This window comes from Zonotrichia leucophrys, chromosome 4, assembly GCF_028769735.1.
Source record: "Zonotrichia leucophrys gambelii isolate GWCS_2022_RI chromosome 4, RI_Zleu_2.0, whole genome shotgun sequence".
In the NCBI taxonomy this organism is placed as follows: Eukaryota; Metazoa; Chordata; class Aves; order Passeriformes; family Passerellidae; genus Zonotrichia; species Zonotrichia leucophrys.
Genome location: NC_088173.1, coordinates 22,010,495 through 22,082,583, shown reverse-complemented (window position 1 = coordinate 22,082,583; position 72,089 = coordinate 22,010,495). Strand labels below are relative to the sequence as shown.

At 37.3% G+C, this 72,089-nt stretch overlaps 1 long non-coding RNA gene across 1 annotated transcript; it reads left to right on the top strand.

Moving 5' to 3' along the window:
• The first annotated feature begins 35,597 nt into the window (after positions 1-35,597).
• LOC135447317 (uncharacterized) lies at positions 35,598-61,885 on the top strand. The gene is made up of 6 exons (XR_010440067.1): positions 35,598-35,662; positions 47,582-47,660; positions 54,156-54,233; positions 58,715-58,840; positions 59,454-59,536; positions 61,139-61,885. It is a non-coding gene; the product is annotated as an uncharacterized LOC135447317 (long non-coding RNA).
• The last annotated feature ends 10,204 nt before the right edge of the window (positions 61,886-72,089 follow it).

Here is a 72,089-nt window from a genome sequence, read left to right as displayed (position 1 = left end):
TCACCTCAAGACTCGTTCATCTGTGATTCTTACTTCACCATTAAGTTCCACAATTCCCCTCCTCTTCAGTATCCTTAGTGCTGAAGTGAAGGGTGTCTCACCACTACCAGTTGTTGAGAGCTAAATTCACCAGCTAGCAACATTAACAACTCCAGAAACTCTATAGATCAGCTACATTAAGTGTTTCATTTAGATAACATGAACTATTTTCTGTGCTGACAATGGTGCATTCAAGTTAATTATTTCAGGTAAATACTAATTAATTTTGTATTTTTGTATAGATTTTTTTTTCTCTTTATTTCCAGTAGCTCCCTCCCCTACATGGAAAGGTTGTTTCTCTAGCCTCACCAGAGAAAGCTGATCTCCACTGACTGAGCACTGGGTGATACTGGAACACGAAAGGAACAAACATGCAAACTCCAAAGATGGGAAAATGTGGCAACAAGAACGTCTATTTTGTTGAGATTCGCTCAAATCTCACCAGATTTCACCAGAAAGATGAGCTGTAAATAGTTGCACACCATTTTTTTTCCTGTTACAGGGCATGACTTTTAAAGGGAACATGAGCCCTAGAGAAAATAGGTGATTGTAAGGAGTTAACAAAAGGCCACTGGAACGTTCACAACTACACTAGCTACCTACAAATCTGACAAGAAAACTTGGCATTGGAAAATCTAATTGAGAGAACAGAATTATATTAGCACCTAGATAATTATGACATTGCAAAAATTCTTCAGACTTTCACAAAAGCCAAGAATACATGTTAAATTGAACAATATACCTCATGTTTTCTGCTAAAGGAAAAAAAAAAAAAGTTACCAGCAATATGGTATACAGAGAATCTTTTTTCTTGCACTGAAGAGAAAAAAGACCACATAAGTTACTTGTTGTGATATTGTGTTTATTTCCCTGTGATAAACTCACCAGATGCTCTTACAACTAAATAAGTCATCATGCTTAGCAAATTTTTTTTGCCGAATATTTCCTATTTTCCAGATGCTGCAATCTTTGACAATAGGACAAAATTTGCTGAAAATAAATGCAGTAAATTGGTGGAAAAGTGAAGACTTGGACATGAAGTTGCTAGAGCAAATCATCTCCAGTATAACAGTGTGTCCTGGTTCCAGCTAGGGTAGAGTTAATTTCTTCTCAGTAGCTGTTACAGTGCTATGTTTTGGATTCACAATGAGAATGGTGTTGATAACACACTGGTGTTTTAGTTTTTTGCTAAGTCCAGTTTATTCTAAGTCAAGGACATTTTTTCCCTGTCTCATGCTCTGAATGCAAAAAAACAAACAGGGTGGGAGCATATCTGGAACTCAAACTGACCAAAGGAATATCCCACATCATAATGTCATGTCTGGTATATAAACAGGAGGGCGTTACCTGAAAATGGGGATAGGGTTTGGCTTCAGGAAGGGACGTCTGACATAGGTCAGCAGGTGCTGAACAATTGTATTGTGCATCAGTTGATGTTTTTTTCCCCCTTTTCATTATCATTGTTATTATTACTTAGCCTTACTATTGTATTCTTTATTTTCAATTATTAATCTATTCCTATCTCAACATAGAAGTTTTACGTCTCCTCCTGATTCCACTGGGATGAGGGGGGAAGAGAGGAGGGGTTGAGTGAGTGGCTGTTTGGTGTTTCATCTCCAGCTGGGCTTAAATCCATGACACAGACTATTGGGAAATGATATCAGAATAATTAAGGTCATACTAGCTAGAAGGAACATGAAAATCACTCTGATCCACATTTAATATTGGTAAATTGCAGAGTAATGCTAATGAAGCATAAGTTATGTACTAATAATTTGGTTGCTGCTTAGAAAGATGTCTGTTGGGACATGGAGGCATACGAAGACCCAGATAAGGAAATCATCCCCAAACACCCCTACCTAACAAAGCTTGTCTTGATTTAGTGTGTAGGGAGTTCTCCCTATTTCATGAAAATAATGATGGGAATGAATATACACTGCGCAATGAAGTACTGTGCAATTACCAGGACAGTTGTAGAGAAGCAACTTCCTATAACTATGAAAGTTTTCATCCTCTAGAAATATGCAGTGCATTAACTGACCCTCACAGGAAGAGGTTAAGAATAAAAGGTTATGAGTGTTTTGTTTATCTGAGAAAGAAACAATTACTGTTCCTTCTTCCTGTTACTTCTAATGCTGTCTTGGAATAGCTGCATATATCCATCCATTTGTATATTCTTCTGTATACGGACATACAATTATTTCAGCCTTATTCATATATTTGACTCTCCCTTTCTGGGGCATATTTTTAAAGGAATGTATAGTGGTACTGAAATGTGAGAGAGCATGATAAAGACAAACCCCCAAATGTTGCCTGCAATAGATCCATGTCTGGTATGAAATAACTTTCTCTACAGTTGGAAGAGATGACTTTCTGTATGCACAGTTTTGGGGCAGAGCCACAGCTGTAATTTGAAGGTATTTTATTCTTAGCTGAGTGCCACACTTTCTAAAAATATATTGGAGAAAGCTCAATAGAGCCACTGAGCTATTTCAAAGAGAGGTTCTTTTTAAAATGCATTTTGGAGCAGACACCGAAATAAATATTTGCAATGCAGCTTGACAATTCTAAGCTCATTGTGTTGCTCAACAAAATGCTCAGTTGTGTAAGGGTTCTGTAACAGAGAACTTGCTTGTGTGTTATTGAAGGTGGTTTATAGAGCATACAATAGCTAGTGTCAGTGTACAGTACTGCACACTAAATCAGTGAGAGGTGCCTTTGACTTCAGGTTTGCTCAGGTTCACAAAAGAGTTTGTTCACTTCAGTCTCAGCAGTCAGATGTGAGATGTTAGCCGTCTGGTGAATGTATTCTCATTTCTTTATTCTAGGACCAGTAGGTGACTTGCTAGGTAGAGAACAGAGGATGTAATTGATTAAAATAACTGCTTTTGGTTTTTTCCTTCCTTTTTTTCTTTTTTTCTTTTTTTTTTTTTTCCTGTCATGCATTGGAGGTGTAAATAACTGAGCTGATGTCCTCATTGAAAAACTTTAAACAACTTCAGTCTGGTTTATGAGGAAATACAGTTGGTTCCACATAGTACATCTTGTTCCTTTATCTAATATTCTGTTATAATGGAAAAGCACACTATTACTGATGAAAATAGTTGTTTGGTACTGAAAACTTGCAGCACTTTTTAACAGTATAAAGTTAAACTCAAGTTACCTTGGGCAGTATCGAATTTGGTACTGATGCCCGTAAAAGTCCTCCCTTCTTAAAACATGGTAGTATGAAATGTGGGGAAAACCCCTAAACCTTGCAAGATATAAAAGATGCAATTTGGAAAGCAAAGCTCCATACTTTTTGCCTAGGAAATGCATGAAGAAAATATCCCTAATCCCACCTCAAAGACATTTTAAAAATATGCTTGAATGTGTCTCTGTCTTGCTTGTGTCCTCACGTGCAAAAATGACCACAAAGGATGGTTAAAAGAGTTTAATAATTATTTTGTCTTGAAATAATATTTGAAATTATTCTCTTCTCTACCTGCTGAGCTCCCACTCATTCTTTCAGCCCACCTTCTCAACAAGTGTGTGGTTTTACACCACCCCAGCTGTGCCTATCTATTGGAGACACTCAGGATGCAAACACCAAAACTCCTTCCCTTCCACCCTGCAGATGGGAGAGAGACAGGTGCGGGTCCACAGCCACATCCTGACACTTCCTTATTGCGGCAGGGAATTACTGCAGGGTGTTGGGAGAGCCGGCCACCACCAGACCCATGCAGGGTCTGGCACTCCGAGCCGCACAGCGAAGAAACCAAGAAAGTAATCCAAAGAATTTTGAATTACTGAGATTTTTCCAGGAGAGTGGCTGCCCACAAATTACCTTACAGCGGGCCTGTTCACTGGGTTTTGGTAAAAAAACGAGGCTGATGGCACCATCTCACCCACGTGAGATGGTCCAGGGCACTGACATGCAGGAACAGACTCACCCGGGGACACATCAGTCCCCGAGGCGGGCGGAGGGGCAGCGAGGAGCTGGGTGCGGCCAAGTGCTGGGCAAACACCCGAGGGACAAGGGCGCTGCCAGGGCCCGCCAGGACCTGCCCTCTGCGGGGACTGCCCGGGCCGGGCACGGGGCTGGGCCGGCGGGGCGGGCGCAGGGCCGCTGCCGCCCTGCCCGTCAGGGTTCCAGCAGCAGGGCCGGCTCGGTGTGCCCGAAGGGCTGGTTTAACCCGGCTCCGGCGGCTCTGCTGGGCGCTGCCGGCTGCGCGGAGCCGCTGCTAGGTGGCGATGTGCCCTCAGGAACGGCGCCTCAGCGCGGCCGCCCCCGCCGCCCTGCGGGCCCGCCGGCGTGACAGCCCCGCTGGTCGTGCGGTGCTGCTGGGCGGCTTCTGCGTCAAAGCATGCACGCAGATAGATAAAAATATATACTGGTATATAGTTATGATTATTTAAACTGCTCGCATTAAATGACAGGAGGTCTAGAATAGATTATTAGGAGGAAGCTCTCTGCTGTGAGGGTGGTGAGGCACTGAAACTTGTTGCTCAGATAAGCTGTAAATGTCCCATCCCTGGAGGTGTTCAGGGCCAGTTTGGATGGGGCTCTGAGCAACCTGGTCTAGTAAAGGGTGTCCCTGCCCATGGCAGGGGCATTGGAAGTAGATGATCTATCACTAAGGTCCCTTTGGGTCCAACCCAAACCTCCCTATGGTTCTGTGAAACCCTGTTTTGTTATGTACCTAATTGGTGCAGTGAGGGGAACAGAACCCAAATCCCTGCTCTGCCTTAATTAGCACACAGGTTGTATTATGGGTGTGGGTGCCTCTGGAGCCAGCGTGCTGCCAAGCCATCCCATCCAGCCCCTCTGTGCCACCCATGAGGGTGCTTGGGAGCCAGCAGAAAGGGCCTGTGAGCTAACTCTAACATAAAACTTAAAATAACTTAAAGCAACTACTGGCAGGGATAGGCTACTACTTGAGAGGCTGGCGTGGAGTTTAGATTCCTGGGCTTTGTGTGGAGCGTGGGGTTTTGTTGTTGTTGGGTTTTGTTTGTTTTGTTTTGGGTTTGTATTTGTTTGGTTTTTTAAAATGAAATAATTTCATTTAACAATGAAAATGCCGCAAGATGTAAACCAAGGATCTCTCCATATCTGCCTGCAACCTTTGCATGTTAACAAGCGTGTTACCTTCAAAATGCCTTTCAGTCTGGCTCTCCTTTTTGTAATAAAATCTTATGTTAACTTGGCTGAACTCAAATTACCCTGTGCTAATTGATGTGCTGGGGGTAGCTTTCCTTCAAGAAAGAGACAGAGTTCTGGGTTGAGAAAGTTTTGCTCTGTATAAACAAGTGGCGTTTGTTATAGATGGTAACACGTGTTCCAACTTTTTGTTCTGAGCAAGATATGCCAAGGATACATCCAGTATTTTTTTTTTTTTTATGCTGGTAATTGGGAGTGGAGAGGAAAATTCTTTTCATCTATCTGATCCTGACTGTTATTTACTCAGAAATTACAATTATTTTAAAGAGAATTAATTAGGAGCCAGTCACAGAACTCTAGTTCAGTGCAGCTGGCTGGCAATGACTGAGTGAAAAGGAGTATAATTATTACAGGTTTGAGAAGACAGCTGAAATGATCCATATGGTTAGTCTGATTAAATTGATCCAAAAGTCATCAGAAGTAGTGCTAATTCTCTGCTTCTATTGGGTACAGCAGTGCATTAATACCTGTGGTATCAGGGGACAGGTGCTAGTGAATCAGCTTGAGGTGGCAGAGTTACATCATAGCCATCCTGCTGTCAGCCAACTCGATAGACTTTTGAAGCACTGAGGCCCTGATGGTGAAAAGCTGAGAGGTTAAAATGCAGAAACTGAATGAAATTGACTCCCTCTGCCAATCTGTGGCTAAGTGATGATTGGTTCATACAATAATCCATAAAGGGAGAAAACAAACAAAAAAAAATAATCTGAGAAGAAGAATCTGAGCAAGAAGAGACCCATTCAGAGTTGGAGCTCTCTGGAAAATAATCAGGATGCAGTTTGAGTAGTGTTTTGTTTTCTATCATGTCTATAAGCAATATATTACAACAAACACCAAGATTGTTTGGTATTAGTCTTCTGTGTCACTAGTTTCTGAGAACTTCATGTACTCTGGCAGTGCTACCTGTACTGTTAATGGAACCTGCTTCTCCATGATAAAAAGAAACATGTGACAGAAGTTTTTTTAAAAAGTTAGGAAAAGTCAAAAATTGTGTTTATGTGAAAATGGACTTGTGACTGTTAAATCTGGTAATGCTGAGGTTGAAAATTTTTGTTTTCAAATAAATTGGGCCACTCATAGGAAAGAGCTGTAGTAGTATTAGAGAATGCAGTAGTCAAGAATCTGTGAAGTTGCAGTTTAGTAGTGGTGTAGCATGTAAAGTCTATGAATGTATACATAATAATTTGGACGAAAAGGACATCAAAATATTTGACTGCCTACTAAAGGAGTATGTAGGTTCAGCCTGTGATCCCCTCTTAACTCTGCTAAATTACAGGATGGGGACAGTGGAGTGTGATTTATCATCTGTGACATTTGTTCAAATAGAAATTGAAAAAAAAATGGCTCCATAATAAAACAAACAAAACAAAAAATGTCTGGGTGAGCAAGGAATTGCAGGTATAGATTGAGGCAATAAATGCAAATCAAACTAAACCTTGGTATTTTTTGGGATCTTGGTCACTACCCTTAATCCATAGAAATGAGGCTAGAAGTACCTGCAACAGAAAAGAAAGGCTATGAACAGCAGGAGTGTCTTGAGATGTGGCCATTGTATTGAGTGAGATTATCATTCCAGACAGTCCCATGTTCAAAAGTAGCAGTTTCTGCTGCTTCCAGAAGGAAAAAAATACAGGAGATATGAATTAGCTGGCCTGACTGAGGAATAAGGCAACAGACAGAGCAGTGTTAATTTGTGGAATTAATTACCTTGGTATCACCTGATAACTGTGATGCCCTTATGACAGGGAAATCACAAGAATGAAATGATCCACAAAGATGCCTTAAAATTCCTTTTAAGATAACATACATATATGTGTATTTCTGGCATCAAGAGAAATACCTGGCATATACTGGTAGTTATTTCTTGTTACATTTGCATGGGGAGGTAAGACAAAGCCGACTGTCCCCCTCGGAGTTTCTGGAACAGGCTGCTGATGGTTGTGTGCCTACTTGTGTTGAGCAGAGCTGACACCAAATGCAGCAGATCTTTCCTTGAATTAGATTTCTAAATTCTACAGTGTGCACAAGACAGACACGTATGTGACGGATGTAGGTATCATACCAGTCTGTCCTTTATCAGGATGACTAAATTCCGAAATAATAATACCTTTTTATAAAAGTTTAATGTGAATTAGATGAGAATGTCCAGTAAATGGCAATATACTTATATTTCAAACAATTATATTGGATAGCCTTTCTTCAAATATACTATGTCATTCTTGTCCTCTATATTCATTGCTTTAGAGCTTAGAAAATCAGCAATTCCTCTCTGCTGTTAATCCCATCCATTTGTTTCTCTATATACTTTACACTATAAATATTAAAAAAGTGTAATTACCTGAAAAGTCAAAATGGACAGATCTTGGTTGACAGGCTGTAATGACTTAAATTATCTTCTTGTCCATAGCACTATCCTTGAAATGAAAGCAGTTAAAAAAGCATAATTTTGCCTAATTACTGTACAAATATTTTAGAAAATAAGGTCTTTACCCCCAAAAATATCTGTTAAATATATACTTTGCTAGCAATGACACCAAATCAAATGGAAGAGATAGGGAAGGCTGTTAAGAGGAAGGATTAAGTTATTCATCTCTGAATGGCGTTTCCATTACTGTGAAACTACTTGGAATAAAATGGGCAAATAGCTTTGTCTGAAAAAAAAATTGCTGCAGTGTGGTGGTAGCATTTGCTGAGGTTATTATGAGATGACTTTGATTCAAAAGAAGGATGAAGAAGAGTTGGAAAGGAATTTTAATCAGTGCTAGCAGCAAAAAAGACAGGACAGAATGTAAGTGATTCATGTAGAGGAGCATACCCTGGGCAACAGGCACTTACATAGCCAGACAGGCTGAGTTAATTTCCTTGAGTGCTGATTTTCTCTTCCTCTTTTCAGCCAGGCTGTGCATAACAATTAATGTTTGCCTGGTGCCATGTACAGCCTTCCCAAACCTCCTTCTCTACTGGTCAGTGAGGCTGGCAGTGTGCTCCGCTTCCTGAACTGAACATGGGCAGAAGAGGAAGAATGGAAAGAGTTCAGAGAAGAGCAAAGGAGGGCTGCCCGAGGCCAGACTGCTTCTTTGGATCAGATTGCATTATTACATGGTTTGGAGATTATGGTGAGTGTTATGGGTAGTGGGAGAACTGAACACCAGTGAAGGGAACGTGACTGGAGTTATATCAGGGATAATACAGTGGTTAGTGCTGCCTTCGTTTCTTTTCCTTGAGGCACTGTAAAAGAAACTAGTTTGGGTTCAGTTACCATGATGACTTCTACATAGAAATGAAGCAGACTGTGGTTCTGGAAAAACCTGGAAGCTTCTCAGCCCAAAAAAGGTGTACCCTTCTATACTCTGCTGTTGCAAGGAAGACCAATTTCCTGTGGAGAACAGGGAGGGGATTACTTTGAAATGCCAGATTGCTTCTCAAAACCCCACTGTTATCTCATTGCTTTTATCACTGTTCAGGAAAACTGGGAGGGCTGGTTTTTGGTTTACTTGGTGTTTCCTGTTGGTTTCCTGTTTCTTTCTTCCCTTCCCGTTCATTTTGTGGAAATGTCTTTGATTTCCGTATCCTGACTTTTGAATCCCTCCTGTACTTTTACCCCATTGAAGTGCAAGTGCATATACCTGTCAAACAGGTTGGGGTAGAAATATATTAAATTTTCACTGGGAAGCAGGTATCCTAGGAAAGAAATAGGCATGGTTGTTTCAGGATGTCAGAGAATTAGATTTGAGACAGAGGAGCAATTTCTGTCTTCCCCTCCCCAACCCCCCCAACCAATATTAACAGTGTTAAAGGTTAGAAAATTGCTCAGTTTAGTTGTGTTGCCAAAAAGTGCACCTCTGTAGTAGTTCAAGTTATGTTTTTTACTTCTCTGTACTGTGGAAGAACACTTCAAAGCCATGATGTTCTGATATATTGAGTCAAAGATATTTTTATTTTTTAAGAATAAATAGTGTAAATTGAGCCTGTCAGGTAAAGAAGTCAGCAAATCTTGCTGTCTCCATGAGCAGAGTGGGAGAGTCAGGCTCCAGAATATGGCAGAGGTGGCGTAGAAGAGTGATAGATAGTTGGTTGCTTGCTGCATGAATTGGAGAGGACAGAGAGGGATAGTGAATATCAGAGAAAATTTAGGGTATATTCAGTCTAGGAAAAAAACCAGGAAAAATTAATAAACCTAAGTCATAGTCCAGATGTTCATGCTTGCCATCATAGAGCATCCACATGACTCCATTCAACAATTTAGGGACAGCTTGTGGTAAGCACTTATTGCTGCCTTAGGACTTGGACCCAGAATGCTCTGGTAGTTTACCATTATGCTATTATAAGTTGTGGAACTTTTAGAATGTTTTACCTTTTAAAAAAAAATTAATTACTACCTTTCGATGATATTTTGCTTTATTATCTGTACAGCCTCTTTTACTAAGTTCAAAATAAGTTTCTAACTAAGTTCTACTAAGTTTTCTAACATCTTGTGATTTTGTATATCTTTAGTAAACAGAAACAAAATTTAAAGCAGCAAGCAATAAAGTGGTAAAATGAATGCAATAATGTATATCCTTATTATTGGATTCTACGTGCTACCATGAACCACTGCTGTTGAACAGGATATTTCATCTATAAATATAAACATACAGTTGTTCAAGTTGTCCAAAACTGGCCAAGCAGGAATACAGATGGACTTTCATTCCTGTGGCTCTGCTATACCGATAGTCCCTTGAAATTTGTTTCCAATATAATTCAGTATACTTTCTTGCATACTTATTCAAAGTGCTCTTTTTGTGCAGCAAATATTCTACCAACTGTAATACTATCTTTACTAATGCTTATCTAAATTTTAATCCAAACACTGTAGCAGAACAGACTCTTACACTGCAGACATATGAGCATGTGTTTCAGTATTGTCTTTAACGTTTCCCTAAACTATCATTAAGGTACTTCAACCAGGGAACCATATATTGGATCACATTTTGACCCTATAAAGAATAAATGTAAAATATATATGATGGACAGAAACACCATATAAATAGTCATACTGTTGGGAAGCAACAGAACAGCTCTTTATTTAGTTATTACTGACCCCACTTTATGATAGGTCTTCAAAACAGGCATCTCTGCGTAGTGTGAGGAGGGTGAACGATGTAATTGTAGTTTATATAGCTTCACTCACCTTCTGATGGGACAGATAACAGTTGTGTGTTTTATATTTGTGGACTCGGTTTATGAGACCCAGTAGGTATAAATATTTTAGTAAAATATTAAATTATAAAAGTTATTTTAATTTATTAAATGTATTTATATAAATTTTTATTATTTATTAAATTTTCATGATTGTCAGTTAAATTATTTCAAAGATGCCAACTTCACCATCTGCAGAAGCAGCAAACTTCTGTCATCAGAGTGCTAAAAGGCAAGTTGTCAAGAATTTAAGCATCTATCTGCTTAAAATCTGCTTATTTGCACTGCAGGCAAAACTGTGATGGGAAGCAGAGAATGTCAAGCTCACGTTCAGTTTCTCCAGGGCCATGTTGTCATTTTTCTTTTAATAGACCTTCTGTTCCCTATCTTTGTTGCTCTCCAGTGGTTCTTCCACAGTGTGCACATGCTTGATCAAGTAAGATGCTAGTGTATAGTTTCCTAGCATCACAGCACAGTAACTTTCATTTCTGTTACTAATAAAAAAATTATTACTCCAAATTTTCCCTTAAAAGTATTTACATTGTGTTCCATCTTGTTGCTGTGCAAGTCCACCTTAACTAGCTGTTACTAGAGATGGATTCACATTAAAACTTGAAAATCTCTCCTTTTATTTCCTATTCCTGTCTGCTTTAGAGGTTCTTTATACATTTAACTGATATATCTATAAAATGTTTGCTCTCATTTTCAAGCAAATCCAGGACTCCAGTATTTTCAGGTTTTCAATATACATTATGTATGCATATATGCTGTAATGCCTTCTCAGCTGCTATGTTCCTGCTGATCTGGAATCAGTTTTCTCTGACTTTTTTTCTGTTTTGTGACACCATAACAGAATATTAGATTATAGCGATGTGATGTTATACATAATAACATAAAAACAGGTAAAACCTAGAGCTTTGCATAGCCAATATGCTAATACCTTTCAATCCAAACTTGATTTCTTTTCAGAAGTCTGCTTCAATGATTAAAACATTTTGGGCCTTCCATAAAAAAAAAATCAAATAACTTTTTTAAAAGCAGACTTTTCAAAAGATTCACACCTTTATGAATCAGACATTGTGCACTCTAGGGCAGTAAATGAATAAATTAGATTCTTGCTAGCAATTATTTAGTAAGTTGGTCTGGCAAGCACTGAATCAGCATTTAAAAATCTGAAGTCAGTATCATGTTCCCTATGTCAGGCCTTGAGTTTGCTCTCTTCAATCTCTTCTTCTATCTTTTATCTATTCCAGGTTAAAATCTCCAGAACCTCTAAAGCTCAAACATGCAGAATAATTTTAGTGAGATGGAGGATCTCAGGACTGGAACTAGAGCAGAGCCTGAATGAATCCTGCATTTGCTTTTTTGCCTTTCTCACAGGTTTACCCCTGGTAATAAATCAGTCTTTGAACTGTGGAAAAAGCAAAGGCATGAAAACACATTTATATGTGATAAAGAAGACAATGACAATTTTACAGTTAGGGGTTTGTTTGAAAGCTGTCATTTCCAGGTTTAGATACTCAAAAGATTCCCTACTAGCTATTGTGTATTCAAAATAGCTATTCTTAATGTTTGGAAGTTTTCTCCAGTTAGATTTATGTTGTATGGAGTCCTCTTGCAGCCTCTACAAATATTATCACTGTATTTTCTTACCAGTGTAGGTTTTACCCATTTACAGCCATTCTGTGACAGCTGTTATAGATTCCCAGAGGTTCATTCTTGGATTTCTTTCTATTTTTGCTTTGCTATCACTAAACATTTATAGTACTTACCTTTGAATTTTTTCCGAAGAGTGGAATCTGTTGATTACCTTCATATGGCCAGAAAAAACTGACAGATCACTCTAAAGAGTATGCAGTGTAATACATAAATACTTCCTTAAATACATGTATATAAATTTATGTATATATAATATACATATTTAAATATATGGCTAGCTTTTAAAACTAGGCAATCTTAGCCCAAGTGATACATATTGATGATAAGCAAACCTGACAAAAAAACTAGAGAGAAGGTATGGGGGGAAAAGACATACTTGAAGCAAAACTTGAGCTTATTTAACATTATTGGCCAAGAGAAGAAATATTGTATTAGCCTCGGTGTAACATAAGCCTTCTGAAAAGAAGCAAGGATTTCAAAAACTGCAGGGGGTGGCAGAAATTCCAAGTGGCACACAAGAGTAAAGCAGAGCACAGAGGGATGTTAGGTGAAAGCAGGCTTCTCTATTTGAGGCCATTTAGAAGGATCCCAACAGGCTGGAGACATGGGCAGAGAAAACCAACTGAAAATCAACAAAGGCACAGGGTCCTGCCCCTGGGGAGGAATAACCTGTCCCTGCACCAGGACAGGCTGGGAGAGACCTGCTGAGAAGGACCTGAAGGGTCCTGGTGGACACCAAGCTGTCCATGAGCCAGCAGGGCCCTTGTGTCCTTGGGGTGTCCTGGGATGCATTAGGAAGAACATTCCAACTGGTCAAGGGAGGTAATCCTGCCCCTCTGCTCAGCTCTGGTGAGGGCACATCTGGAGTGCTGTGTCCAGTTCTGGGCTCCTCAGGACAAAAAAGACATGTCTTTTTGTGGGTCCAGTGAATGATGACAAAGATGATGAAGGGACTGTGAGGAAAGGCTGAGGCAGCTGGGCCTGTTCAGCCGTGAAAAGAGACAACTGAGAGGGACCTCCTCGGAGATCAGAGGATGAACCAGGGTCTTCTCAGTGATGTTGAGTAATAGGACAAGAGGCAACAGGTAGAAACTGATGCCCAGGAAATTCCACCTGAATACGAAGAACTATTTTGCTGTGCAGGTGACTGAGCACAGTAAAAAAGCACTAGGTTACCAAGAGAGCGTATGAAGTCTCCCTTACTGGAGGTAGTCAAGAACCATCTGGAAACAATCCTATCCAGGTGCTCTAGGATGACCCTGCTTGAACAGGGAGGTTAGACCAGATGACACACTGTGGTCCCTTCCAACCTTACCCATTCTGGGATTCAGGCTTTTACGTGTTCCTTGTGTAGGAATGACATCAGTCTTGGGAAGGAGATCCTGTAATGGTTAAATGATTCAGAGAATAAAGCTAGCAGTTTGGGATCAAGACAGTTGGGTTTTTTTTTGGTTCAGTGAGTGAAATGAGGGGGGAAAAAAAAGGAGGAAAGGTACACAACAGCTTAAAAGCAAAACATTTTCCCCTTGGTGAAAAAAGGCAAAAACCCCCAGAATAATTCACTTTCTCTTAGAAAATTATTCTGATTGTTCTGATTAAATGTAACCAACTTTGAAAGGGAAAACATACCCATTTTTTTCCAAGGTAATCCAAATTTTTAAAAGATATTAAGTATTTCTTGACTGTAAAGATATACCAAGTTTGACTTGAATTCACAAGGGCAAAAAGTTGAAACTTCTCTCAATTTTGTTACAGAAATACAGAATTGTCAAGTTTCAATGGCTGCTTTTCAAGGCGTTAAGAACATACCAGATGTCAGTCGAAGAAGCTGGAAGAAATTAAAGCATCTGGAAAAGACGATTTAAATACTACCTATCTGGCCTGCCTACTGCTGTTATGGAAATTCCTCTGTTGCCTCAGTGACCTCCATTGGCTGGCTGTGTGTGCTCTTGTTGAAATACCCACTAAAATCAAGGGTTAGTCTGCAGAGGCCCGTAAGTTTGCAAGTGTAGAATTTACTGCTGCATTATTGACTAAAACACCCCTGTATAGTAGGTGTGGCTGAAAAATAGATTGGTCTCTGAAAGCACCAGATAGGTCTCAATTCATGCTTTCCCCTTGTTAAGTAAGGAATGTAATGCAGAATGAGAGACAGCAGAAAAAATGATCATGATGGAAAATTAAAATATTGCTTCCCCTTAGTGTGAGTTAGCCCTTTTTAGAACTTCAGGCTTACTCTTAATTTGTGATACAGTTTTTTTCTGCATTAAACAAAGGAGATGCCAAATCATTAATTGATATGGGCATAAAAATAATTGATGACCATCAATATGTACAAGATGACTGAAAGGATGAATTTTAATGCTGTAAAAGTAGCACCAGAGTGTTTATTCTTCTGATGGGTGGGATGATGTTTTCACTCAGCAGCAAAAGACTGTGACCTAATGTTTAACACTGATGGGGTGGGCTATGCATCTAAGTGGGGGTCTGTACAGAATGGCTGTCTGCAGCCTTGACTGTTAATTAGTCCCCCTACTGGTTCAGCAATCGCAGCCGTGTTTCGTGTGACCTCACTGGTGTGGCGTCTGGGCAATTATCTTTGGGATAATGAGCCCCTTCATCCATGGCAGAGCAACAACATCTCCACTTGGCTTGCAAAAGCTCAGAGCCAGTCTGCTTCTCATCAGGGTGCCTGCCACCCCCTTTGTATCACACCTTATCTCAAGCTTAACCTTTCACATCATACATTAATCGTTTTTAGATTAAACATTAGTGAATCAATTTAAACAGCATTAAGGGAGGTGTGGGAGGGTGGGGGGAGGTGTTAATAAGACCAAAGTATCCAAAAGGTAATTCAGGTCTTAAATTTTCCTGAGTTCTGAAATGAAAGAGAAACAACACTCCAGATCACTAGTTATAGTTACAAATTATCGTAATTTTTTTTATCTATGAAGAACTGTAATTAACTGAAGTATGGTCCTTCCTCCTCAACAGTACAGTTATAATGAAAATATCTACTAACTATTCATATAATATACAAAAATTAAAGAAACAGCCACAAAAAGACTACTATTTTAAAATATTTTTGTGTGCCACACCATGGTGTATTGCAAAGCCTTTAAAACATTTGATCCTTTCAGAGGTTTTTCTCTTATTTCAGTTCATTTTTAAAGGGTAATATGAAGATTTGCGTGATTCCATTGAAATTATTGAACATGTTGTGACTAAATTTCTGTAACGCTACTCTTTCATGTTTATTAATGTGTGATGAATTTGAAGAGTATTTGTAAAGACGTGTTGTGCCTTCAGGAGTGGCAATCAGTTCAGGAATGTGATATGAATGGCTAATGTTTTGCATTGCTTTGTTTCAACAAAGCAGAAGTAGTAAATACTTATTGAAGCTTGAATTCTGTCTCCATCCCCTAGGTTTTGCCGACCTTATGGGCTTATACCCTTTCTCTCCCACTTGCACATTGCAGTTAGGCTTCTGCAGACTTTGATTAAACTAAAGGAGAGCTGGGGCCTAATTTTACTCATGGTCTAAGGCAAAGGTGCTACTTCCAACTGAGAGTTGCTATTGAGTTTCCTTGAATTGGCAGCTAGAAAGTTACCAAATGCCTGATAAAAAGAGGGAATATCAAAATTTATTCTGTTGTTCTCTTTTTTTTATATAAGCTAATTCTAATCACATTCATCGTCATGTTGTTTGACCTACAGAACACATCTTTGATAGCTCTGAAAATATCTTCCTTGTTTTTATTGACATAGTTATTGACATAGCTATCTTAAATTTGCTTTTATGTTCATTCAACTGTAACTGTCTACTTATGGTGTACCATGTCTTTGAACTATATCATAGCTCTTATTTTTCTTCCCTTTGTATCAAACAAGTAATCAAGTTCAATTAATTAATGTACATTGTAACCTACAGAAGTTTCATTATCACACTAAGAAAGTGAGAAACTAAGAGACTAACTTATATGGGGGATATTTGCTTAAGAAAGTGAGAAGGAGATTTTATTGTTTTTATATATAAAATATATAAAATTCTAAGTTGCCCTGCTCATCCTTCTTCATGGCTTAAAAGTTCCTTTGAATTTCACCTTGTCAACTTTTATGAGCGCAGTATTTGAAAAATCTGATGTGGAGTTTAAATTACACAAGTATCTTAAAGGCAAGGTATTTAACCCCAAAAGTTACCTCTGTTGGTAACAACTCAATTTTCTTGCTTGCTTGCATGGTGCGTTATGAGGGTTGACAACAATGTTTTGAGAAAGGCAAATGTAGTGCTGGACTCTCTGTATCTCATGAGCTAATACTGATGCCATCTGATGGCTTTCTCTCAGAACATGTGTTTTATTTTGGATACCTGGTGAATGCAGCTTCTGTTACTGTGCCTAAGTAGCCATTTCCCTGCATTAATCATCATCTGTGCCATTCCTCTATTGATCCATTCCTATATTCAGTTTGCTCTTTCAAGTGCTGCCACTGCTTTGACGAGAAAAAAATAAGAAACTGTACTGTTTCTTGCAGCCACTCTTCCTTTTTGGCGCATGAGCAATTTAGTGTACAGGCTCTTTTGCCATTAAAGTTCCTATTATGAATCTTTATGAGACATCACAAATGTGCAGAGTGCAAGTACAAGAGCACAGTTAGATCAGCAAAGGTTAATGAAGACAGCCCATTAGTATCCTGCTGGGTTTGTTGCTGAATGCATTGTAGCAATGCTTGGAGGCTTTGCTCTCAAGGGAGGCCCAGTACAGTAAGGCAGGGAATGCACCATATGTGGACAGAGAAATGCAGAATGCTTGCAAGTTCACAGACAAAGGCTGAAAAAAGGGGTTTTTTAATGTGTAATTAGATGACTAAATAAAATAAACTAAACAATAACTAAATATAAAAATATATATATATAAATATAACTAAATAACTAAATAACTAATAACTAAAAATGAAAATAAAAAAAATTAAATGGCTAGCAAGGACCATTCAAAAGGGTTTTATTCTCTTTACTTTGCTAAGGTGGATATGGGAATGGGAACGCTGTTAAGCATGTGGTACAGGCTGAAGTACTTCTCTCCTCCTTTTGTGTTTATCAGGGGCTGTGGGAAACCAAATTGGAGACAACAGGGAACAGAGTGGAGCTTATGGATCAAGATATTCTGGCCTTGGTTGGATGCAGGCTGTGGGATAAGTGACTACAAATATGAGACTGGGAAAGTAGAGCATATTAAAAGTTTTTGAAACCATGTAGTTTTTTAAGGCTGCTAAGTAAGGCAAACAACAGGCTGTCTGTAACTAGTGGGAAAATTCTTACTTAAGGATGTGACTGCTTAGAGCTGTAACTGCATGGAACTGCAACGGTATATAAACTAATCTGTGATGAACAATAATTGACTTCAATGCCTTCAATAGCTTGTACTGCTATGCTTGGACTTCACATGCTCTGGCTTCAATATACAACTTCAACTCTGACTTCTGCTCGGACTTTGGCTTTTTTGCTTGGACTACTTTTGCACTCCTTTTCTTTGTAATCCCATCTCTCAGTTGGTAATGGGGAGGTGCTCATCTTTGCAGCCAGGACAAATTCAAGAGTTTGGGTGCTGGTAAATGCATTTGAAGGTCGTTAAGACCCAGGATCTAGCTGCTTTGTGTACCAGTCTGCTAGGAATTGCTAGAGAACACAGCACACAAGCTGAAGTTGCTCAAAGCATTCTGGTCATTGCAGATGAGCAAAACCTGCTTTTGATTCTAGAGGCTGTTTTGGTACTAAAGGTATTTCCGTGGGGTGAGCTAAAGAGAATGTTACTTCCTTTATAGCAAATGACATCTGTATGCCAGGGACAGGTCTGTCAAGTCTCTTTTTGGAGTTGACTGGCAACCAGTGCTATTTTAAATAAATATTTTGCTTCTCTTAGTGTTGACAAATGAAGGGTAAGTATTAACATTTTATGACATTGCCAGCTCAGGAGCTCCAATCTCACAATTCATACACTAAAATTATGAAGTGTAATGATTGTTAGATTTGCATTGTTATTGAAACGTAAAGAGTTCTATTTTCCAGATTTCTCTGTGTTTTCACAAGGGCTTGAAACACACTGCTGAAAGCCCAAGAGGAAAATCAGGTTCTTCTGTAGCTGATCCGCTTCAGCTGGAGAGTAATAAAAATGCCAAATGGAGCATGACCTGTTGACTCTGAAGATACCATAACGTTCTGAAGGAGAGAGGGTTTTGAGGAAAATATTTTTTTATTATGGTGCCAATGTTCTGGAGTCAGGTGATATCCTTCTCTTAGAGTTATCTTCTGCCTAAACATGTTAAATAGACAGTTTATGCCGCATGGATTAAACATGGGGCATTACCAAATGCTGTTGTAGCATGATGGATAAAAAAATGAGACAGCAGAGCTAAAAGGAGTAGTTTGAGAAATGTGTTAAATGTAGCAAGAAATCCTGTGATTTGTACTATCTCTTCCTATGATACAGCATGACAGTGATTTTAAATGCTTGTGGCTATTTATGCTCAATATGAGATTAGTGTTACACTCCTGTTCTGTTTCCTAGTTATATCAGGATATGCTTGAAGTATGGTAGAAACAACATAAGTCTTTCCTGTGAATGACTTTAAGCTTAGAGAGTTCTGACACTTGGGAGGTAGCAAACACATTTATAAAAAAACTACTCTAGCCAATAGCTTGTGAAGAATGTTAACATAAGTTAATGTCACTTGGAAAACAACAATTAGATGAAGATGGAGAAAATAAAAAATGGTGTTGCATAACTTTATTAGATATTATTTGTCCACAAGTGAGAATTTAAGCAGTATCTTGAGTTTCCTGGACAGTTCCCTTTATTTAAGTTTCAAGAAATTGAACATTTACTGAATATTGTAAAGTACAGTAAACAATTTTTTGCTTAAAAAATCACATGCAACTTCATGAGCTTAACAGGCTAGAGAGTTGCTCTCTCTTTAGGTGTGTTGCACTTATGTGTGGAATAAATGTAATGATTTAGTTTTTCAGATTAGTTCCGTCTCTATCCACTTCTTTGATCCTCAGTGTCAAAGGTTGAATCATTTTTCTCCACTCCTTTTCCCTCAAGTGAATATCTGCAATTCTTTGGTTTTTATGATGTATCAACATGTAGAAATTTAAGAACTCAACCTTCCCTGTCTTGACTACTGAGTAACTCCTGTCCAGCTGATGTACTTCAAACCACAGGAGTTTTTGACTATGTGAAGTGCTGACCTTGCTGAACATTCTGCTAGTTAAGTCTGATGATGTAGTACAGTATAGTAAAGGTCCCGCAAAACCCACCAAGTTTTACATATAATTTGCTTGTTTGTGGAGATAAGACAGGCTTGTAGCTCTGTAACATGCTGCTGAATGTTTCTTTTATGTCCTCATGTTCTCCAGTCAAAAATTTAAAATTAATACTTGAAAAAGAACTATAACTTACCCATGTAGCTCCTAGAAATTTAACAGGATGTAATATAAAATAAAGCATGTATGCAATTGCATGAGTTATGACACTTATAGGAACCATAATTTTGTATTTCCTGACTTTTGAGTGTTAAAGAGGGGATTAAATTCCTAATTGTACTAGCATTAATATCGTTTAGTGCATCAAACACCTTTCCTGGCTCTCACACATTTTGCTTCCAGACCCAACCTCCAATTTCACCAGGGGTTTTTTGGGGGTAATAAAAAATCTCTTAGTATATGCTTAGGATCAATTGATTCTTGCTCTGAGTTAACAAATCCAGGTGATACTTTAGATAAAATGACCCTGAGTATTCTGCTTAGTTCACACAGCTGGAATAAAGGAGAAGGTGAGAGTATTAATCAATTGTGGGTTCTTGTTAAACAGTGGGGAATGCAGAAACATCTAAAAAAAATTCATGCTTGTAGACACAAAAATTGGGAAAAAAAGAGTTTAAATAAAACAATACTGCTTCTATTTTTACGTGGAGCTGATTTCACAGTGCTGGAATAACAATTTAAATGTTAATGGAGACCTGAAAGCAAAGGATTGTTTCAAACTTAACATGGTTTACTTTCTGTGACTTGATTATTGACGATTCTGAACAGTTACTGTCAGCAGAAAACTGTGTCATTCTGAAAGGCTTTATCTGAAATGTATTAAAAATTAAGATACCTGATGAGATGATAGTTGGCCTGGAGTAAAATACTGCTTCTGGTAGAGTCTGGAGTTTTGACCTTGATACTGATGAACATTTTCTTGCATTAAAAAAAAAAAAAAAATTGAAATCATGGTAGTGGAGAACAATATCTTGGGCCTTCATGAAATCCTTCACTGTCTCTAAACCATTGTGTAGGTATATAATAACCCTGTCTAGTTTATTTTCTGAAGTACTGGCAGAGATGGCTGTTGAATTCCCCATTCAGATTATCATCTTGGAAATATACCAAAAGATTGTGAAAGTATTCATCCTTAATAATTCCATGGGCATTAAAATTTCTTGGGTTTTTTTTTTTCCCTTCTGTTTTGTTCAACATCCTACCAATTACAAGGTAGAAAGACTACGTTTTGTCCTGTAAATATTTATATTTGGCCATCTTCATTACTGGTAGTCACAGTGATTAGAAGCAAAAATTCTAGGCTGAAGTGAGAAATTGAGAAATTATGTCCCTAATTCAGAATATTTTTTAGTATGGAGAAAGAATTGTAGCTAAAAAAAGATAATGCACTACAGAGTAATCTGTCGTAGTTATTTTGTATGTTGAGCACTAGGTTCAGTAATTCTGGTAACCATTTATTCTGTTAAGTCAATTTCATTTTATTGCATCTTCTTAATTTTACTGCTTCTAGCACTAGTGCTTAGTGGACTGATGCAGAAATGACAAAATGCTTATCATTCTGGCAGCTGATAATCACATTTGTTAGGAACCATGATCATACAGCTAAGACACACAATTATGCAAGGGATAATATCTTCATTCTGTGGACTTTCATTTTATTATGGACTTAGTCTTGCTACTCCAGTTGTTAACATTAAGCTGCATTTTCCACTTTAATTTTATAAGTTTTGTTCCACTAAACCAGCATGTTTTACCTAGATTCATTGAATTCCATGTGCATAGAGACAGTGTGTTTCATAGAACCATAGAATGTGATGGTTGGGTTTGGAAGGGATCTTGAAGAGGCAACAGACTGAGGGAATGAAGAGGATGTGGAAGAGGAATGTTTAGAGGGTTGCACTGCACACAGATTCACACAGAACTGGGTGCCTGTTGAACAGCCTGTTGTGCAGATTATATGGTGTAGGTAAAAGATGAAGGCTTGCTATACATATGTAGTTGCTGTGCTTATATTAGGTCATTATTTGTAGTTACTTTTGAGTAAACCCATGGTAACAGCAAAAGTAGTTTAATCAGCCACAACTTAAATGGTTCTGTTGATAGATGTAGGTGAGCAGGAGACTGAGCAGGGCTTGGTGATACTAGTAGGTTACTTGCTCTGTAGACACCTCTATTTGTCTCCATGGAAAATTCATATATTAGGGCAAGTATGGCTTTCAGAAAATCAAATTTGTAATCAGATTTATGTCACCAGATGTCTTCACTGAAGAGTGTAAGCATATGTGTCTTTTTATTGAAATTTCGCTGTATTTGTGACTGTGTATCTTTGTGCATTTTTTGGTTTGTTTTTTCTGGGAAAACAGATTTGGTAAACAGATTGTGTTGATATTACTAGTTACATCTTATATCTCTTTACATTAAGAAAATAGCAGAAATAACATGGATTGTTGTTAATTCCAAATATACTTTGTGGGAAAAAATGTAATTTCTCTAATTTTAGGTTTATGGAGCTGTAAAACTGTGTAGGTGCTAAGATCATCTATGATTGTTGTTGACAAAGTTTATTATGCTTTATATTTGATGGTACAATATTCTGTTAGATTTTCCCTTCATGCATGTGCCTCTGCCTACATGGTATGCAAAATTATATATGAATTTTGAACAATTTGAGGAACTTTGGAGATGAAGCTTGGTAGTAGTAGTTTTGAATTACATTGCATGGAGTTTTACACATAATTCTGAAGTGTGCCAAAATGTTGTCATATGCTCAATTTGTGCAGGGCCTAATTGACTAGAGAGTTTAGTAGTGGATAGTTTTGTGCTCCAGCAGAAACATTACAGATATGGCATCTTGTAATGTGTAAACTGTTCTCAGGGCTAAATAGGGGCTGTTCCTTCTATTGGGATGATTATTTCCTGGGATAGCTGCAGTTATGAAGGGATTGATACACTGTGCTGTATCAGCCTTGATTGGTTAGCAGCTGCCTTACGTCCTCTTCTACTTTGACAAGAATTATGGCCTGCAGACCTGCAGCGTAGTCAAGTTGTCCAACATCCAAGCTGTTCTGTATCCTACTAATGGGAATTTCACTTTGCTAAACTGGGGAAATACTTACAGCAACGTTATCTGGCCGTGAGTTTTTGAAATTGGCAATAACCTGGGGCAAAAAAGCAAAGGAGTCCTATGCTGTTGCTAGTATATTTTGTGCAGTTTGGGACTTCTCACCTATGCATTTTCATTTGGACAACACTCTCAGGGCACGTGGTGTTACTCTTGGGGAAGGTCATGTGCAGGGCCACGAGTTGGGCTTGATGATCCTTGTGGGTCCATCCCAATTGATATATTCTGTGATTCTGTGATCTTTTTTAGGGTGCACATGGTGCTGTGCAGCCGTATAGTCCATCCCTGACAATGGATTTTTGAAGCTGTTTGATTGCCAGCAGAAGCAGGAAGTGGAAGTGTATGCAGAGTGTATGCTGTTTGAAGAAATGGCATTTCCTGTTCTCCATGGTTCCTGTGCAAGTAGAAGAGAATACATGCCAGCATGCAGGCATCATCAGTAAGCAGGCATATTCATGTTGCCTATTTCAGTGCTGAAGAAGCTGAGTCAATCCAGGTAGTTGATTTTCTTACTTGGGTCTTATCTGAGTTTATGGGAAGAGCAAAGCCTGGCAGATAAGAATTTTGTAATAAATAAGATATGGTCTCCAATGCAAGGAGACCTTCAAGATATGAAAAGGGGCATTCATGTACTCTATGCCTTGGCTGAGCTTTTTGCATTGTAGTAATGATTTGACTCAGCTGCCTGAGGAGGTTTTGATTTCAGCTTAGCATTAAAATAGAATTGATCAGGGTTCTGATTATGGTGACAAACACCATTCATTATTTATGAAACAAGCACAATTTTGAACTAGGAATTCTTACTTTATGCTTTGCTATGTTGCTGCAAATTTACATCCTTCCTGGGATTTTGTGAACTTAAATGACATTAAAAATTGCAAAACATTCTTTTATTTTTTTTCTAGTCAAAGGTGATTGCAAAATTTTTCTCTACAGATTTCCTTGCCCTGGGTAAAAATTCTGTTATTCTGTAAGTAAATATGCTTCTCTATAGATGGTGGGTTTAAGGAGAGGGTCACTAAGAAGCAGTTTCCTGAGGCAACCAACACCTGCTAATAATTTGATCATAAGGAAGAAAGCTGAGCTTGTCCTAGAGAAATATAACCTAATTAGGTTACATTCAGAAATATCTACTTCTTGTAATAGTTTTAGGTTAATGGGCTTTTAAAGCTCTTCAAAAAAGCCTATCACAGGTCTAATATATTTTTGGTAATCACAGGAATTTAAAGAAAAAAAAACCAAAAGACATTTAAAAGCTGCTTTCAGTTGCACTTTAATGTTATTTTCATATAGATTTGAAATTATTCTATTTAATATTATTTTAAGTTAGGATCAATTTAAGAACATTATTGCAATACACATACTAATGTATGAAAACTAATCTTCCCTTTTCCACCTCCAACAGTTACTAGAGACATTTCTGTAAAATTGTGGTTACCTAATGTAAGTATTTTGAGCTAGGTGAGTGCCTACAGCAGCAAAATTACTTGAGAGATAAATCTGCATTTAAATAAACTCACTGAAATAGGTGAGAAGTAATAAACCAGAATTTCAACTACAAAAGTATGTGTAGGAATTTAATATGGATATGAGAAACAGATAATGTCATAATATTATTGTCCATTTGTCTATAACAAGGTTTTGCCTCTATTTCTGATATTACTTATCATTTTAGATCAGTGTTTTGAGAACAGCTGAAGCATAAGTATCCAATTAAAATTGATTTTGTGATATAGAATACTTATTTCCTTTAAAAAATAGCTACCTAGATTTTCATGGCATGTGGTTTTTAGTTTAGTCTGATTTTTCCTTTGTTTTAAGTAAAGTTTTACATCTTAATAAAGGTGAATGTCAGCAGTGAGGTGAGTATTCTGAGAACCTGAGAATGGCTTAGGTTGGAAAAGATTTTTAAAGTCATGCCACTGGATTTCACATAACTATGGGGTCTGGACTAATTGACAATAAACTGAAGATTATATTTATTCTGAACTTAGAAGAAGAAGCATGCTCAATGTTTTTTGACTACTGTAGAGATGGTTTGTAACTGAAATCGAATTGCTTGCAGGCATTTTTTAATTGATGAAAATGACATTTCTGATGTAGTGGAAAAGACTTGAAAATGTGGAGAGAAATTGGCCAGTAATTCTTGCAAGGAGAAAAAAAAGATTAGATTTGGAGAAATCTGAATAGTTAATTTTATCATTTTTAAAAGTACATCTTCCCTTTTCATCGGTATGCAGCTATTCAGAAAATGAAAAAAACACAGTAAAATACAGAGTTGTGAAATAGAATTTTCTCTTAAGTGTTCCCCTTTGTAAATAATTATAATGCAGCAATCTTCTGAAGGTGAGGAAAATAAAATAATATGGTTTTTATTTAATTAGTATAGCTAATAATCAAGGAATGAAGTTAAAGAAAAAGACAGGAAAGGAAATATAATGAAATTAAATGAAATGGAAAAAAAAAGAAAATTCTGGCATGAAGTGGCAGAAGTGAAATGGAATGAAACTAAGTGCAGAGAAATGGACGGAAACAGGGTGAAATGATACTTAGTGAAATATTGAGATTTTGTTTCTTTTTATGAAATTTGTTTCATGAAGGGAAATAGAATGAGGAAACAAGTAGAGGAGTCAAAATGAAAAGACAGAAGAGGAAAGATAATGAAATAAATTTAAAATGAAAATAAGAAAATACTTAGAAGTCAAATCACTGGAATGGAATTGAATGAAATGAAGTGCCACAAAACGAATCAAAATTTAATGAAATGATACTAATTAATATATTGAGATTTCATTTCCTTTCATGTAACAAAGAATTTTCCTCAGGGTGGGGTGGCGACATTGCTAACTCCTCACTTTTAAATCTGTGCCACCTATGGCAATAAGGACCTCTGCCATAGCGCCAAGCTGCCATTAGGGTTAGCATTGAGAGAGTAGAAAAGCCTAGACCTCCAGGATTAATGGGGCTGAAAAAGACGTGGAAAGGTGATCCCGGAAAAGCCCTGACATTGTTGTGCCTAAATCTGAGGTGCCCAGCGCATGGGTAGTGCCAAGATGCAAGGTGTGGAGGGAACAATGCTGGGGCAGTGCAGCACTCCCCTCGTTGCTCTTTTTGCAATTGCAGTGTCCCTGGAGCTCTGGATTTTGTCGTTTTGTAAACCCTAACTCTAAGTGTAACCCTAACCCTAGGTGGAGCTCTAAAAACAGAGCATTCAGCTGAGGCTGAATGAGCAGAAAGACAAGGAGGTAGCAAGGTCAAGACAGCACTGTGCTCCTCATGGCATGCTCTGTTGTGGTTGCAGTGTCCCTGGAGCTCTGGGCTTTGTGGTTTTCTGAACAGTAACCCTAAGTGTAACCCTAACCCTAGGCGGTGCAGTAAGTAGATCATTCACCCGAAGCTGGTGCCAAACAGAAAGATGAAGAGGGATGTTGGGGCAGTGCCATGTTCACGTTGGCATGCCTTTTGCAATTGCAGTATCACTGGAGCACTGGGCTTTGTGGTTTCCTGAGCCCTGATCCTAACCCTAGGTGGAGCTCTAAAACCAGCCTTGGGCCGATGCCTGGCGTCAAGTAGCAAGATGAGGAGTGATCAATGTTGGGACAGTGCCGAGAAGAAATTTCTTTCATGAAACAAAACGAAATATTGAAAATATTAGAAAATATTAGAAAATATAAGAGCAAGTTTCACAATCACTCTGGAAGGGAGAGATGATAAAAGAAAATGCAATTAAAAAAATTTGAAATTAAGTGACTACAACCAAATGGATTATGATTAAATGAGGTGCACTGGACTGAAAACGACTGAAATGTAACAAAATGAACTTTGCTGACATCCCCAAATCTGGGAACAAAGTAAAAATAAAAAAAGGCAGTAGAAATTGATAAAACGAAATGCTTCAAGAAAATAAAAAAGTTCTTCACCAAAGGGCTAACAACAAAATGGCATGCAGTAACATGAAGTGCAGGGAAATGGACCAGACCTTGCCAAACTGATCCTCATTGAAATGGCACGAGGCATTTCAAAAGGCATAACATTTACCTGGATATTTGTAGGCTCCAGGACATTATTTGCAGGCATTTATAATACTAAGTGGAGATACAGCTCTGTCTATTCCATGGTCTCTTGCCTTTTTTATAGCTTATAGTTCTAGTACAGCATTTGTGGAAGAGAGTTCCGCATTCTTTCAAAAGCAAAACCAACCAAACAAAAAGTCTGGTACAGAATCAGATTAACCCCTACAGGTCTGAAAATGTAATTGGATTAGGTAAAGGTTCAGTAATGGTCTTTAAATGTTTGCACACTCTCAGAAATATTTGCAAAAGTAGAAGTGAAAACTATTATCTCTGTAAGAGTTCTGTGGGTCAAGGATCAGTGAAGAGTTATAGAAAATGAAGAATTGAAGTAATCCTGTAACACAACTGGAATATGCAGCAAAAAAATTTTCTCTGAATGTGAACAAGGTATGTTGTCATTTAAATTTTACTTCAGTCAACTGTCAATTTTGTGTCAAGATTGGCACTATAAAGAGTACATAACCAGGGGGCATCATGGCTGGAAGTAATGGGGGACACAAGAACTAATATTTCAGGGACAGGAAAGCATATTGCTCCAAGGGCAATATTACTCAGTGTTAGAAAAAAGTCCATATCTCTTGAATATCCCCAAAGTGTAAAAAGTTTGTAAAATGGAGCTGATATCACTGGTTTAAACTCACATTATTCTATGAAAATGAAAAAACAAAAATTCAAAACTGTAAAATGTATTCAACCCAGGCTTTTCTGACAGTGTTTTTTTTTGTGTGCGTGGCTGCATACTTAGTGATCAAAGAAGCAGAGTACATCTCTACAGGAATAATCTGGTGCAAATGTGATATGGTTTATGCATGCATTACTTGCTAGTTACTCTACTACCAGTGGGATAACACGTGTATAACATTAGGACTCAGAAATTACTGTCTGGGGAACTACTTGCTCTTTCGGCCATATTAGAAGCTGGCTACCTTTTTAAGTTATTCTGAATATTGATGAGCATCTAAATGGGTACATTTTTATTTACTGGGAACAAAGGGAATGCTGAGTTGCAAATACATCTAGGCTCCAGAGACTTTCAACTGAGCTATAAAAAGAGAACTTTTCAAATTTACAGTCAGAAAGAAAACACGGACTCCTCAAAATATTAAGCTGTTTAAGAATTAGGTGTCTCCTCAGTCTTTTCATAATTTGAGCTAATGGAAACATTGTCTACTGGTCAGTAATCACAGGTGAAAACTAGGCCTTGTGAGTGTCAATAAAAATTCTGCCAACTGCATCAGGGGAGCCAGGATTTGTATATTCATTTCTGGATGTGTGTGCATTATGTTCATGAATAGCTAGAGTGAAACACTCTGTCTATATCCATAAATCTGCATTTCATGTTTCTAGGTACCAAATAGGTATAAAATTGTGTATACTATACTCTAGAGCCTACACCCTTGAATATGAAAAAATTGAGTTCTAAATATGTCTTTTGACAAATATACAGATTGCATGAGAAAATCCTTAGATGCAAAAATTTACTGCTGGCTATATGCAGTATGCCTGCTTATCAATTGCAATGACACAGTAAAGTTTATTATGGATTTTCAGAGGTGTACTGTGATATCAAGTTTAAAACATGTTTGAGGAATATAAATTACCAATGAAAATTCTAAGGAAGAAGTACACTGTGCCTTATGCATTAGAAGAATGATGCTAAGAGCCTTACACCTGATGGAGTTATAAACTAGCTGCATTAATGTATACATTTTACAATGTTTTTAATACAGCACCATTTTTGTGAACAAAAAGTTTTGAATAGCTGACTGGAAATTTCTCAGTTTCACTTTAAGGTCACGATTTTGAAGAGGACACAGATGACTGAATTTTTTCTGGTAGAAGCAGACTCAAAAGGTCATTCATATTTTTAAATGATGGAATTTTTTGTGTGTTCCATTTTTGTTCACTTTCAATCTACATTTATGTAGTTCAGCTTTACTGTCATGACAGTTTGCAAAAAGTGAGTTTCAAAGTCATGTGTTTGACAATTAAAGTAAAATGGATTTTAAATTTATATACATAAAGTGATGTCACAAGCAGTGTTTGCACATTGATCTACTTGGGAAACAGGTCTAGTAGTAGTATTCATTTGTTCCCACTCAGAGTGAATAAAGTGCACAATAATTTGTGATGTCTTTAAAATTGCATTGAGAACTAAGGAATTTCTCAGAAAATGTTAACAATTGGGTCTCTGTTTGGGTTCTTTGCAAAGATATTGTGATTTGGTACAAAATCTTTGGAAGGCTCAAAACTGTGTCCTTTATATTGAATTAATCTATCTCTAATCTATTTCTCCATGTTCTTTCTTTTAACATATGCACACATTATGTTGTATCTCGATGAATTTCTCCTGTCTTAGGAATCAAAATATTTAAGGCTCCTTGGCTTGGAAATTAGCTTTGTTTGGTGTTTGTTTGTTTAAGATCTCTGTCAAAATTGTGGAAGAATTGTAGCCTAAAAGATCCTAGTAGCACATAAGTATCCTCAGCTTGAGCATATGGTTTACAGCATAACTGTGTAGTGCCTATGTCACTTTAGAAGACAGTGAATCCCAGGAGAAATCCAGTTGTCCTTTGATGGGATGAGCTTGTTGATCAAAGGTTTACACACAGTGGAAATGGAATTGATCTTTACACGTACTTTGTCATCAAAGACAGTGTGTGCACCCCACTTACTATTCGTTCTGCTGTCATGCTGTATTTTATCTTTTACTGATATAAGTACTAATGAGTTCATATTTCAAACCAGGTTATTGAAATGATAGAGGTCTCAGACTTCTTCAGTATGTTTTCCTCTAATTAGAGATATTTTAGAAAAAGTAGCTCCAGTATTTCATCGAATTTTTGGTTTGCCAGTGGGAGCACTGTTTTATATCGTAGGCAGAATGATGTAGATAGATCCCAGGTTACTAGGTCAGGAGAAAAGGTATGTCCTTTTTTAGCCAAGGACACACTAAATACATGCTGAATTTTTGCATTGCTTTATAATTGAAATGGTAAAAGAGCATTTTCTTCAATGGAATTTTGGTTCCCAAAGTGCCTTGCAAATCAGCTTGCAAAATCACTAAATGCCAAAATTATGCATTAGTATCCATAGCCTCTGTCCTTGTGCTTATTTGGGGTTGATAAAACTCCTTTTTTATAGTACAGTATAGTAAAACATCAGTATTAAGCACTTCCATTCAGTCTGATAAGCAGAAGTAATTTAAATTTAATTAAGTCCAAAGTGACTTAACTAAAAACATTACAGGCAGCTGAAAAGCATGTAAACAAACTATCTTTTCTTCCTTTATTTGAATGTTTTTTTTTCTCCTTCAGTAGTTTTTTTTCTGTGATGTATTTAAAAGAAATATTTCTGGTACTCAACAGAGTATTTCACTACATCCTCATTTCTTGCATAGAAGAAACTGACAACCCCAAGAAAACTAAGATACAGCACATTGTTTAAGGGACATGCAAACTTTTTCTTTCTGGGTGTATATTATTTCTTGTATATTCTTCCCCAAATATATATTTCTTCTACCCTTGTATGTATAATACATCATGTCCTGGGGTGCATCAGGCACAGCATCACCAGCCAGGCAAGGGAGGGGATTGTCCTGCTCTGCTCTGAGCTGGAACAGCCTCTCCTTGAGGGCTGGGGGCAGTTTTGGGTGACACAATGTAAGAAAGATATTAAATTATTAGAGAGTGTTCAAAGGAGTGCAACAATGATAGAGAAGGGAGGAGGAGGAGCTGTATGAGGGGAGGCTGAGGTCTCTTGGTCTGTTCAACCTGGAGAAGAAGAGACTGAGGGGAGACCTCATTTTTGTCCTCAACATTGTCATGAGGGAATGCAGAGGGGCGAGTACCTCTCTTGTCACTCTTGTGATCTGAGACAGGACTCAAGGAAATGACATGAAGGTGGACTTTTAGGCTGGATATCAGGAAAAGGTTTTTCACACAGAGGGTGTTGGGCACTGAAACAGGCTCCTTGGGGAAGTGGTCAGAACACCAAACCTCTCTGAGTTCAAGAAGTGTTTGGATAATGCTCTCAGGCGCGTGGAGTAAATCTTGAGATATCCTGTGCAGGGCCAGGGTGATGATTCTGGTGCGTCCTTCTCAATTCAGAATATTTCATGATTCTGTATGTATGTATACAGGTGAAAATTCACTGTATCCTCTTTGAGGGGTATCAATACTTATCAACACTATTTACAGAGGACTTTTTTATTTCATGGTGAATTACAGACAGGTTCAAACATAAAGAAATTCAATAGGTTATTTTTAAAAAAGAAGCTAAGTTTAGTATGACATTTTACCAGGTTTCTTATGTATTACCCATCTCCAGATACATAATACTGATTTCTCACAACCCAGCTTTTTGTGAAGCTCAACCCTTTTGTAAAGCTGTGAAACATGTTGTCCTGACACAATGTGTCTCTTCTTGATTCTGTGTGTGTGTGTGTGTTTGTAGGTTGGCTTATGTGACCTCCAAAGATCCCTTCCAGCTTAAATTATTCCATAACCAAATGATGCAACTGAAGTGGGAAATTTGTAGCAAAGTGGTAATGCCAGATGATTTTAAATTTAGATTGCAATAATGAGTATCCAAACAGAATCACCTGAATGCCAGATGTCCTACAGGGTTCCAATGGGATAGTTTGCAAAGCAACAGTCATCACATTTTCAATAAGAATTGCAGGAAGAATGGGTATTTACTTTGGAATCTTTCCAGTGGGAGAAAAATAAGTAAAAATCTGTCTCTGGAAATCTTTCCAGTGGGAGAAAAATAAGTAAAAATCTGTCTCTGGAAATGGGGATACTAGTATAAAGCATTATTTCTGTGTAACCATGTGCATGCAACCTGAATCAGCTCGGCCAAACAAAAATGGTATTTTCAAGCTGATACCTACTTACCAGGACTGCAAGTGAATAAATTCATTGTGAAATTATGTGAAGTCTGTTTGAAGGCTCTTCTGATAAGCAATTCAATTTTACAAACACCTGTTACCTCTGCTGTGGATGATCCATACAAGAAAAATCTTGGATGTAAAAGTGAGTCTGAAAACTCCATAAAAACCTTTGACTTTTCGTGGAGCTTGAAGTGAGGATATAGCTTTGCTGGGTCAATGGAATCTGTAGGGGATTAAAAGGATTCTTTAAATGATTTCATGGTATTTATTACAATACAGAGGAATAGCAATACATATTTCTGTCAATTGTACATCTTTCTCTCATACTGTTTCCTCCTTTCAATCACAGAATACTTCCTTACCCATGCTCCATCAGGCTATTTCTATCAGCCAGATATGAATTTCAGCTCCTATTGTGGAATTGTGGTCCTTTTTGGTGGCAACAGCTATAGCTTTCACTGGAAATGGGAATTATCTGTCCCTATTGATGTCCCTTTTCATCTCACTCAATGTTACAGCTCTCTGACAGAGTTTTATATAGCCAAAACTTTTTAGCAAGCTTTTTTTTTCCTTCCTGAATGTTCAGCAAATTTCTTTCAGGTAACCGCCAGATTATATTTTATAGAAGTATTTGAGAATTTTGCATTATTTTTCATATATAAACAAGCACCACCTAAGGAAATTCAAGTGTTATCCTACATTAGCTTTCCAAACATAGTAACTCCTTGCGTGTTTGGTTACATATCAAATCCAGAAGATTGTACGCGTGGATGTTCAGCAGAGTGATGGAAATAATGAAGTTAAATGAAGCCAGATTTGGTCAATGCTTATTTACAGCATACTGGTTAAAATAGAGGTAATGGTGTAAAATGCAGTTTTAGAATAAGAATGATTATGGTTTTCAATTTAGCCATAGGAGAGGAGAGCAAGTGAATTATCCCTCTAAGAACTACAAGAAACCTCAGTTTTCTGGCAATTCAAATGTATTGGAGTTGTTACTTGTAGACTTAAAATTTCCTTTTAATTTTTTTAATAATTTTTTTAAGAAAAGGGATGATTCTAAATATTAGTGATAGAAATAATCAACATCTGGGATGAATAAATTTGTTTTCAATGTGTATGAGTGTACTATTAGAGTGAAATAAGGTAGCAGGCTATATATTTACAAAAAAGGTAGTTAAGTCATGTTCATTTATTTGCTTCCTTAACACAAATATGATATGCAGTCTTAGAATAAACTGATAATTTGGTTTTGCTTGATAGAACTGAATTGAAATAAGTGATACTCCAGCTGAATTTGCATGGTAGGTTGATTTTTTCCAGTTCCAGAAGAAATTAGTGATCCAAGCTGGCTTCAAAAAAACCTGCTGTCTAAATAGCAAAACTGTTTTACTGTTTTTTCAACTCAACATTAAAATAAGTACTTATTCTTTAAAACAGACCATTACAGAGCTGAAGTGTAAATAACTATTTATTCCAGTTCTCTGGAGGAAAATGCATCTAGTTTAGACATTGATTTAGCCTTGAAAATTATTTGTCTGTAATTATAGAAGACATCCAAGAAGAAAATTAATTAATCTGATAGTCTAGTAGGGATTTATATTTGTCAATGTCAATATAGTAGTAACAAGTTAGAGGAGTTGACAAACTACAACTTTTCCTGAGGGAAATTCTTTGGCACGAAACATCTCTTGCTAATGTTAACATCCTAAAGAATGCAGTCTTCAAGAACCATGTGGGATGGAGAGGCATGTCAAAAAGTGTGCAAACATCACCAAGCTGCTCAGCATTTAACTGTGCTACACAGAAATGGTGCTGGTGACAGCACCGTCTAGCTGGCTTAGATGCAACAGAGAAGGAAAAGGCATTTTTATCGGTTTTTAGGCATTTGATTTCTTCAGCAGGAATGGATCTTGCTTTCAATTTCGGCTATTGAAAATACGTTTTCTGGAAAAAGCAGTGGTCAGGGAACTAGTGACTCCTACTGATCCCTGATGGAATGTACAGTTAGTGAAAACACAGGAGCAAGTAAGACCAGTTAAGTTCAGCGCATAAATATTGAAACCCTTTGATCAGTGCAATTATGCATGGAAGCACCACATCCATTTGCCTGAAACCACAGGAGCAGTAAACAACACTCAACAACCCTTAACAAATTTCCCTATGGCTGGCCTCTGATAACCCATGGCAAGGCCTCTAGGAGACTGATGATCACGTCAGGCTGCAGTTGTATCGCACTCAGCTGACACCATCACGGTTGGGAAGGGCAGCTGTCCTGGGCTTGTTTGCTGTGTGGTCCTGTCTTGTGTGGTCCCCTCTCAGGCAGCTGAAGGATTTTGCCTTAGGCACAAATCCTTACTTTTCCTCGTCCCCTTCTGCACAGAAAGCGATGAAATGATGACTGGGGTCCAAATGTGCCTTTAGGAATTGGGCATTTACTTCCTTGTCTGAAACTAAGCATTGCTGGTAAGCAGTTGTAGCAAAGAGAAGAACTACCTTTTTATTCTGAAATCCCAGGTCACTTTTTCAATGCTGGCAAGCTTGAAAGGAGCAGGTTCAAAATTTGTCTATTTCAAACCTATCTTAGGCTTCACCTGGTCTTATCCCTCCTCTCTTTCCATATGTTAGCAATCATGTATGTCTGGATAGTATGTAAACAGATGATAATTTATTCAATAATGTTTTGTATTTGGTTTTCCTGCTGATCTGACACTGTTTGAATACAGTATTCTGTAAAACTAACAGGAAGGCTGGTTTCTACCTTTGAGCATTTAGAACCTGTCTCTGTAAATAGACCTTGCAAAAATGAAAAAGTGCTAACAGTGGGTAAAAATCGCAGAACAGAGACTAAACAGCTGGGTTCCTTTCTCAGGGCTTCTGCAGAAATGCTGAATTATTGACCTTGGGATGTGACTGGTCAGAATGCAGAAATTCATATTACTTCAGAGGAAATAATAATTACATTTTTATTAGAAATGTGTGTTATCTCTCGTTATCTGCTCAGTTTTGTGTTGTGATCTACTGGAGGAGTTAATTTGTTTTCTGGGACAAGTGAGTAACTGTGACAGCTGTGCCAAGAAAAGGAATTACTTTTGAGGCCCAAAAGACTTTTGATTTTATACATTTTTCTTATATTCCTAGCTCTGTAAACTACTATTATATAGTTCCATATCTTCTTAATTAACTCTAGTACATTTCCTACCCTTGCTCTTAGATTTTAGAACAATAACTTGACTTTCTAAAAATATTCCTGAAATGTTGCATAGTCTTATTTTCAGGAAGAGGACCTACAAGAAGAACATTGTTTTCCAACCAAAATCTGAGAAGTCATAACAAAAAGTGGGGCAAAGAAGCCCTTGGACTAGCTCCAAGGGGGCTGACCCGGGGGTGGGTTACTGGGGCAGCTGAATCTCCCATTGGATGTATCTGTTAGATATCCTAATTAGTTATACCTTATAAAATTGTGGAAATCAGATGCTGGGTGTTCCTGGTATTCAGCTCCAGCAGGACATCTGGAAGCTTCCAAATAAAGGTCTGCTTTTTTTACTTTGGTATTCTAACAGTGCTGCAAGGGGTTTTTTTTCCTCTTTTGGTTATAGGCAATACTTTCATGGATGGGTCTGTCTTTGAGAGATTATTCTGTGCTTCTGGTTGAACAGTTTGTACGAGTACCTGTGTACCTCTTTCAACTAAAATGATCTGGGCTTGTGTACACCTTTTAAATAATTGATCTTTGGTAACTTGGCTCAGGTTGTGGCTGGGGCTGTAGAGGCAAGGATGGCAAGAAGGAAAATTTACTTAAAAATTCTGAGGTTGACAGTATCATCCGATTGCAGATATATGAGAAGTACAGCAGCAGGTCAGAACTTTTAACACTGGCAGCTAAAGTCCCATGCAGAAGGAAGACCAACAAATTGTAAAAAAGGCAAAGAGATTGTGGAGGGATAGAATGTAAGAGAATAGTGCAGAAGGCAGTCTCACACCTGAGGAGTTGCAGCTGTACCAATCACCAAAGATTAGGAACAGCCCTGCCTTTAACAGGCCACAGCTGTGTCCAATAAGTAGACGAGTGCTACAAAAGAGTGGGGTAGCTGGGTGAGGAGAGAGATGGAGTTTGTTGGCTGTGCTGTGAAGAGAGATGGAGTTTGTTGGCTGCCCATGAGAAATCACCGAGAAGGTATGGGATTTATGCAATAAGATGACAACAAGAGATAATTTGGTGCAAAGAAAGTTGCCATATAATGTGGGGAAAAACCCACTCTCCTAAACACAATAGAAGTACTTGATACCTTGGGCTAGAAAAGTGGGTAGGCTTACCACTGCACATCAACAGTGTAGAATCCTTTGCCATTTTAATTCAAGAAACTTAAACAGAAGGTGCTGCATGGTCAACTAAGATTACTCGTCCTAGCTCCCAGGAAAGCGAAATCTCCAGCATTCCTTTGGAGCTGAATGGAGGGTGATTGTTATAAAAAGAGATTGAAAGGTTGAAGCTAGTAAGACAAATTTTGGTTGTTGGAGTTTTGTGGCCTTTGTGTTTGTAACATACATTACATCTATGTCAGATTAAATTCTTATCCAGGTAGTATTTAAACTGTTAAAATCTTAAATCTGGAGTCATGCTGAACATGCTAATGTTCCAGGTCAAGGACACACTGATACTAAAACAGATGCTTTTGCCAGTGTATTTAAACAGCAGTTTATCTCATGTATGATGATGTGTTGCATCAGGTTGGTTTTTACTCTTTTTCCATGCTGCAATGCTTTACTCTTGCACAGTGCCTATTTCTGAATGAGATCTCTGCCATTTTATACTTTGCTACATTCCAAAGCACTCTTACTCAAACTTTAAAAGTCTTAAATAATCTCCTTGTCTAATGACTCTGTGTGTTAAAACTGTCCTTTTTCTCTTAAATATGTCAGTCTGGCTATGAAAAAGAGAATTACTCTCTTTTTGGACTTAATGATGATTAACAAAGGATGTCTGAAAAACTTCCCTTTTACACTTTACCTCTTCACTTTGGTCACTGCTGACTGCAAAGTTACTTACTTTTTCTACTTGTCAGTGCCCTAACATGGGAATTACCAAAAATCAAAGAAGTAGAGCTTCCTTGAACAGATAAAAAGAACACCATGTTTCTGTTTCGACAACTCATTACAAGTTGTGGAGTGTATTTATTATAAATGAATTATTCAATCTTACAGTTAATAATAAACTAATAATAAACTTCCCCAGGGAAGTAGTCACAGCCTGAGTTCAAGTGAACGTGAGTTCTTGAACTCTAGCCTGAGTTCAAGAAGTATTTGGCCAATGCTCTCAGGCTAATAGTGTGACTCTCAGGGCTGTTCTATGGAGGATTAGGAGTTGGACTCAATGATCCTTGTGGGTCTCTTCCATCTCTGTGGATTCTGTTAAATTTGTAAATTATTATCAGTAACTGGAATAGTTTTGCTGTCTAGTTTCAACTTGTGCCATCAAAGATGGGTCAAAATATGAACGCAACTCTTATACACATTTTACTTACTACTTTCCTTTAACAAAGCTGCTTTTACTGACCTGCTGTGAAGTTTGGGACAAGTCACTATTCCCATACTCTATTTGATTTTAACTTGATATCCAAAATTTAGGGGTTATTTTTCCCTTGTTTTAATTCTTTTCCAGAATGCTCATGGAAAATATTAAGTTTGAGCGAAGTATTGAAGTCTTGGAAGTAAAAAGTATACATCTCGGTTATTAGTGGTTTTGCAGCCTTGTTCTTACTAATCTTTCAACATAAATTAAGTCAATCCAATGCATTTTAATTGGTCTTTTACTGCCTTGTTTGTTGATTTGATTTAAAAAATGGGGATGGAATTGTAAGGGAAGGCATTTGCAGTCCAAATTGTCGATGGTTTTCATGATATAAGACCTATAGAAGAGGAGGTACCTGGTGGCTGTATACTCATACATGAATGATGGAAAATCCAAAGGCATAAAGAGGCTGATAGGAACTTTGATTTCAGTCTGCTTATTTTGGATTTAACAGCTGTATTATAGGTGTTTTAAGGTTGGATAGTACTTATTTTTCAAAAGGAAAAATTAGGTTCTCTGATCTTAAATGCTATGACTATTAGTTATCATGCTAATAATTTGTAATACATATTACTACAGTGAAATATTTACAGTTGAAAATCTCATCCAGGCCATAGGATATTTGCCAGATGGATTTTGTGAGAAAGCAGATCAAGGATGTCTTTGGGAAGACTTAATTTGTTGTAATGTTGACAGGGGTACCCTGAAGATCAGATTCAGATGTGTGTGTTTTCTGCCATCATGGGCATGGTCACTACAGATGACTTTCATTGCCAAATGTCCAAATTTCTCCAAAAAGGCCTGCGTTAAAAAAAAAACAAACAAACGAGGCAGCTGTACAGCGATCAACAGAGAATTTACAGCAATAAAAATGATGGTGATGTCAGGCATGGTTTGCAATATAACAATTGCAATCTCTCTTGTAATCATGAGAAACTCTGTTTAAGGCATGTGCAGTGTCCTGTTCCTGCCTTCAGTCACAGAGGTGCCTATTTTGTGGGAGATATTAACCAACTGTCATAGTCCTGGTTGAGTGAAGGGGGGGAAAGCAGAATAGTTAAAGGAACCATTATTGTGTTATATCCTTAATACACTGTGAGCAGTTGATAGTGTTATTAGTCATTCCCTTTTTAATTTTGATGAAATATTGAACATATTCAGTCACATGGCAAAAAAACGGAGAACTTGGGACTTTCATTGCACCCACTCTGTTCTAAGATGTTATCTCTACATCTTTGTCAGTGAAAATAGAGCAGAAGACTTGTAAAGACCCAGCCTTCTAGTGACTTTGTAAAAGAACTTAAATATAACAGAGATTAAAAGAAAAAAAATCAGAAAAGAAAGATGCAAGTCCTTTTAGAGCTTCTTCATTTATCTTTAAGCAGAGAAGGGGTCATGGGCCATAGTGATTTTATTTATTGAAGTGCTGGGTTTTGTCTGGTTTGGATTTATTCATATTTCGTTATGAGCAAAGGCTGATTCTCTCTTTAACTCTCTCACTTGAAATACCAGGAGGAGTAACCACAGTGTGTCTTCAGTTAAATTATATTCATGTAAGACTTCCATTAAATGATTGATTTGTTGTTGGGAAGATCTCACTCTGATAAAGTTGGTGGTAAATTTATCCCTGATTTTGAGCTGTGAAATTCTCTACACATACAATGCTTTTGTAATTGAGAAAAGATAATAGAAAAATTATATAGCAGTTCAAGAACAGCATTCTATCATTTTTCTGATCATGACATATCTATGACAATAAAGGAAAGAAAATTTTCTAGTAAGGCACATTTGTTCTTTTGTTGTTACCTCTCCATCACCTAGAATAGCAAAGCTACTGAGGTAGTAACTATATTTGGGTAATGGCTCAGACAGCAGACACTGTTGAAAAGTGCTGGTGACTCATGGTTTTTTTTCTGTCATTGCCTGTTGTTGAAACCCTATCTCATAATGAAGTGAATAAGCAGCAAAAATTTGTATGATTTACTCTAGGCATTCAATATACCCCTGCGTGTCACTGTTCATTCCTATGGAACAACAGGTCAGCTCAAAGTCTGGATGAAGCAATTCATGCTGTAGATGGGCAAAATACATGAGCAAGACACATACAGAGACTTTGTACACTTTGCCCTTTCAGCTGCCCGTGGGATTCAAATGCCCATTACAACAAGAAATATGTCAATTAGTTTGCTTTGTATTTCCTATTGTACTTGTCATAGAATCAAAAGTGTTTGCCTATCCAAGCTGTTCTGGTAGAATTTTGTTTTTAATTAATAGGTTGCAGCATCAATTTTGTCTTCAGCCTTCTTCACTTATCTTATGGAGCGCTTATTTAAACTTAGACACTTTGGCATTTTTGCCTTTCAGTATATGAAATGTGTTACACTGACATTTAATCACTTCAAGATTTCCACACCAATTTCTCTAATGAGAGTAGACTAACAGTAGAGCTGAGGTTCGCTCTGTAATTTGGTTTGCAAATGAAGTACTGGAAGGTTTGGTGAATCAGAGTCCTTAAGCACAGAGTTAATTTGAGCTGATGCCCTCTTCACATCAGAAGGAGTATCCCCTTTTTAAAAATGTTTCATCAGGTCAATAAAAAACATCAAATGTTGGCCTTTTGTGCATCACTTTCTGATTAGCGCTTTGGAAGACTGGTGTGTGATTACCAAGTAACCTTCATGTCACTTTAAAAGGAGCTTCACTGCTCCCACTTATGTTTAGAACTTGAAATCTTTCAAGATCACATAAACTATTACAGACAGAATGTGAATATGCTGGGGGAACCAAAGAGTGAGCATAGTGGATGGGAAATGATAAAACACCCTCCAATATACTAAAATTCCCATTAATTATTGTAACTCCTTTCTTGATTGGGGCATTTACATCTCTGATTTTTCATAGGATGTCTGGAGTAATCACTGCACTGCCTGCTATCCACCAAGTGCCTAAAAATATTGCTTTACTTGTTCTGTGACATTTTCTGGGTGGAATATTAATTTCTGCTTTATTGAGTACTTGCCATGCTACTCCTTCTCCTTTCCCTACCTTCTCAGGGGAAGTTTCCCCAATCCAGATACTGTAACTTAATCAATACCAATGCAACAAGATATCATTGATATATTGGTACACTTTTGTATCTTGGGGGAAGGAGACTCTGTAGAAGTTCAGCAAGCACAGTGTGACTGGTGGCGGGCAAATGTTTATATCCTTATGAGAATCTGTTAAGGCATGTTGTATTCCTTCCCAACAAACTTCTCTTCATCCTACCCCTTCATGGGATCCATAAAGAACATAACTTTTTGTACTGAATCCTGCCCATCCAGGGATGTGCAGCTGCTTGCAAGATAGATATTAAGTTTGCCATGTTTGGTACAGCAGCTGTTAATGGGGCTGAATTGTCAATTGCTCAGTCACCTTGGTGACCAAACTGGCCAGACAGGTGAGCTAATTGGAAGTGGTTCTGAAGAAGATTGTCTTTCCTCCACACCAGCTGTGATTTCAGAAATTCTATTTCATGCCACAGTAGAGATTGGATACTTCAATACGTCAGTAATTTTTGTGTCAGGTGCTGCGAGGGCTGTGCATAGTAGCCACAGAGCAGATTCCCTCTTTCTGTCTGAGCCAAAGGAACATGCACTGCCTGTCACCATGTGCCAGATTTGTCCATTTAAAACATCAAAACCTAAAATATTTTCATGATGGCCTTTAATTGGGAAGTGAGCAATTGCCATGTGCCTCTCATTAGGGAGCCATAAACTGCCCTTGGCAATTTAACACACACTTGTACAGTTCACACTGTTTGCCTCAGCTGCTTGCCATATGGATCTCATGCCCTTCTTAGCTTCTTGTGTTACTGTTGAAATTTGTGCTCCTGTATTTATTAAAAATGTTGTCAATTGTCCCTGAGGACTAAGTGGAGTTAAAATGTATGGGCCATCATCACCTATTCACTGATCAGCCTCCACATCCTGGACAATCAGGCCCAATTACTCATTTTCTCACTTAATGGCCTGCAGTTTCTCCCTAAGTGGGAGGAAGGGGTTGCCTCCCTTTTTAGGGAGTAGAAATGTGCTTCTTCCACTGTTATGTTTTTTCTGTAAAGCTTCATTTAGACCCAGTATAATGCCAGTAGGCTGACCTTGAATTGAGGCTATAAGAGTGCTTAGGAATGCTTTGGGAATCCAACCATAATTCATTTCTCTGGTCTTGAGATTCTGTTCAAGGGTTCTTACCTTTTTAATCTTTGGTCTAGTTTTGCTTCTCTCTTTCACTGGTCTGTCTTTGTAATCTCCCTTGGGGGCTTTGTTTTTTAGCTGGTACAATGTCCCAGCCAATTTCACAGCTGGACCTAGCAATGCCTCACATTAATTCCACCCATTCAGGGAGTTGTTTTTATTATATTCATTATCTCTTTCTATTTCATCCCATTTCGCAGCCAGCTAAGGTTAAAGCATTGTCATGGATCCTCTAATCACTGGTTTTAATGTTGTGAAATCTACTGTAGCAGACAGTGGGACATCATGAGGTCCTCATTTGTGCGTGACTGTGCACACATGGCTTTGGTGACAGCTCTAGAGGTCACTTAGGGATTTAATAGGGATTGTGGAGGGTTTACCTTGCTCCATGGCATCTAACTCTCCAGCCCAATAAGCTGTTAGTCTGGTGGTAGAATGGGGGAATTTGTTGCCTTGGGTCCCAAATTTAAGAAAACTCCTGGGTCCAATAGCCATTTGCTCTCAACATGATTCTGTAACCATCACTTAGACATACTTGCTAAAAGCATTCAGTTTGTTTCACTAAGAATTCTGCTCTATCTCCCTTGCAAATTTGTCAATTGCAGTGGTGCTCATGTTTGTTTAGATGTCAGAAAAATGAAATGAGAACTGTTTCATCATGTACTATACTTTTTAAAACACAGTGAGAAATGTATGGGAAGGGCATCAGAAATAAAAATGAACTGAAAATTTCATGAATGTTAACTTAAAATAGCAAAAAAAATTTTGTATAATTCAGTCTCTTTTATTTTCTCTGCTGCCATTCATAAAGGCAATAATGGGAATTGATGCAGCTTTTTCCCATTTATTGAGAGTGAATTTTCAATTAATTCCATGTTGCTCATTTTCTTCTCAATTTCCTGACAATTTTTGTCCTTTGCCGATTCCCCTCTTTTGCATTAATTTGATGTGGAATGTATACATACACATATACATACATACATGACCATGTATATGTGTATATATATGGATTGCTTCAGTTGTATCCAGGTTTGAAATTTAATGTCGTCTGAGCACTCATTATTTTGATAATCTGTCTGATGTTGGTGAGTGGAATGGTGTTCTCTCTCACACTCCACCATTACACAGGAAGGCAACATTTGGTGATATGTCCAGTCTGAAAAAGCTGTGTGCAACCATGCAGACAGCCTGTTCGGTGAGATTTGAAAATGGCTGCTAACATGCTATTGTGAATGCTATTGAAATGTTCCCATTACCATATAACATTAAGGTTTGTAGTACAAGGGCAAAGGAACAAAAGTAATGAGTCTCAGACAATGTGAATGCTCATTTATGTCCTGTCCACTGCACTAACATTCTATTAGAGAAATAATAAAACCCCCATCTGAGTTTAGTCTATGCTGCAGTGGTGAACATGAAAAAACAAACCACCCAAAAGTCAAGCACTGAATGCTGCAGACCCATCATAGGAAAGAATTCCTTTTTATATACGCAGTCTGGTGATGATTACCAGCCCTCCTGGATACTTGATTTGGATAACTCCCATGTGTGCATGTAACTTAGACATATGTAGCTGTCTAGGAAAGCTTGTAAGAGGAAAAAGAGCTCTTATCACAAATAACTCTTCTATCTACTCATACAATATTATATATAAAGTCATAAGTCTTTGTCTTGAAATAATAGAATTTTCTCCCTGCTATCATTACTTTATTTGGAAGCCTTTTTCCTGAACTTGTTGTAAATATACATTTATATCTGACATTATCGTTTAATCTTGGGCTGATATTGCCCTACTTAGCTCTCTCTAATAATTTTAATCATTTTAGCAGATATTCCAATTAAAGTAAACTTCACTGAAGCTAGTTGTCCAGAACCATACACAATATTTCTGATTAGGCCTTTTGCTTCCAAGTGTCTTTCTCAATGCATTTGTGAACTCATTAGCCCATTCATAACTTCAGTAATCACTATTTATAATCATCTTCCAGTGGCATGGATCTGCTTTTCCTACTATTAATTTATATTTAATTCTATCAGTTAAATCATAAGCAATTTAATGCTTTTATAAGAGGTTATGCTCTTTGTAAAAATAATAATCCTGTACAACTTCATGTTGTCTGCTGATTTCACCTGTACTTTTTTGAAGATCTTTTAGTAAATTTCTACACAGGACTGATAAACACTCAGTAAACTATCCTCATTCCTTGTCTACCTTATCAGCATAAGTTGTTGTTGATTTGTTGATTCCTCTAACTGCTTTAGAAACACACATCTTTAGCTCCTTTAGAAATTGAATATTAGCATCTGGCTTCTCCACCTTCAGAAAACTTTCTTTGCAGGGAGAATGAATCAAGTACCTTATTTAAATATCTGATAAATAATATTCTCCTGTCTAATAAAGCTAAAGAGATTACTTTTGAAAAGAGATATTGGATTGGTTTGAGATGCTCTACCCTTGATAAAGACACATTATAACTTATACTGCCTTTTATTTGTGTCTCTGTCTCTAATTCTTCCTTCAAATGGTATTCTGGGTACTTTTTTGTAAATCAGTTCATTAAGTCTAGTGGTTCCAGAAGTTGTCTTTGTTCATGTTCTTTTGAATTTAGTTCTACCTTTACTGTTCTCCAGTCATAAGATACTGCTCCCAAAAATTCTAGCAATTGGAGTGTCAATTTCATGTGACAGTTTCATATTTCTATATTCCACCGTGGCCCATCCAGCCTGCCTTATTTTTGCTTTATGAGGTATTAAGAATGTTAACATTTATTTCTCCCTCAGGTGCCATAATTTCTTAGGCACTACCTTCCTTTTTTCTCCTTTCTCCACTAATGTCCTCATTATTAACTTCATAGAAGATGGAGGCAAAATATGCATTTAATATGTAGATCAGAACTGTAATCCGATCAGAGTAATGTTAATCTCCTTAAAAAAACTGTTTAACAATAAATTCTATATTTGCACACTGTAACTTTTTTCCCATGCTCCTTTATTTGTTGCAAAGACTTTGTGCTGATTGTTTTAACGGTAAATGAAGTCTCACACAAAAAAAATTAGCTGTTTTCCTCTTTTCTATATCCTGTAACTTCTGAGAAACAGTGTTCTCTCTTTGTTCTTCGTAGATTTGCATGTCTACAAAAGCAGCCAATTCACTGAAGTAAACCTCATAAGCTTTTTCTATTAGCTTCTTTTGTTTTTTCTTCCTTGCAATTTAAATCCTAAATAGTGCCTGCTGTTTGATTTAAAGTAATTCCTTACTTTCTATGTTTTAAAAGCTTTGCATTCCTAATTCACTGTGTATGCTTTCATTAGTTCCTTTCTAAAATCTCAAACATTAGTCATAGGCAGGCCTGGTGTGTGTCCTGCAGTTTGATAGAGACTGATTTAGTTTCTGATCACCACAGCCAAGATTATTTTCTATGAAAAGCTGTTCTGTAAGACCTTGATTCTTGCTAAACCCGTGTCCAAAGCAGCATCAATTGACATTGGTTCATTGGGTATTTATTAAGGAAATCTGTCTTACAGCAGGTTCAAGACTACCTAAGCCTTCAGTTCCTAATGATGGCATTTATATTGCATCCAAGTTGGGGTGATTAGTTTCCCAAGCTCTCACAATCAGTACTCTTTATTTCTTAATCTTATAGGGATTTCTCTTCATATTCCATCCCAAGCTTAATATTTCTGTGACAGCACTCCAAAGCTTTCTCTTTTGGTGCTTTTCAAATTTTATCCTAAAGAGATGGATTTTTTTTCACTGCATGATTAGTTTTCAACACATGGTCTACAGGACCAGGGAATTCCAGCATCCATGTCTTTAGGATGAGTAGAGGGTAATTAGAAAGGCAAATTTAGTGTCAATAGGCTTAAATACCTAAATTCTCCCTTGACAGCTTCATGCTGTTCTCATCCATTTCTATAACAATGCAGAGCTGCCCAATCCACTCCAGTCTTATTTCTGTCCTTGGATAATTGAAAGGTTTAGCTCTTTTACTCAAATCACAAGTAATTTTTCTGCCTGTTTCCATTTCTGCAATATCCAGTTACATTTTGTGCTTGATGTTAGGCTTGCAAGAGCATGTTGAATATGTTTTGCTAAAATATGTTTTAAATTAACATGCTTTTTTAATAAAGTAATTCAATGGAGAATGAACATTTGGTTCTTCTTTTGAAACCAAATCAGGAAATATTTGGGGTTTTTTGTAAGTTTTCAGCAATTTGTTCAATCTTTCAAAATACTGATTAAAACCAACATAATATGTAATTGTTGTTGTTATCGTTATCTAAAACTTGAGTGTTTTCAATATTTTTCCCCTCATAAGCATAAAATATTCTATTTAAAATGAAAGTGGTTCTAATTCAAATATTTTTGTGTTTAACACTACATTTCTGAAGTAGTTCCTGACCAAGCCCTCCATCAGGAGTTTGTGCTTTTCTTCATTACCTGAACACTAACTAGTAAACAGACATTAAATGCTTCAGACATTAATGTAAGTCCTTGTTGATGGGAAGAAATTAAACAAAAATACAAAAGGCTGCAAAGCATCAAAGTTTTCTCTGTGACAGCTGTGCTTTTAAGTTTTAGCAAACAATAGCAGAGCTAAATGAGGTTAGAAAATTGTCATAATTAAGAGAAAAAAAGCCCCAAAGAATCCTTCCAGCAGCTAGAACTAATTAGTGAAGACATTTTAAAATCCTATTATTATAGAGATTGATTTAGAATAAATATCGCTTCCTTTCCCCACAAGAAAATAGAAAATTTCACTTGTTGTTCTTTATTAGGATTATCAGGAGTGTATTACTGCAAAGCCATCAGGCAGGAGTGCAATAACCCACAGTACACTGGTCAGCAATTACTGCCAGCATCCAAGTATGAAAAGCTGAGTAGAGAGAGCTGCCTGTTTCACTGGATATTTTCTTCCATATGATTTGCTACCCTGTGTGCACCTTGTTCTCAGAATTTCCCATGGTGTTGCAAAGGTACCCTGTGACTTTCACAAGGACAAAAAAATAATTTCACCCCCAAGTAAACCTGTAAATGGAACTGGGTGGAAAAGAAAGTTTTCTACTCCCTGATGCAAGCAGATTCCTAGACATGAAATAATCAACAGGATACTCAGGAAATAGAAGATTTCTAAAAGTCAGTATTTATCAAAATATTAAAATTATTGTCAGTATTTACGAATAGTCCTATTGGGCACCTGGCTGCACTAGTGTTATTTTAATGATAGTATGAAATGCACTACTCTTTTAAAACGGTGAATTGACTACTTATGATCAGTGTTTGCTTTCTCTTGTAGGATCTAGGTGTTTCACTTTCAAGACTTAACTGATGATAACTTTCTATATTTGTTCTTTTTCTGTCTCAAAACATAAGTGACTTAAGTGTATTTTGCAAAAAGATTTGCTCAGAAAATGGAAGATTAATGGCCATGAACCCAAGTGACTTATTCCATCTTTTTTCCTTACAGGTTTTAATCTTCATATTATGTATAACTTGAACATGAACTTTAGGTACCAGATGTATTAATGCACAGGGCTGGTACTTTGGCATTATGAGTTCTTTCTAATCTAAAGAGACAAAGCTTGAAAGAGAGATGTTTATTTAGGTGTTTGCAAAATTGAAAATAATATTCTCATTTGCAGGTGGGAAAATTATATCTAAAAATTTATAAATTTGCAAACATTACATTTGAGTCCTACTTAAAAATACGATGCCCTATTCTGCTTTCATGGATAAGATAGTATCTCTGTATTTGATTAACAGTCTTGGGGTGCTATTTTTATAAGATCTAGTATAACAGCTGTAAAAAGTATATTTTGTATAAAATAGTTTTATGCCTTTTTATCAGAATGTGATTGTCTGTTAAGAGGACCAGCTTCAAAATATTCTATAAAACTAAAGTGAATGGCTGACTCCAAAGTAAAATGTGAAATGCTGGATGAAATGCTCAGAAATGCAATATGATTTTTCCCATTGAAAATAATATTAACTATTGACTATTGCTGTATTAGTTATTAATGATAGCTACTAGCTACAAGATGTTAATCAATATGAGAGATTTAGACTGGAGTTGCTTACCTTTTCTAGAGGATCTCATCTTATCTGTTGCAATTGGACATTTGAATTGCTCTGCAATTCAAAAAAAAAAAAGGTAGCCAAAGGCTGAAGACTGAGCTGGTTCACTACAGAAATAATTGTTAAGAAAATAGTTCTGGATTTTGAGGGGAAAGTATCACATCTGGACATTATGGCAGATGAAATAATTTAACATGTCTGTCTGACTTGCAGAAAACTTGGAGTTCATTGATACCCATTGGCTGAATAAAGAGGAGCTGTAGACCTGTCCCAGTGTTGTCCAGGATTAGAGGTAATTCTCTTCCTAATAGCAGTATAGTGCTGTGTTTTGGAATTAAGATGAGAATGATGTTGATAGCACACTGATGTTTTGGTTGTTGCTAAGCCATGTTTACACAGAGTAAAGAGCTTAGCTTCTCTTCTCACCCCACCAGGAGGAGAATATGCAGCTGGGACTGCTGATGCACATTGGCCAAAGGGATATTTCATACCATATAATGGCACTCCCAGTGTATAAACTGGGACAAAAGCTGGTCAGGGGCAACTGTTTGGGTATGGCTGGGCATCATTCAGCAGGTGGTGAATCGCTTGCTTTATATGTTCTAATCCTATTATTAGTATTATTGGTATTGCTATTATTAGTTCCTCTTTCTTTTCTTCCTGTTACAGTGTCTCTTTGTCTCAACTCACAAATTTGACATTTCCTCCCTGTCATGGTTTGAGCCTGGCACAGAGCCAGTGCCCCCCATGAAAATGCCCTCACCCTGGTGTCTGCTGTGAGATGTGACCAGGAATAAGCAAAACAGGCTTTAGCTTGAACATAAAGAACACTTTATTACCTAAACTACAGGAAAATAGGGAAAGACCATAAGGAAAAGAAAAAAAATTGAAAACCTTACAAAAACCACTTTCCCCCTCCCCACTACCTGACTTTCCCAATCCGATACATTCTCCCAAATCACCAACTGCCCAGCCTTGGCCCCACACTTTGGTATACTCAAACTTCAGTTCATGAAGAGGAAAGGAGTCCTTCTTGTTCCATAGGCTTCCCCTGGAAACACACTGAAACCTCGTGTGCTTCCCTGTCACTTCGGCACCGCCCGGAAAAAGTCCTTTTGCCGCTTGTGACATCTTCCTTCCATGCCCAGTGCTCTCACCACTGACGCATGGACCAGAGCTGCTTTTAGGGTTGTCTTTCAAGGATGCCTTGTCTCACTCCAAAAAGGCACAGTCTCTGCTTTGGGACATCTGTCCCCCCCATATTTTTCCAACCCCCTGGGGCCGGGGGGTCCTCACGAAGAACCCTCCTGGTTTTGAGCCACTGCTTCCCCCTAAGTGCAGTCTGTGTCACAGGAACAACTGAGTCCATGGCCACAAGAAAAGTCCAGCCAAAAGGCCACTCCAAATCATCTCTCCCCATTCAATCATCTCCACGTTCTTCGGGCCAGGTCCTTGTCTCATCTCATCTCTCATCTCCCTTCTTATTCAGCTTCGAGGAGGATTAGCATTTTTTGCAAGGCCCCAATCATGAAAGAAAGGGGTTAAAACTTGCAGTCTCTGTCTGTCCCGGAGCGGCACTCCCACACACGCTGCCCACACGCTGCCGCTCCGGCCGGGCACTCTTCCTCCCCCCTTCTCCTCCTGGGCCGGCTGCTATCACATTCGGTGTCACCGGCGCGCTCTCTCTCTCTCTCTCTCTCTCTCTCTCTCTCTCTCTCCTGGGGGGGGATGGCTGCCTGAGGGCTGACTCCCTGGGATCTTCCACCCTTCCATCCTCGAAGCCCCCTCACCTCCCATCTCTGTCCAGGCCCCGGGCCTACCACGTGGCTGCCCCTCCCCTGCCCAGCAGCAGCGACTGGACAGGGGAGGGTGATCTGACCTCTTCGCCGCGACGTCCCAAGAGAGCCTCCCAAGGCCAGAGGCCCTGCTTTTAACCCCTGTGTATTCTCGGAGGTGTGTCCAAACCCCACTGGCTACACCAGGTGTCAGTATGAAACTCAGAACATCCATTGGTTTGACCACAGCATCCCAGAATTCCCACTCCTTCCTGGTCAAACCACCACACTCCCCCAGTTCTGTCTCCCATCCCTCTGGGATGGTGTAGAGGCATTGAGTAGGGAGCCGCTGTGCGATATTTTGCTGCCTGCTATGTTAAACTGTGTCAAGACCTCATGATAATAAGGTCATGTAGGTGTTTGATTTTTAGTTTTATTTAATTTTCATATCCAAGATTATGTTCTGATATGCATGCACATGGCTGGAGCAACTGTATCTGCATGAGAGCAACTTCCTTGTAAAGGCACATCATCTAAAGAGAATATGTTTTAAGGACCAGGATTCAGATAAGATTCAGTTCAAGTGTCAGAAGTAGTCAGAATCTACTCTAAATGCTAGTAACTATATGCATACAGTGTTAGAAGGAGTACTGCATATAATATGTGGGATTTTATAGGCCCTGGTATGAGTTTGAAATATGCTAATGAGGGTTTGTGTGTCTTAGCACCATAGAATCATTTAGATTGAAAAAGACCTTAAAGCTCCCTTGAATTTTTTTTTGGGAGGAGAGAATAAGGTTTTCATAGCATTTGTATATATTCTGACTTTTCTTTTAGGGCCTGTTATCTCTCTCTAGATATCCCATGATAAAACCTTTATGCCCATGAGTGTTAAAAGAGATTAAATCACTTCAGTACTCTTATGTGCAGAACGTGTCTTTCAGAGTCAATTATAATTAAGGCTGGGGTAAATAGTGTGAAGTGTTTTGAACTGTTAAATGAATTTGTTTCAAACAAGCTTTCTCCTTCCTTTCACCTCTCCTTGCTGTCCAGATAGTCTGTCAATCCTAAAGGTTCACAGAATGCAAACCCCAAGGTTTCATGCACTGTGGGAAACAGCTGCATTTTCTTTTGAGTTGCACAACACTTGTTGGATATGCCTGTAAGTGCATCCATTTGGGAGTGTATGCAAATATCCTGCAACATGGCTGACCAGCTGCAGATACACACTGCTTGGGCTTTGACTATTTCAGTTAAAAAACAAGATCAATATTTGAATCAAATCTGAGCATTAAATTCACACAAATGGCAGCCTCCTGGCAGCTTGTCCTGAGCACCAACTCTGTCAGGATCACTGACAAGACTTCTGTAAGAATTACTCAGCAAGCATTCTGCCAAGTACAGAACAATCCAAAACTTTCTTGTACTTGACTACTAGAAGGTAGCCCAACTTTCTGACCAAGTATGATACTGCTCCAGAGGTAGTATGATGCAGATGGAGGCAGATCTCAGACATTCATAGCTCTGAAGTTATTGTATGCCCATATTCCAACACTTGTGTATTTTGGAGGCTTCTAATCAACTCCAAAGAAGGATTTGTGAAATCTTTGAAGCAGAATTTTTGTAATTCTCTATTGGATCTTATTGGAGTATTTGACAGAATCAAAATAGTTTTTGCAATGCCAAGAACTACTTGGTTTTAGCTTCAGCTGGAGTCTTTCCAGGATGTCTACTACCTCTGTGGCAACTGGGAATATGCTTGGAAAATATTCAGTGAACTGCAGATTGGTTTTTTTTTCCTGCCAAAAAAATCAAGATCCGCTGAACCTCTGACAGCTGTACATTGTCGCTAAGAAAATACTCCAAAGAAAAAACAAATGTCCATTAAACTTGATACCATATTAGTGTCTAATGATCAGTTATATTTTATAAATTAGTTTTTATCACCTACATATTGCTGTCACAGCTACCCTGAGCAATGACCAGGACTTAATTTCTCTTTACAAATCACTCCGTATCCTGTCTTTTACTTTTAGTCCAAAATTACCATTCAATGTAATAGGAATCTAAGGGGAATCTGTTCGAATAAGAAAAACAGTAGGAGAGTTATTTTGAAAATAATAGTGGTCCAGAAATACCTAGGGAAACAGTTGATAGCAAATGGCTTATTACTACAATGAGAAGGACCTTGCAATGATTAGCATTTCTATCTCAGTGCCATTATTAACTTTCACACATTCATATGGTGTCTGAGAGCAAATAATTTCATTAACATTTGCAATTACCATTACTAAATACGATTCTTTTCCATGCAGTTTATTGGGAAATTTTCTTTTGATGTAATAGCATCATGACATGTGGGTTAGCTTGATTTTTCTGCAGCTAAGGAAATGGAACCAATTTCATGATCCATACTGATAATAAACTGAATTCATATCATCTTCCTGCTTCTCTGAAGTGCACTGAATTGCAGATAAAGTGTTATTCTGAAATACTGGAATGTCTTTGGAGCGAATGCCAGAAATATAACCAAAACTTTTCATGCCAAGTAAATTTATTTGGTTGCCAGATATGCAAGGATGAACTAAGTGGATACTGTACTGACATGCCTGCTAGATTAGGAAAAATCTGTTGTAGAAAAAGGGTCATGTGAACATGAGATTTAGGAAACATTAATCTTTGTTGTATTTGGATTTTTATTTTTTCACTCTATTTCTTTGCTTCTGCCTTTTCACTGCTTCTTGGCTCCACAGTTCTGCCCTTCCCTCATGCCAGCTTTGGTCCCTGTCAGACATTTATGGGAGCCAGCCGAGTTCCATAAGCCAAGATAAAACACTCAAATACTCCTTACCCCTTGGTTTGTGTGTGTGGCTTTTTTTTTTTATTTTTTTATTTTTTTTAGCTAATTTTCTGCTAGATTAATGCTCCAGCTTCTCTTGCATGGAAGGCCCAACAAATGCTGTGGCTGGTTCAGCTGATACAAGTACACAGCAGCTGGGGTGATGCAGAGGGAGGAAGCAGTGGTATCACTGCCAGCTAGAGAATGTGAGCTTCTAGATATTATTATCATCCAATTCTATGTGGGTTTTTAATTTTTTTTTTTTTTTTTAAAGAAGAGTGAGAAACAGTTTTCTTAAGTGCTCCCAGTAACCCAAGAAGAACTAAACACTTCTAATAGTTGGCAGGAGCTCCAGTCCCCCAAAGTCAGGGGATAAGTATAAACACTTTACAAGAGGATTTTTTGCTACCTCTCACTTCTCAGCCCTAGAAGTCACTGAACCACTGCCATCTCAGGGTACCACTAAAGGAATTTGAGAAAAGCTCTGACAAATAGAATAACTTTTCTGCTGACTGTCTTAAGTATCTGAGCCTACAGCTGAGGCAATTTCAGTTGAGTTCAGTCCTTAAAATAATGTATAATATGGGGTGAACAATTAAATCTGTTAAATCTGTTGTAGACAGTAAACCCCAGGAGGGAAAGGCAATGATAATGCCAAGTATTAAGATGTATTGATAAACAGATAATCCTGCCATTTAAATTCCTCTTTATGAACCAATACTGTCTATGTCAGAGAATAGAATGACCTCATACTTCTGACCCAAACAGTCAATTTTAGAAAAGCTTCCTCTCAAGAGGGGAATAAACTGATAATGGAATCATATTTCTTTCACGTAATCCTGATCATTTCAAAGAAGGACTTTTCTATTGTCCTGAACACAGTGTGAAACAAACAATGAAAAATAATTTCCTTTTTCACAGTTCAGGGCATCTTTCTGGTTGGTACTCTATCCAATCTTTTTCTGGCTGTTTGGTATTTGAATGCAATGGTGCTTTTTTTGTTGCTGTTCTTTTTTCTTTCTTTTTGTAGCTATCTGGTCTGTATTCCGTGTCTCATGTTTTAAGATGTGCCAGAGAGCACACCTTTGTTTTCTAGACTATTCAGCCAGAAAGTTATGGTCAGCTGAATCATCTTCTGCAGACAGAAAGTCAAAAGCCTTTCACATCAGTAGCTGAATAACCAGGCAGTAAATGCAGTCACAGTTCACTTTTGGGGAGGCTAAGGTAGTGAACAAAATGCTGGTCTCAGTCTTGCTGGTTGCTTAGGCACATATGATTGAAAGTACCTGGTAAAGAAAGCAGAGACCTTAAGTCCTCAGCAGCCTGCATGAAGATAGAGAATAAATGCAGCGACAGTTCTCCTGACAGCAGTGAGGTAGCTGTCATTTCAAGCTCCCTGTGCAAAAAGAACTGTTTCTTGTGCATTTTCAGTGCTGTGAAAAGCATAGATTTAATGAGAAGGATATTTTTATGAGACTGTCATGCAGATTGGGTACTCCTAACCAGCAATAAAGTCAGATGGTATTCAAAGCATACTGTCATGAAGAGGCTGCAGTTCAGTCACAACCATCATTCCTGTCTTGCACTTAGCCTTCTTCTCATGGAGGATATTTTCCTCCCCATTCCATCTGCTTTGTATTTCTTCTTCTCTCTAGGACAGAATTTGAACTGACATACCTCCATATCTTCCATTTTACATGGTCATTAAAAAGGGAAAAACTCAGTAGCTAATAAATAAGCTTAATGTCATGTGCAGAATGGATGCAGTTCCTATATAATGCCTGCACTGAGCTTCCTGGTACTTGTCCCAGTATAATCATTGTGTCCTGAATAAATCAACATGGTCTCTGAAATTTACTGCAGGCTCTTGTCTATTTGAAACAGGGATTAAACACTTGAAGATAACTTCTGGTGATTTTTTTTTTTAAGCAAGGAAAAAAAGAACCACCCTGGGAGTTCAAAAAAAAAACAAAACCCAAAAAGAAGGGAAAAAAAGAAAATGGAGTAGCTGAGACACTTCAGAATATTCTTCCTAGTAATTCTACTCTTGGTTGGTTTCCAGTATCCCTTGAATAACCTCTTTGATAGTTATAGGGAAAATCCTGCATGAACTGGCTGGAAAATGCATAATGACAATGGTCTGGGAATATAGTCCTTTATTTTTGGTTTCTAGGAACTTTGATACTCATCCTAGGCAGACTCCTTGAAGAACTGAACTGCTGAGCTCTTTGAAAAATTCTGCTGGACGCATGTAAGTGACAGCTTATTTCATGGCTGTAGAACCTGGCTAGATGTAGGTGAACTCAAGTCTTTCAAAAGATAGACAGGGTGAGTGATGGCTCCCTAGAAAATTTAAAGCTTTGAGTTTAAATTTGAAGTTTAGTAAGTACTAGAATTTTTTAGTGTGATAACTTAGCTAATAGTTTTTTAGGACCTTTCTGCCACCATGCCTGCAAACTCTCTCAAGTTTCTTTACAAACTGTTTACTTAATGGTATCAAAATGTCACATATTTAATTTAGGAGAAAAGCACATGAAGTAAATTAGGTTAAAAAACCATACTCTACATTTTGTAATGTTGTTTTATTAGTAATATTAAATATTAAAATATTAAAACCAAAAATTCTTCAAATCCATTAGTCTGTGCAGACACCATGGAAAACTTCAGCTAAAATGATAATGTTAATAAAAGTCATAGAAATAAATGAAAACAGAGAATTTTACTTATACATGTCTAGACTTTCTTTGTGTGTTTAAATTATTTTCTCAAGCAACATTTCAACACTCAAGAAGCCAGCAAGCATTTTAATGTAGCAATTATGAAAAAAAAAATCTGGAGACTTCTTTGAAGTATTTCTTGTCCTTTTATTAAAGACTAATATATGGGATCTGTACTACTGGTTTCAGACTGTCCTTGATGTGATTTTGCATCTTTGATGCTCATTAATCGAGATTTTACCTGTATGTTATAAAATGTACATGCTTACGTTTACCTCAGTTTTTTGCTTCTGAAGGACATCCCTGTAGTGCAGGATGGCACAGTCTTTGGGTTTAGTTACAACATTGGGGGTAATAGAAGGACCTGGATATTTCACTGAGAGTTAACTAATACCCATTCTCCATTCGAGCATTGATTTACTTCATTGCCTGCTTAACAAACTTGAGATTAATCTGCTTTATCCTTGCAACTCAATAGAGAATATCTGCATTTTGAGCAGAAGATTCAGAAAAGATTTTATGACAGTAAGAAAGGGAATGTCTGGATTGCCCCTAGGTGGCAGCGAGGCATTATTTCTCGACATTTGCTGAACTACCTGTTCTGCTGTCTCTGCAAAGAAAAGCTTGCTTAGATACAGCCAGCTCTGTCCGGTTTTCTGACCATTTGGGATAGATTTTGAAATCCCAAACTCTGTATTGCAGTAAAATATACATGGTTGCAAATCAGTTAGTCCTGGAAAGGCAGACAAAAGTATTGTGTGATATGTGCTGTGAATCAGCAGGTTTCTGATCCATGCTTTCATGTGACACTGATCAGTGGTAACATTGGGGATCCTCAGCAGACCTTCTTTTTTTCAGAAACCAATGGTTTAAAATGATTTATTTGCATTTTTGTATCTTTTGTGTGCTGTTGTGGCTGCCCTCTAGCACAAATTACTTTCCAGGTGTTTGTACTGGACCTAGTCTAGTGAAGGACATCCCTGTCCAAGGTAGGGGGGCTGGAACTAGATAATCTTTAAGGCTCCTTCTAACAAAAACTATGCTATGGTTTTATAATTCTACATTTGGGCTCAGTGTGGTGATGGCATATGTGATATTCTGTTCAGATAAATGACTTTTATCACTTGAGCATGAGCAATGAACCACACTAAATGCAGCTAATAAAGGGATCAGAGACCTTTTAGTAAGTCCTTTCTGCCTGACAGTATTAATTGTAATGCTGAGGACATGGAAATTGGCTCTGCAATTGTAATTCAGGCTCTGATTTAACAACGTGTGTAAATAAATTATTTTAGCATGTGCTTGTTTTGACTGCATTTTAGCAGTGTAGCCACTAACTTTCTCACATCTCATCTGGGGAATGCTTTCATTTTTATGAATGTCCTTATTTTCAACCTAGGAAAGTGCTTTTTCTGCATACACAAAGAAAAGCATGTCCTTAAATGCTTTACAAATTGGGATATACAATGCCAGCTTTGATACTGTGGGTTAAGAGAAAGAAGCACAATTTTGAACTGGATAATCAATGATCAACAGAAATTTTTTAAAACTGTTTTGATTGTGATCAAAATACATGTCCTTTTGAATATCATTAGTGTCATATTCTGGAGAAAAATCCAAATGAGTTTTTTATTTAAACAAGCACCACTTTTTAACTCCATGTTTTGCATGGGTAGGAGTAACCTCTAATATCTCTCTCTCTAAAGCATGGCATTAGAAACATGGTGGACCTCAATTGCTTCAGACCTGAACGTGTCAGTAGAAATGTTTTGTGGATTGTGCCAACCAAAGGAAAATGTGAATGAATAATCAATTTTAAACTGACTGAGAAGAAAATGATGTATTTGGGAGAGGTTTCTAATGCAATATACTTTGGCATTAAAATTTAAAATTACTCTGAATACATTTCTTTTAGAAAACACAGTGGCAATCAAAGACTTAGCAGCTTGATGGATGTGAATGAATGAGTCTCATAAATTGAGATTGCAACTGTGATCGCTGCATTAATAAGAATGAGATTATCATAGTGTTAAATCATCCAGCTATACATTTAAAAGTATGTACTGGGAATGAATGCATATTTGCAATATGTCTTTGTCTTCTGCTGTCAGGCCCAGCACTATCATGCTACATGACAAATCTGAACATTGGTAGACTCTGACTGTCTCATACAAGGAGCAGCTTTCAGAGGCAGGTTTATTAAGTGGGTGCATAATTGCAATAATTATTGCTTCTGATACTAATGTCAAAAGAATAGGATTTGGCGCAGAATTTTCATACTAAACATAGTGTAGAAAATAATACTAGTTTCAGAACAGTTCAGGTTATAAACTGGGTTCCACTATAAATGTACTGTGTTTTGAAGATGTGCCACATTTTGCTTGGAAGGGCATCACACTGAGATAGGTATGATTTTGTCATCAAATTCCTAAGTTATTAAAGAAATTTGTGTATAACCTTATTGTTTTGATTAGTATTGGATTATTTTGCTTTGTTCTCGATGAGTAACATTTCTGTCTGAAGGTGTGAGGTATAATGCTTGCTTACTGTGTGGAGAATTTTCAGAGTTAGGACAGCAGAGGCTTTGTGAACTCGCCAGGGAAGCTGTGTGCACACTCATCTCTGGTCATCCTAGAAGACGCATGCCTGAAAATCTCCCTACACAGGGCTCAGTTACAGGCTGAAGCCAAAGTTTCCTTATGGAAATACATCTAAAAAGAATGTAATGTCACCTTAAACTGTTCATTAGCTCACACTCATGGGTGTTTTCTAAATGTGACTTCACGCTGTGCCTGTGCTCAACCTGTTCAGTACCATGTGTGCTCATGAGTTTAAAACTTGTCAGTGCTGTCTGTCATCTTAGTAAATGGTAAAAAATTACTCTAGCAAGTGTTACTGGTTTATTATAGGCTTCTTTAAGGATTGGTGATCTGATCTGAGAAAAGAAAAATCTCCTGTACATTTAGATTGTATTGTGAGAAGGATTTAAATGAGAACCCTCTCAGAAATCTCTTTCCAGTCAGTGAGATTGTCAGCCAAATTGATGGAATGTTTGTCAATGCTGCTTTAATTAAAGATTGCACTTAGCTATTTTTGACCTTTCTTTGTACACACTTAAATGCACATTAGCAGACGTACAAGTAAAAAATTAAGATACTGGGATACCGGTAAAAAATATTTTAATTACATATATTGTCTTCAAAATATGTTGCTTCAAGGATTTGGGTTAATTCTGATGACATTTGAGTATTTTTGGGATTTCAGAGTTCTTTTTTACTTATGACCAGAAAAAAGAAAGCGAATGGGAGGAAAGAGAAATACTAGTTAAAGCCAAAACAGCTCCAAATTTGAACTCTTATATTTGGAATACAGACCCTGGGACATAGTGCAATAATATATTAAATGCTTTTCCTTAGTCCCAGTGAAGGACAAAATGCATAATTTTAAACTTAAGCTGACATGTAATGCTGCTGTCTACGTAAAACTAGATTGAGGATTTTTTAACATAAATTTGAATCTGCATATGGATGTTATTCCCTTCAATGTCAGTAACTAGATCCTTAATGCTTCTGTCAAGAGGTATCTTTTTTTTTTCTTTTTCTCTGAAAACTCAGCAAAACTGATGATGCTGGATGGTCAGTAACTTCCTGTTTTGATAAACTTTTAAGGATCATTCAAATGTTTTCACTGGAGATCTGTGTTCCGACCATTCCTCTCTTCATTATTCACTGCTACTTACTTGTAAAGGTGTAGGTGCTTAAACAATATCAGCTGCTTTGTGCTTTATTTCTTTTTTGGGTACATCTCAGACTGACAGATGTTTTTTGTTTCATTTTATTCATTTATTTAGTTTTTTTTATTGAACATGTTGTTTTTATATAAAATAAAGGAGTTAATTCTGAATTAGATAAGTTTTAAACTCCCTGGGATTCTCCCCATCCTGGGAGGATAAGCAGTGTGGCATTATTTTTGTATTTTTACAGACAAAACAGATTCCCATTTTCTTTCTTGCTAGAAAAAGCATTCAACTTTCCTTGAAGGAGTTTATATTCTTCCAAGTTAATCCAAGTGGAGCAGATCTTATGAGATCAGGTGAAACTGGAAGATCTTGATGTGTATTTAACCTAAATCAGGATCTCAGGTATGGCCTCAAGTCCGGTGTGTACTCTAAAATCAATGCATTTACAAGAACAGCCTTTCCATCTTTCTTCATATTTTCTATATTCTGAATAAACTGCTGGTGAAATAGCATAATTATATATGTAATGCTCCGCTTTACAGCCTATCACCATAGGGTGACAAGAAAAAAGATATTCCATAATGTGGGATAAAATATAATGGTAGCATTCCCAAGCTGGTTCCCCTGTATTGTGTCTGTGTTATGTGAGCTTACTGGTGCCCGGGTGCCTACAGTGCACCAAGAAAACCAACAAATGTTCTGTTGCTGATTATTGCCTTACTGTATGTGTCCTGCTTTTTGTTACAGCAGAGACACAAATAGATCCCTTCTGGGTTTGTGAAAGAGAACAGCTTTACAACACAAACCACTAGTAGCTAACAAAGAAGCAGCTCTGCAAAGATTGCCTCTAGTGAATGTTGCATTTTGATTCCGCTATTTGAATTGCTTAGTAATGTTCCTACAAAAGTATCTGTTAACTTCCTTGGTATCACCCTGAGCAGCTGGCTCTGCTACAGCTGGTTATTTGTAGGGAAATTCTCCAATGAATAAATTACCAAAAGCATTCTTTTCACAGAAAGGAAAACCCTTACATTCTTCAACTTGGATATTCTGTTCTGAACCTTGAAACTATCTTCTAAAATCAGAATGAGAGTCCAGGTAAGAGTCTGGAACGAGGGTCAGGTTCTTTCCTTCTGTACTTGCAAATAATCCAGCTGACAAGGTGAACGTGTTAAAAAACCCAAACAAAGCCCCAAAACCAAAAGACCACAGAAAACGCTCTGGAATCCATCAATTTTGAATTGCTATTAAAAAATGAAATATTTTATGTCAGTGATTTTTTTTCTTCATTAGCTGTTCTGTGATAACTTGACACGTAGGATGTTGGCCTATAAGCTCATGGTGATGTGGTTTATAAATTTGTCAAGCTTTATTTAAGCTGTGCCTTATTTCATACTTTAATGAACTATATTTCGAACTGTGTGTATTCATGCCTTTCAGGTATGTCTACTCTCATAGAGGCTGAAAAGCAGGATAAATTAGTCCTCACTAATCATCATGTCCTTACATAGTACTGACAAGCTAGACTGATCATTTGGAAATTAGTTTGGGCATTTCTATACTGCAGGAAAATTGCCAAAGCTTACTGAGAAGGAATTAAAACCTGTCTTTTTCCCTTCCTCCTCTGCTGCTTCTTCATTGCTTCAGTAGCTCTGACAGTCTTGCTGCGTGGTTCCCCTCCTGCCTCCCCTCTGCCTTCATCTGTTTCAGTCTGTCTCAGTCTTGGATATCCTCTTGTTCTCATTTTGCACTCTTTGTGATTTCTTTCAGTTTTTTTTAATATACCTTGCTTAATGAGTGAGATAACATGAACAAGCAACCCCCACCACTGAGTTGTCACACTGCATAATGGCAGGTGCATGCCTCAGGCCTGGAGAGAGCAGGTGTTTTCTTAAAATTGCTTTGGTGTTGGAGAAATGACAATGTAGGACAATATCCTAAAAAGTTTCTCAGCATAAAATGACTGCCTGTGATTGCTGTTTAGAAAAGTTCTAGGTGCAGGTTAAATTCTCTCCTTACCCCAATATGTAAAGATGATATATTTATATCAAGAGAAATTTAAGGATGCTTTAATTAGGCCAGAGGACTCTGACCTGACAGATGTTTATATTAATGCGTTTGCAGTGTTGGGAATGAAATCAGATTGCCTTTTCTGTTTGATAAATCTGGTTAGAATTATGGTAACACAGGCTATATGCAAGAAGTGCTGTGGTGATGACATAATATATATGTGAAATGATGTAGTGTTTCTACAAATCACAAGGTGAAGGGATAGCTTATCTTCAGATTTTAGCACTTGCTACTGCAGTTTGAATTATATTTTTATATTTTACTTCCATTCTGAAAACTGTCTGCAGTCACATATATTTAATTTAGGAGAAAAGCACATAAAGTAAATTAGGTTAAAAAACCAAACTCTGAATTTTGTAATGTTGATTTAATAGTACGCAGCCCAAAAAGAATATAGTAATGATGGGGCATAAATGTTAGCATTATGTACAAATAAATGTCAGGCATCAGTTTCCTTATAAATTTTTCTCAAGAACTGAGTTAGGATTGATGTCCCTTGTGACAATAAGTACAGAACATCTGACAAATGCCTGGCAAACAAGAAGTTTATCAGAAAGCAGGTTATAGGAAATCATATAACATTCGACACTGATCTCTCTTGAGTAATCTTCCCTCATTTTCCTCTGCCAGCCTACTGCAGATGAGATTGATTGTAATGATGGACATTTTAGGCCCCCTGGAGAGAGAGGGCTGGGAACTGGAGAGAACACACATCTGGGAAGTTTCTGAGGAGCCTGGGGAAAGCTCAATAAAGCAACAGGGAAAAAGAAAGACCAGATGGTGCCCTGACTGCCAGATTCTGAAATGGAAGATTTTCTGTTTAAATAAAAGTTACACTTTTGTATCCCAATAAGATCCATGAAGAAGGTACAGGTTGCAGTTACTTGATACAAAGTAGATGGATGTCTTACATATTAGTTGTCCCTTTGTCCTTCATCTTAAGACCTTCAGTGTGGTCACATTCTTGAGATGATTATGAGGTGTAAAACCATAAAGAAGTCATTTAGCCATTAAATGTGAGAAGTCGGTACACTATGATTTTCTGATTGAATTATGGTCATAAGTGTACAGGTGACAGTTTTGACAAGTCTGGTAAATAGAGAAGTATTATAATATTTTTCATTTTCTCATAAACTGTGGAGGTACTTCTTAAATGTAGTTCCGATTTCTCTTGGAATTATTGTTTAGCTAGACTCAAAAATATGTATTCTGTTTAAAGTTATAATATTAAGGAAGGAATAAATTATGCTTTTAAATTACAGTATACCAAGTTTAAAATCAATAATTTAATTTACAGGTGCCTTTAAGATGTCTGTGAAATATGTGTTTTCCCCTGCAATTTAATCTGTATTTTTAGGAAATTTTAGAAACAATCACGTAGTGATGCTTATTGCTCTATCCAATAAAGTTAACATATGGAAATTTGGTTTAGTGAGGGGTGACTATTTTTGTGATTGAGAAAGCTGAACTCTGATGATTTTATATTTACAGAATAGATCCTCTTAGGTTTGTGGTCAGAACTGTTAGTGAAAATTGTAGTGCTTATGTCCTTTATGTGTAGTGGTTATATCTTCCACATACTTCATCTTGGGAGCAGGAGGGAAAAGCTGTCCTAGAAGGGAGAGAGAAGCTGGGACAAGGGTCCGCACCACAAGTGCAGTCAGTTTTTTTCAAATCAATATTTTTGGCAATTGAACACGGATCCTGAGAGCAGCTTTGGGGGCTGCAGCCTCTCCCCTGCTCTGATGACTCAGTACAGTGTTTCTAATTCTTTCACAGAGATATTAATAGACAAAAACAAACAAAAAAGTTCTAATGCTAGGTTTGTCCAAGTTCATACTTGCCATGTTTTCATAGACATGCCATCTCACAAGAAAGGAAAAGTTGAAGGGTGAGTGGGTGGTGATGTGGTGGCTGTCCTGGTGGGTGGCTGGTGAAAAGCTTGAAAACACCTATTAAAATGTATGCTTCTGAATGCTGCTTACATCTGGGAAATTTTTAAGATATATTCGAAGTTAGCTGAGTGTGAAATATGATTCTGAGGTGATTCAAATTTTGTGAACCACAGCAAAATTGGCCAATAAAAGGGTAATAATAGTAAGAAAGAAAGTTACAAAATGCTTGTTAAAAGCATAACTCAACCCAAAAAGTGGTTTTTACAAATCTGCAGTTGTCTTCTACATGGTTTTTAGCTGTAATATCTCTGAATAACTAACCCAGAGTATTTTTAATATAGTGAAAGAAATACATTATTTCATTATAACCTTCTGGTATTCTTCACATTGTTCCAATTTAATTTCTTACCATTACTAAAAGGAGTCTAAAATAAATTGAAATGGGGTTTGATAACTACCTGGATCTATCTGTGCATTGAACCAGACATGTATCTCTCCAATTCTATTAATTTTTATGTGAAATAATCAGTGTGTATATATGTTATTTATAAGTGCTGTGCTTTGTTGTGTAGTGAGAAAATGGCATGCCAATATTCTTCTTTCCTTAATTTCTAGTGCTGCAGATCTTCTAGGGAATATAGATAAATAAAAAATTCTTATAAAACCCCATAGATTCTGGTCATGGAGATTTGGTTGGTAAATTTGAAATGTCTCTAATATACAGAGTGCAATACCCTGAAATGTCAGTTCTTACCTGCCTTTGGTTCCTGTGGGACATTTGAATTTCACACAGTGGGTATGTTTTGTTTTTTCTTTTGCTCTGGCTAAACATTCAGGCAACCTGTTTTATGTACTCCGACCATTGTTTGCATCAATGAAGTTGTGAAATTTAAATAACAAATACTATTAAAAAAATTACATGCTTTTAGAGTAATTTTGTTAGGTGCATTCAACAGAAGCAATGGCACCTAAATTGATAGCATTACTGGTAATTTTATTGTGGTTTAGAATTTGGCAAGCTTGTGAATGCTTCTGCCAGCTGGGCCTTTGGACCAGGCTGTTTAAAGAACAGTTATACACAGGAAAAAGCCACTCTTCTTTCTAAACATCTAGTTGTATTTTCTATGAATAGCAACTTTTTTGTTACAAGTAACAAGGATAAAAGAGGCTAATTCTTTCTAGTTTTCCCAGCCAATTTTCCAATGGATGGAACTTTCACACAGCCATAGAAAACTGAAAATTTTTATTTGATTGGAAAACCTGATTAAAAAAACTGCAAAAAGATGTCAGAAATAACTTGTGGGGATTTGTTTGTTTTTTCCTCTCTTTGTTTGTTTCGGGTGGGTTGCAGAGGGGCAAGACCTCAGACTCTCAATATTTCAAGTTGGCAGCATCCTGTTAAATTGTTTTGTGAGAGCTGGGAGTTTGCTGGCTGATGAATGCATGCTCTGTACTGTGTGATACCATGCATATAAAATGGTTTATTGAGCAAAATAAACAATTCTCTGCAGTCTCTGTCAGACAACTCTACATTTCTCTGCAGTCCCATAACTGACAGCTATGACCAGCCAAGTAAACTCTACCTGTGCATTTGCAATACTTTCTCTCTGTTTCATATCATTTAACCCTGAATATCTCCTTCATAGTGCACACCTGTCACTTGTTTTGTTAGTTGAAAATTGTTGAGAATCCAAATGTGTTATGTTACACACAGAGTGTAAAAACTATTTTACGTTAATATTTACCTGTGAAGCTTAGCCTGTCATAGACCCTCTGCTTATCTGTTGAATATCTTATGTGAAACAGTTGTTATTTCCTAATTAGTACGCATACAATTTTTCTAATCATTATTTTCAGTTAGCCTAGGGAGGACTGAGGTATTGTGTGTTGTTTAGTTTTTGCCTTTAAAGGAACAAAATCCATGCAATTTATTTTCATTATGCAATTTTCATATTTTTCAAATGCACAAGTGGCACTTAAAGAAACACAGGGACCCTAACTTAAAAAAAGTGATATTCCTATTTTAGATTTTTTTTTGTCCTTGCTAAGTACATCCTTCTATTCAGCCCTTAACACTGATTTCATGCTTTTATCTACTTGTGCCAAAATGCATAGGAAGAAAATAGCAGCTAGCAGACCTAGCAGAGCAACTGTGATTTCATCCAATATATCAAACCATCTTTTAAACTTTAAAATGGTCTTGTTTTTCTGGTACACAGTTATTAACAGGAAAAGATCCTGCAGTCTTCCAGCATCCTTCATTACTGCTAAGTATCCTGAAACTAAATGAGTAGAACCTGTACCTTGATGATAGCTCTGTGATTCTGTGCTCATTATTTTCCAAATCTGCACAGAGTCAATACTCAGATGGAGATGAGAGGCTGATTAAAATCAAGGTAATGTTTTTAAGGTATCCAATATAAACAATAGTCTATTGACATTTACTTGATAATTTTGTGATAATGAAGTAAATTCAGAAGTTAAAAAGAGGCACACAAGGATGAGCATGTTTAAAGCTGGTGTGCCATTTCTGTAAGGGACCTTTCTGTGTGATTTCTGATCACCTTCACCACTCCTGAGAAGAGAAAACTCTTCAAAGAGCTTGTCTTATGGCTGGTAAATTTGAAAACACTTTGAATAAGAGAGAAGTGGTCTTATTCCTGATCTGCATCAAGGTAATTCATAATCAGACAAGTTTCTTGCTTTTAAATGACCTCTTTGCAGATGCATGCTGAAAAGGGTAATTTCATTAAAGAGAAACCCAGAGTCCATGTGAAGAGAGGCGCTCTGCAGAGGTACAGACACTGTGATGTGCTTTCCTTTATTGCTTTTGAGGTAACTGTGTAATGGTATCCTGGATTAGTGATAATAGGAAAATGCCAGCAGGAGACTGGGTCACTGTTCTATTTTCCTTATTCGTTAATGGTATTAGGAAAGAAAGCTTCCACACACAAAATTTAACTAATGAGAGAAACACTTGGGTTTTTGAACGTTTACAGTACACTGTTTTTTCACTAATGAGATATTAAAATTTTATCATTTCCATTTGACAACCTTCTCAGCACCCTCATGAATTAAAATTCAACTCTACTTCTCTAATAAAATTGTTAATTTATGACTATTGTGGGCTTCTATAGCATGGATCAATATTTATTTTCTGAATTGACGTCCCACTAAACTTATTAAAATAAACAATCTGATCATAAAATATTTATGTTCCAATTGAGTAAGAAGATGCTTGAGTCTTACTGCTGTATTTTGAGGACTCCAATGAAGACTTAAACAGACTCAGGCCTGCCTAAGGCAATGAGTAATAGTTTTTATGGTTTTTGGTCAAAGGAGTCAGCATGAGGAGTAAGAACATTTCAGTTATTCCTGTCACTAAGAGAACAATTAAGCCTTTGATCAACTTGCTGTTCTTGGCTCCAAAAAGCAAATTGTTTAGACCAGTTTTGGGTGCTTTTAATCATAGACTATGTGCAGAGAATCAGACTATCTCATGTCGCTGAAAGATCAGACACTGACTGCAATTCATTGCCTGCACGGTAGTGTCTAGCACCATGTGAGATGCCCCCAGGGTATCCAAGACCTCGGTGAAGAACTGGGAAATATGACACAAGATGGATGGGATACCTTTGGTCTTCTAGCATATCACCTGGAGGCCGAGCCAAAAAGCCCTAAAAGGATCTGAAAAGGTACTAGATGCTGGATGCCTATGTATCAACTCCTTCAGACAGGGAGCTTAAGAATAAACCGTTCCCTGTTTTTATTGAGCTCCCAAGTGGATAGATAGTGCTGGTGTGTTTTGAAAATTTTGTTTTCATGCTACCTTGCCTATGCTTTTCTTTCCAAGGTTTCTTCTCATTATTGACCCTTTTTCAGTTTTGGGAATTTTAGAGTTTTGGGGTTTCTTTTATTTGGATGTGGCATTTGCCTTGGCAGATGTAAAGATACATATTAGGTTGAGTCTAAACTATTTCTTTTCCTATATTTCCCATTTGTAAATGTTTTTGAAATTCAGGAAGATAATTTTGTTGGTTTATCTAGTCATTGGACATGAATGCTGTCCATAATTGTAAAAGGAGAGAGTGCCCTGTGATGTGTGTTTTCAATGTAGTAGGTTAAATAGGCAACGTTTATGAAGCAGCTGTTGGATGTAGTCACGACTGACTGCTCAGAAGCACAAGGTAAAAGCACTGATCAGAAGCAAAAGTGTGATTTACTGTGGGAGAAAGTCACTAAGGGAAATTCAAACATTAGCTGGTGCAGTGGAAAGTTGTCTGCTTTATATGGTAATGAATAGCTCTCTCCAAATATGGTCCTTGCCTTCCCTTCAATGAGTGCAGATGGGAAGGATTATTAGAGGAGATCTGATGACTGTGTCTCCCTAAACCAATGTTATTTTCTGATCATGCCTTACTATCTTAGTACATTTTCCATAACAGAACATGTAATTTCACTACAAACAAGTTGCAATGAAAATGTTAGAAATAGAAATATTTTATTCCCTGCTCTTTTGCAGATTTTCTTTTCTTCATTCGTAATTGAAAAGCACTCATGATACAGAATTTGGTCTGCATATCTGCAAGAAGAATTTTTAAATCAGCTGGCTTTCTGGGGTAAGGACCTCGCATGGGAATTCCATGTGAACTGTTCCTTATTAGAGCTTTCCTGATTTCTAGTGTGACTTTTACAACATTAGCTGGTGCCAGCACACAACTGGTGAATTGTTGATTCATGCAAGCTTTAAAGATTAATCAGTATGAGAATCACTACCCCAGAGACTTAGAAATGTGTGCAAACTCTGCTGTTCCAATGTCCAAAAATCTCAGACAGGTATTTTGAGTGAAATTCTTGTGTGGTTTTTTTCCACGGAATGGCTAAGTAGAAAGTGAGAAATTGTTGCAGAAAAAAGTGGTTTATTTTCAGTGACAGAGAAAGTGGGAAAGGAGGCCATAGGAACTGTTGTAATCTCTCCTGCATGATTATAAGTGAATATATCCATTTTTGTCTTTCTCTTTTTTTTGGGTATTTTGTCCACCAGAAAAAAAAAAAGTGTTTTATCTGTTGTCCAGTAGTTTCCTGAATTGAGTCTCTCTCCTATGGACCTCTTAACGCAGATTCAATTAAAAAAACAAAGAATCCCTTTTGGGAATTACCTTGCTTTTCCCTGATTTTGATTTTTAAGTGAAGGTTATTACACTAATCAGTGGAAAATAAGGAAAATGCTAACATGGAATGTTGCTAATAATATGCAGGTGGAACAGATGTGTCTGAAATTTACTGTTGTCTGTTTTCTGCAGTTCAAGAGCTGTACATAACAAACATAATAACGATGCAGTTAAGTTGTGTTTGCTTTTTTCCTCATGAGAGGAAGGTGAGGATGCTGGAATATGTAAAGGGTTTCCAATTGCTTCACCTTCTCTCTCACACATTTCCCAGTACACTTGTGCACCTCCTGTTACCCTTTGCTTCCTATCATCTCTGTGGACTAGATCTGCTGAAAGGAATTGCTTAAGCAAAGAAATATTTATGATTGACAATTCATTTTTCTGCCCTTCTTCAAAACGGAAATCTTTGGTCTCAGTAGACAGAAATAAGAATACAGTTATCTCTTTAGAAGAGACTTGCAAAGTGTTGGACCTTTTTCAGCATAGACATGACTTCATTTTAGTCTCTGTGGAAAGAAAAGGACAGTAGCTATATCAACCCAAAGCAAGGAGCAGGAAGAAATAGAGATAGTACAAGACCTTTGGTTAAAGGTCTCTGGGGAGACTGATGGAGTAAAAAGCTCACTTGAACAAAATCATACTAAACTAAAAATGTAAGTTTTTCAAATTACTTTAATGAATATTAATGAAAAGGATCTTAAAAGGGAAAGAAATTTTATTGTATTGAAAGGGGTATTATTCAGTGTTAGAAACAAATCTTCTGCATGTTCCAATTCCAAAAGTTATATATATGTTCTTTTACTGGAGAGCTGCCCAAATTCTGGCTTCTTAAAAACCCAAGCATTTTCTGAAGTTTTAGGCGGCATCTACCTTTTGTGCACTGAAAAATAATGTACAAGAGGCTTGTAAGCACTATGATTGTTAGGATGATTGTATGAATTAAACTATTTGGTGGTTTTTGAACTAATTTTCTTTTCTTAGGTTGTTGGAAGCCTGCCTGTTTAAATGCCAATCTAATCCACTGGAACTGGTTTTCATATGTGCCAGGGACAACTGAAATCCTTGGAACAATTGAGATAAGTACAAATTATCTAAGAGATTTTTTTTTATGGTTTTAAAGGAACTATTTTCAAGCTAATTTTATTTCTGAGTAACAGTCACTTTGTGTTCTCAGTGGATTCATTTATATTCAGGGATACTCAGCATAAGTGCTTTAAAACTAGACAAAAAATGCCTTGATGCATTGCAAAGATCTGGAATTTCTATTTTAAGCATGAAACTCATCTTATCCTTATCAGAGGAGCCAGAAGCAAAGCTCCATAAAACACAGAATCCTACTGTGTAACAAGTACCCTCTCTTAGCCCTTGTTTTTACTGAGCAGTTGTTATGATCCAAAGGCACGTGGGAACCACGAGTCCTCTTTGTGCTGGGCATAGCACAAACTTGTAAGAAAAGGGACAGTCCCTGGAAGGGTGCAGGTATGCTTGGCTTTGCATTTGTGTTATTGGGACCTAAAAATCCTTTAAACTTTGTGTTTGTTTACCTGTGTTATCTGATAATATACCAAGGAGTCGCTGTTCATTATGTTTGGGGTGAGCCATTCATTATCTTTCAGACAAATTTCATGTTATAGTAGTAGCAGCTGCAAAACTACTGAAATGCAAATAGCATCTGGAGAACCTTATTTGATGCCCGATGATCTGGATCCTGGTTTGGTTTTGTGCTATGTCTTCAGACCCTTTCAAAATATTTTTGTTAAAAGACACATCAACTGGAAAATACCACTCAAATTAGACTGTAAATGCATCTTCATCCTATTCTTGGGAAATGTTTTTGTATAATCTTGGTTCCCTTAACCCAAAAACTTAAAAAAAAACTTTGGTGCAAATATCTTTGATCATGATCCTTAATGCTTTTCTATGGTATAAGAAAAAAATAATGAGGCCACCTCAGGAACCACAGCATTAGCAGCAGAAGTACAGCTTCTGTAGAGTTTGCACTTTGTATTTATGAGGTACCTTTGGTGGTAATCTTTAAAAATCCCTTTTTAGTTCTGTTTTCTTCATCCATACATTGCTGGGGGCCTAAAACCTAAGGTCTGGGATAATCACTGATATCCTACCCTGATCAGCCTCTTAAAGAAAGAGAGCTTTTTCATACAGTGACACAAAGTCTTGGGGTTGCTACAGGTTTTGATTAATGTTATTGCAGCACTTTTTTCCTCTTTGTTTTCCTGATATATATATATATATATATATATATATATGTTTCTTTTAAATTCATCTCAGATTTTTATCTAAATAGGACTTAATGCAGCTTGCATGTAACACATCCTTGTCAGGTAAAGAAAGGTCAAGACTTGTCACATATGAACAGATTATATGAATGCTTGCTTTAAAACACTTCTTCATTCAAATTGCTTGGGAATATAGTGCAAAGAAAATATCATCTCAGATCTAGTTTAGATACTAGACAGATTTTGATCTGGGTTAAAACATATGTATTTGAAACCAATGTCAGTGGCACTCATCTCAGATTTATATCCATGTAATTAAGTAAGTCATCTGATCCTCCGTGGCTGGTCTGTCCCCTAAAATTTCCTTTACTTGTCTCATACATCACAGAGATGTGATGCCTCTGTTCTCTCATATATAAGCTGTTAGATACATGTCTCTCTTTGATCAAGTTATGTTTGCCATTTTTGTATCAATCTTTACTAGTCCAACCCTGTTCCTTGCTCTAGTTTATCTTAAATTTTTGAATGACAGTCAGAGAAAGTGAGAGAAATATCAGGATATTTTCATCTGACCCATTCAGATTTGAGTACCTATATTCATCACTGCTAAAAAAATGTATGTGTTAGATTATTGCTGTTATCACTCCTGTGTTCAAAAACATAGTGAATAGGAGTCAGATGTTTTTGAAGATAGAGTGGTGTGTGGAAGGAGTCCCTTAATGTTGGGAGTCCTGGATTAACATTTCTTTGGTGTCTAAGAGCTAGGTAAGCTGTGAGGGGAAGACTGCTCGGCTGTCCAGTCCTTGTTGCCGCAGCCTTTTGCTCTGTACTTTACTGAATAATTCAGTCATGCTGAGAGGGGTTTCAAATGAGGTGTAAATGATCACTTTCCATGATTTTTGTAAGATCCATCTTGGCAGGAGAGAGGAGCTTGGCTAGGTCTTGGAAGATGCTGAACCATCTTTCCCTCTTCTGACAAATGTGTGATATGGCTTTTATTCATCCATTATGATCTTAAAACACTTAACCTAAGTATCCTTGTTACAATAAATTACTGGTAAAATTAGTGGAGGATTATGGCATTTTCAGATTACTACTCAGTTAACTGAAGATGTGAACTGTCTTCTGGACAGCCCTGTTTATCTCTGTTTTAAACCAGGAGCCTAGACTGACTTGGTTTCTAACCTAAAATATCCTGAATTCTAGAACTCATGTCTCAGTGCTTTGCAGTAAGAAGCGTCTAATTTGATATTCCTTTGTCACATACAAAATGAAGCTAAGACTTTTAAAGTTGTGGAGATATCCACATATCTAGGATTGATGGGGCTATTTTCTTCAATTTTAGATCAAGTGCTGGAATTACTTCCTAACTAAAAGATTTTCTGAATATTAATGGTTGTAGAATATTTGGAAATGTAAAACGGAATAATCAATTCTTTCTCTTATGTTATTTTTGTTACTTTTTTATGTGGAAAAAGAGTAATTTGCAATACCTTGAATAAGGTGAAGTAATACAAGAATGGTTTTCAGTACATTGATTTTGCTTTGTGATAAAGGAAGTGCCAAATGGTTCAGTGCTCCTAGGTGTATATGAGTCACACTTCTGTTCATCTCATTTTGAAGTGAAATGCCCTGGAAATGGAGTATATGAGCAATGTTGGATAGTCAAGAAGATACTGGTAGAATGAAGTAAGTTGCTTGAAATTAATTATTTGGGAAGTGCTTTGCAAAGCAGAACTGTAAAGGAGGTAACATTTTTAACTGGCTTATTGAAATCTTGTACTTTATATTAATCAGTGAATTAGTGATTAATATCCCATTTTATTTTTGTGTAAAGTACAAGATCTGAAAACTAAAGTACACCTATCTCCAACATACATAGCCTCCAAGTGCTTTGTCTGTGAAAATGTATTTTGGCTATTCATTAGGAATTTTATCTATTTTTTAACTTTGGACATTGATTTCACTGTTTTGAGATGCCTGATATTCTGAAAGTTGTGTATTTTCTAGATAAAATTAGATCCGTATCCCACATATTTGTCTTCTCTATTTGTCTTCAATTTGCCTTCAAATGAATTTTTGGAAAATAATTTTCATTTCTCATTTAATTTTTTCCTTCTGTCCCTTTTTAAGACATCTGAGTTCAAGCTAAAATTACAAGTGCACAGAGGTATGATCTTTGATAGCATTGAAGTGTGTTAATGTTTGGATAGGTTGCTTGTGTGTTTGAGATCTGAATAAACTGAGTCCTTTAACAATTTCTGACACTGAATATCAA